Below are 72089 nucleotides of genomic sequence, written 5' to 3' on the forward strand. Positions count from 1 at the left end.
GGGCAACCGGGACAGAATCCGGTGCCCCAACCGGGACTAGAACCCGGTGTGCCGGCGCCGCAAGGTGGAGGATTAGCCTAGTGAGCCGAGGCGCCGGCCTTCTCTTTTTATCAATAAGTATTTTGTAAGGAGCTATCAAACTATACATATTTTATTATTTATCAAGCTTTAATATACTAGTTTTGGTACACTTCATATTTCTTGGCTGTAATAATTATTGCTATGATAATTGCTTAATTTTTTAAAATATTTCCATCACTCTTTATTCAGTCACAGTTGACATTCCATTGCAAATAAAAAATTTCTCCTCTCCCATTTTATTTATTTAGTATGTATTTATATTAGGATGGCTCATGGGTTACTCTCTTATGCAATAGAAGATAGCCTTATTATGACAGTTGATTATTATGTTCTCATTGCCAAAGTTTGACCAAGCACTCACCTGTCCAAGATTTGATCAGGCAGTCACCTGTTTCTACCATTTTGACCTGTTCCATCATTCTTTGCCTATTTTCTTATTTTCTGAACAACAAAGCATTCCAGGCCCATTTTGGACCTATGCTTCTGAACCCTAGAATCAGTCATTTCTCCACAGAGCCCTGGCCTCTTTTGGTGAAGAATTATATTTAGAAACTAAAATCTGGGATATGGATGCCTCCAGGTCTTCTCATGGGCAGAGCTACTCAATGTATTCATGTACGTACCTATTCTTTGTCTATCTACATACCTACAAATACGCATATATCTCACCTACTATATTTATTTTATGTGTTCACACCATGAATTAACACTGTCTCCAATTCAATTAAATAACGTAGCATTCATTTTAGTTTCTACTTTTCCATATTTGTCATTTCATCCCCCATCAGTAAGAACTCTCTCCTTTTATCCTAAATAAGGGATACTTCCAAAAGTCAATGGAACAATTAAATTAAAAGATTAGTTTAATACAAAGTAAATTTGAAATCTATGCATACTTTTTCCATAATATGCATTTCCAGCAATTTTTTGAAGCCCCTGCATATAACCAGTCTTCTTTCATTGTTACTATCTACATCCCACACCCTCAGCCCATGCTGGTGCCCTCCTCGTCCCAACTAGGTTCCCATAATCCACCGGGGCTGCTGCTATCTGAGTAGATGATTTCTTCAACCTGCTAGGATTCTGACTTTCCTGGGGTTTATGCCATCCTCCCTCTATCTTCTATGACCAACTCTCTTTCAGACTGAATTGGAAAGAAAGGAAGGAAGGGAGAAGAAAGGAGAGAAGGTGGGAAGGAGGGAGGGAACAAAAAACACAAACAGATTTCAGCATTTGATATTTTATTCTACAGGCAATGAAGGACTTCTTCCCTTCCCCACTACCACACACTTCCACATGCAAGAGATGGCTTGTTGTAGGGAGTGGTTTTCATGGTAGCATGCAAGTGGCTTAGAGGAAGGAACAATTGCAGGCAGGAAGGCAGGAAATGAATGTTGATTGCCTGTGCACCTGCTGTGGCTCTTCTGAGTATCCAGAAGAACAGTGTGCATGAAGAACAGTCAGTAAAAATTGTATACAGTCGACATTTCTGTGTGTGCTTTGTGGGTCAAATAGTAAAACTATGTCCAATGCAATCTGCATTTCTTCCTTTTAAAGATTTATTTATTTGAAAGGCAAAATTACAGAGAGAGAAAGGGAGAGGCACAGAGAGAACAAGATCTTCCATCTGCTGGTTCACTCCCTAAATGGCTGCAACGACTAGAGCTGGGCTGATCCAAAGCCAGAAGCCAGAAGCCAAGGAGCTCCTTCCGGGTTGCTCACATGGGTGCAGGGGCCCAAGCACTTAGGCCATCCTCTGGCTGCTTTCCCAGGAGCATTAGCAGGGAGCTGGATTGGAAGTAGAAAGCAAAGGTTCAAACCGGCACCCATGTAGGATGCCAGTGTCACTGGTGGCCATTTTACTTGCTACATCACATCGCTGGCCCTGAAACCTGCATTTCTTCTGAGGAGCCAATTAGATCATGAAAATTTTCATGATATGGAAATCGGGGGGCTAACACTATGGAGTAGAGAGCTAAGCCTCTGCCTGCGGTGCTGGCATCCCATATGGTTGCTGGTTCGAGACCCAGCTGCTCCACTTCCAATCCAGCTCTCTGCTATGGTCTAGGAAGGCAGCAGAAGACAGTCCAAGTGCTTGGGCCCCTGCACCCATATGGGAGACCTGGAAGAAGCTCCTGGCTCCTGGCTTCGGATTGACCCAGCTCCAGCTCTTGTGGCCACTGGGGGAGTGAACCTCTCTCTGTCTTTCCCTCTCTCTGTCTGTAACTATGCCCCTCAAGTAAATACATAAATCTTTGTTTTTTTAAAAAAAAGATATAGAAATTGGAAATCTTTTCATTTTAACCCCTCAGACAGAAACACATATCTCTAGAATATGAATGAGCATTCTTATAACACAGTCTACATAAGAAAATATATAGGATGTTCTACTATCTAGATAAAATTCCTGGAACTACCTGGAGGGTAAAAACCAGCAACGGAGAGATAGTTACCTCTTAGTGGTAAAGGAAATGTGACTCATTTTTCAGATTATTGTGACGCTACATGGAGGAAGTCAAATACTTTAGCTTCCACTACATATTTTCTAAAACTAAATATCATATTGTTTATGTGGACAGTGCTCTCTCACACATTCTTCAGGAACCAGTTCTGTAGCTCAATGACTCTTGGATTTTCAACAAGGATTATATATTTTCACCACATAGGAAATGTGGCACAATGTTAACTGAATAAAATGAAACTTCACAAAGTGCAAAAAGCAGACAAGGGATTGCAGCCAATACAATAAAAATTATTTTGAAGCACTATTATCCTTGTCATAAGATATGCCTACAAGAATTCTTTTTATTTTTTTGTCACACTGTTCCTTTGATGTAATAAGTGCACCACGAATATATTTTAATTTAGTTTATCTAGAGCAATCTCGCCAAATGCCTAGAGATCTTAAATGTCATTACAATCACAAAGGAGAGCTTGCATATGACATATTTGAAGGTTAAGAATGGCTAAATATGGGGGGGGGGGGTGTGCTGTGGTGTAGCAGTTAATCCTCTGCCTGCAGTGCCGGCATCCCTTATGGGCACCAGTTCGAGTCCTGACTGCTTCACTTCTGATCCAATTCCCTGCTAATTCACTTAGGGAAGCAGTGGAGGATGACCCTAGTGCTTGAGCCCCTGCGCCCACACAGGGGAAGTTCCTGGTCCTGGCTTCAGCTTGGCCCAGCCCCAGCTGTCACAGTCATTTGGGGAGTGAACCAGCGAATGGAAGATCTCTCTCTCTCTCTCTCTCTCCCCCTCTTTCTCTCTTTCTTCCTTTTTCTCTCTTTCTTTCTCTTTCTCTCCTCTCTATGTATCTCTGCCTTTCAAATAAATAAATAAAACTTTAAAAAGAAGAATAAAAAGAATGGTTAAAAACATATCACAAAGGCAATAAAAATATCCAAAGGGTACATGAAGTCCTTTCACATTTTTTATGGGGCTTAGTTAAAATGCAAGTAATGGTTAAAAATTAAAGGAATTGCAAAATATTTAATAGGTATATGTTGAAAACTCAGAAAATTGGCAAGGGTAAAAAAGGCAATGTACTGTTAAATTATAATTTGACACTGTAAGTTCCAGCAACATTTTAAAGCAAGAAAATGAAAGGATGAAGTGCTTTGAAACTGCCAAGTTTAGCTGGTAATGCAAACTCTTAGACTATCTGGAGCTCAACAATGGTTTTGTTTTTCAGTTGAGATTCCTATGTTCTGAGTCCATAAGGACTAAAGCAGACAGTTTTGGACTCCATTTTTGTCTTTGTGTTGTTTTATAGCACCTATGTTGTGTTGAGATATGACTAAGAATTAATCTATTTTATGATAAATTCTACAAAAATATTGAGGACAGTAAATTATTTCACAAGCTTTTGGCTCCTTAAATTTTTTTTTTCTTTTTGGTTTAGAAAAGTCACAGAGAAAAGCAGGTGTTTGGCCTAGACATGAGAATGCCTGCATCCTACGTCAGAGTGCCTGGGAATGATTCCCAGGCCTAGCTCCTGACTCCATGGCTTCCCACCAATGCAGACCCTAGGAGGAGCAGTTATGGCTCTACTAATTGGGTTCCTGCCACCAGAGGGAGACCTGATCGCATTCCTGGCTCCTGGCTCTGACCCTGGCCCTGCCCCTGCCATTAATGTCATTTGAGGAGTGAATAGCGGATGGGAGCTTACTCTCTCTGCCTCTCAAATAAATAAAAAATACTTTTTAAAAATTCAATGACAGTAAGTCACAAAGAGTCACTATAAAAATTTGGAAAATTCAGAAAAGTATAAAGAAGAAAAGGAACAACCAGTGTTTATTGTATTCTGATCTAGCTCATCATCATAATCTCTCTCATTTGGATTATTGTAATAGCTCCATCACGGGTATCCCTGCTTTAAGCTCCACCCAATTTAGCAGCCAGAGCAATTGTGCTAAAATGTTAACCAGATCATTTCATTCCTCAGCTCAAAACCTCCCAAGTTCACAGATTAGTCAGAATAAAACCAGAGCATTTCCTTATGACCACTGGTCATTCCAGATGTGCCCCTGTGCTTCCACTTTCTGCCTGGAGCACTTGCCTCTTACATAGCTCCAAAGCTCACTCACCCTCTTCTGGTGTTCTTTCAAGTGTTACCTTTTCAGTGAAGATGTCCTTTTTTTTTTTTTTTTTAAAAAAAAAAAGATTTATTTATTTGGAAGTCAGAGTTACAGAGAAAGTGAGACAAACACACACATACAGAGAGAGAGAGAGAGAGCGCTTCTATCTGCTGGTCCACTCCTCAGATGGCCATATAGGCCAGGACTGGGCCAGGCTGAAGCAAGAGCCAGGAGCTTCTTTCAGGTCTCCCACATGGATAGCAGGGACCCACATACTTGAGCCATTTTCTGCTGCTTTCCCAGGCACATTAGTAGGGAGCTGGATAGGAAGTGGAGCAACCAGTGCCCCATGGGATGCCAACGTTGCAGGTGATGGCTTTACCTGCTATGCCACAGCAATAACCCCATGTGAAGACTTTATAAATTGCAAGTCTTTCAACATTCCTGCCTCCTTGTTCTACTGTCTCATATCCCATATAGTGTATTATGATAGTTGTTTTATTTTGTTTTAAGTCTATCTTCTTCACTAGAATGTCAACTCCAGAAGGCAGATCTATCTTCCCAGAAGAGCTCACTCAGATGGCTACTGAAATTCTCCAAGTCCTCTACAACTGGCTTTCTTCACAGAGCTGTGTTAGCATCCATGGGAGTTGGCAGCTAAGTGATCTAAGAGAGAAAAGGGAGGCCAATACTTTTCCTGACTTAGCCTTAGAGGCCACACACCATCATTTGCATTGTATTTTGTTGATGAGACACACCAGTTCTGATTCAGTGAGGAAGGGGAGAACACAGGAGTTGAACACCCAGAGATGAGGATCACTGAGAACTCCTTTGGAGACTTGCTAATGACACTGCTCTGTACTAAGAGGAGCTCAGTAGATATTTTAAAATTAAAAACATTTTTATTTACTTATTTTCAATTTTCTTAAATTGAAAGGCAGAGAGTTAGACAAAGAGAAATTTTTCCATCTGTTGGTTCACTCTCCAAATGCCCACAACAGCCAGGGCTGGGCTAAGCCAAGTCAGTGCCCAAAACTCCATCCAGGTCTCTCAACTAGATTGCCCAGTCCTAAGTATCTGACCCTTCATCTACTGCCTCCAAGGTGTACATTAGCAAAAAGCTGGATAAGAAGCAGAATAGTCAAGACTCTGTATACAACAGGCACTCTGATATGGGATGCAGGCATCCCAACCCATGTCTTCACTTTGGTGTCAAATATTTAAATATATCAATATATCTATATTTATATATCGATATATGTCAATAAACATTTATAAAAGATAAGTGAGTTCCATTATGCAGCATTTTTAATGTATTTCTTTATAGCCTGTTTTTTTTCTGAGCATATATACCATGTTGTTTATTATCTCTTTAAAAATAATTTTATACACATAAATATATGTTAATAAGTACAGTTTGAAAATGTGATATTTAGCACTTTAAAAAAGTTATATCATACCATATTGTACATAGGTTGCTTAAATCTTCTTATCACTAGCATTTCTGTTGATTATAGGCTTTTATGTTATAAATGTGCTGTGATGAGCATCTTTGTGCATAATTCTTTGAAACAGAGGTGAGTGTTTGGCAAAGCAGTTAAGTTGCTGCTTGGAACTGTTAATTTTATATTTGAGTGTCTGGGTTTGAGAAGCTCTGCTTCTGATTCCACTTCCTTCTAATGTGCACTCTTGGAGGCAGTGGATAATGATTAAAATAGTTGGTCCCTGCCACCCATTCAGGAGACCCCGTCGGTGGCTTGGCTCCTGGCTTCGACCTGGCTCAGCCCTGGCTGTTTCAGCCATTTGAAAAGTGAACCAGTGGATGGAAGTTCTGTCTCTGTCTCTCTGTCTTCAAATAAAAAGTGAAAATAAAATTTTAAAAAATTGCACAATATCTTAATATTTTCTTGGATAGTATGTCTAAGAATAGGATTTAAAATTGTGAATATTTAAAATTCTTGTTTTTAATTACAAAATTCTTTCCAAAATATTACACTTTTTTATCTACTAATATTTTATGAGCATGCTCATTTCACCACATCCTCATTATCATGGATTATTAACACTTTTTCAGCCACTTAAAATTGTTGGTTAGGAAGAAATACCATAAAATTTTTAAAATTATACATTTATTAAACTTTGTTTTGTGAGTACAGTATTATTATTTTTTGTGTGTGAAACTAACTGATTCCCTAGAGCTAAAACAGACAAAATTTGAGGTTAGAATAAAAAGCACTAATCAGTGTGATTACCACATTTCTGGTTTGTACAACTGGGTAGGTGGTGATGCCAATTAATATGATGAAGAAAATGGTGAGAAGGAAGTTGGGATAGGGAGGAAGTTTCCAATTTCATTTGGGGCACCTTAAGCAGTTGGATGCACATCAGTGAATCTGGAATTGTGCTGCCCAGTGTAGTAGCTGCTGGCCTCATGTGGCTCTTGAGCACTTGTCATGTGACTGGACTGAATTGAGATGTGTTGTCAGAGTAAAAATACATACCAGACTTGGAAATTTTGCAAGAAGAAATGAATGTAAAAGATACGGTTATGTCAATCAAGTTCCAAACAGGAGACAAAAATCATACAGTAATTTGAACAGAGAAAATATACTGTAAAGAATTATTAGCTGTAACAGGGAGAATAATTAAAAAAAAAAACTCGAAGGGATATCCTCGAAGGGTTACAGCCAGACTGCAGAGACTGGTAGCCTCCCCTCCACTCCTGCTTCCAGGAGGCCCAGGCTTAAACCAACTCCCCATTTCCAACATTTTCAGATGTTTGTGGCAGGAGGTTTTGGAGTTGGCTACGCCAACTAAGGGGATTTCTGATGATAGATAAAGTTAGAATTCAGCCTCTTCTGCAAGACTAGGGTACAGATCATTGGAGAAAGTATGGTTGCAGACCAATGGAGGGCAGAGAAATCCACTGGATTGCCTAGACCAGAACTGGTCCAGAGTTGCAAGGCAAACAGGCAACACCACTCCATGGTGTTAGCTGGGCTAAGACTGGTATTAAAGGGTGCAGAGGCACTCAGAGCATTGGGAACCCACTGTCTGGATGGTGAGGCTTGGCCTAGAGTGCACAAAGTGCATGTCAGAAGGGTCACGGGAGACACTTTTGGAGTGCAGGTAGGCTGATGCTGGTGGGCATGCTTGTAGAGGGAGCAAGGGCATCTGTTACCAGCGTGATGGGATGTATACTTTGGGAGATACAGTGAGATGGTCATTGTGCTGGGGATGGGGCTTTGAACTTGGAGTGAGACTCCATACTCTCCTGTCACAGACTGTCGTATGGATGTTGCCACACCTGTGCTGTTGATAGCAGCCCAATAGGATCAAGAAGAAAAAAAAGGTTAAGCACTCCAGAACCAGGAAGAGATATTCCTTTCTCCTGCCATATTCCTCTGCTGAAGAAAACCATCAATGTGCTTGCTGCAAAGAAGACTTTCTTTCTTAAGGAGACAAATGGATTTTTAATGTTTATTTGTTTTTATCTGCTTACAAGGCAGAGTATGCGACAGAGAAAGAAAGAAAGAGAGAGAGATCTTTCATCCACTGACTCACTCCCCAAATGCACATAACATCCAGGGCTGGACCAAGCTGAAGCCAGGAGGCTGGAACTCTGTCTGGGTTTCTCATGCGGATGGCAAGTTCCCAAGCTCTTGGGCCATCACATGCCTCCCAGGATGCATAAGCAGGAAGCTAGATCAGAAGCGAGGAGCTGGTTCTCAAACCAGCACTCTAATATGGGATGTAGACATCCCAAGAGGCAACTTAACTCACTGGGTCACAACACCTGCTCCAAGAAGAGATTCTTAAAGCTTTACTACCCCAGAGCGGGTAATGTGTGGTGAATTAAGAACTGAGAGATAATAAATGAGTAACTGACACATTCCTTATTTCTATAGATTCATGTTGAAATAATATCTTGAGTATATCAAGCTAAATAATATATATCATTAAGACTAACTTGCTTCTTTTAAAAATGTAACTAATCATAGAAGGAGGTACCTTTCTTTGAAGAGAGGAGAGAACTTCCACTTTGATTATGGACTTGTCTAAATAAGATTGGAGTTTGTGAACTCAAGAGGCTTCCATAGCCTTGGCAGCTCATGACAAGAGCCTCGGGTGATTACTAACGTCATAAATAAGAGTGTCAATTGTTAAATCAACAACAGGAGTCACTGTGCACTTACTCCTCATGAAGGATCTTTGTCCTTAATGTGTTGTACTATGTAAATTAATAGTAAAACTAGTATTCAAACAGTACTTTTTACTTTGTGTGTCTGTATGGGTACAATCTGTTGAAATCTTAGTATATACTAAGTTGATCTTCTGTGTATAAAGATAATTAAAAATGAATCTCAATGAAGACTAGATTAAGAGAGGGAGTAGGAGAAGGAGATAGGATGGTTTGCAGGTGGGAGGGAGGTTATGGGGCAAAAAACCGCTATAATCCAAAAGTTGTACTTCCGAAATTTATATTTATTACATAAAAGTTTTCTAAAACAAAAAGAAAGATAATAAAAACCCAAATACATAAATAAATCTTGAAAATAAGATTGCCCAAAGCTATTTTACCACTGCTCTGCTGAGCTAAAGTCAAGGCGGACAAGCTAGCATCTTAGAGTGTACTCTTAATAAAGGTGGGTTTTTCACAAAGCGTGAACATCATTGGGGTCGCTGGTTTTGCTTAACGGTCTCCTTCAACTCCCCATTTGATTGAGGCTTGTGGCCTGACCATCAGTCTTCGCACAACGGTTACAGCCAGACTGCAGAGACTGGTACCCTCCCCTCCACTCCTGCTTCCGGGAGGCCCAGGCTTAAACCAACTCCCCATTTCCAACATTTTCAGATGTTTGTGGCAGGAGGTTTTGGAGTTGGCTATGCCATCAAATCGCCACAATCAAATTCTCTCTGTATGTGTTCAACTGTGCATGCAACAAGTTTCTGGAAAAGAAATATTCTCTGCACGTGTAAGGAAGTAGGTGCTCAAGACATGTAATGTACCCGTGGCTGAGAGTTGCTGAGAAATTAAGCCCCTCAGGTGAGTAAACTCCTAGGACAAATCACCAAAGATCAAAGATGGATAGATTACTTCCATTGAAACTGATGAACATACCCAAGAAGAGACTGGAGAGAGAGGGGTAGGGGAGAGAGCAAGGGAATGAATCTCCTGGTAGAAAGTCCTTAACCCCCTTAAATTTAATTTAATTCCTCCTAAATTTGGTGTGATGGGTTATTTTTATGTACCAATATGAATGGGGCCATGAAGTGCCTAGATATCTGTTTAGACATTCTAGGTGTTTACATGAGGATGTTTTTGGATGAGATTAACATTTAAGTCAGAGTGCCTTCCCTAATATGGATGGTCCTCATCTCAATCAGCTGAAGACCTGAATAGAACAAAAAGGCCAGCCTCTGGGAGATGACAGGATTCCTCCTGCCTGACTTCCTTTTAGCGGAGATATTAGTGTTTCCCTACCTTGGGATTCACATGGAAACATAGGTTTTTCCCGTGTCTTGAGCCTGTCAACATACGGACTAGCATTATACCATCAGCTTTCCTGAGTCTCATGCCTCTAGCTTGCCAACTCACTCTGCAGATCTTGGGAGATATTGTTTCCTCAATGGGTGAAGCATTCTTTAAAGTCTTTCTCTTTTTCTTTATGTAGATATATATGTCAATGTATAAATGTATCTGTATGTGAAAACAAACAAACACACAGCCCTAACTAATAAAATTGGATATATAGAGAAGAACCCAAGGAGTCTCAGAGAGTATGGGTGGGTAGCAAATTGCAGATATATGTTTGGAGAGGTATTTTTTCACAAAAAAGAAGATATTTCAGAGGTGTGGGTATGCTGATGGCAATGATGAAGAAGAGTGAGTAGATTTGGTAATGCAGGTTATGAAAGACGGAAAGGTATGTGTTTGATGGGAGTAGGAGGCTTTTCTAGGCATGTAGTACTAGTGAAGCCAGACCTCAGTGGTGAGAGGGGGATCCAGATGGGGAATTTGTTGTTGTGAAGTAAAACACACCTTACTTGGTAATGATCTGGGGATAAGGGTGCTGCTCTTAAAAGAACAGTCTGCCCTTTCCTAGAGGACAGACAAGAGAAGGTAAAGCTTATGAGAGCTGATAACACAGTACTTACAGTAGCCTTAATTTCTCTCTGTCATATTTCAAAGAGTTGACAGCAACAGAATTAACTTATTCATTCCAAATAAAGAATTTTTACCAAAAACTTTTTGACTGCTGAGTATTTTAGCCTGAATAATATGAACTTTCAAGAGTGGTCTGATGTTTATATAAGTCTATTTCCTTAACTCTCTCTTTTTATCTCTTTCTGATTTACCTACTTTTATAATATGCTGAAATAATATATTAAACATTACAAAATAGTATGTGGATAAATATATATATTGGAAAACTGTATAAGGTTAAACAAAAGAACACTAATGTAAAATATAGGGCTTTTGCCATGTGTTCTTGCCTGACAATATAGGACAAGAGAAATGTTTAGCCATAGTTTCTGAAAACTATAATCTGAAAAATGTCTCCAGAAGTGATTCATTGACGTTACCCTTTCAATTTTGGTCTGAGAATTTTCATCTAAGCATGAAATCTGGGTCAGTTGAGCAAGTCCTTCAGTCCAAAACTCCTCCTTGGCAGATTGCATCATGCAATGCTAACCTTAGTATAACCTCAAGAATGGGAAATTAGAAAAATCAAAACCTCATATAATATCAACACCATAAAATCAAGATTCTCCATGAGATATCCAATGACAAGTTATTCTGGTGGTTAATGAGCCCCAGCTGCACAAATTGCAGGGCTAATAAATGAAAGAAACACAGCACAAAACGGAGAGCACCTTGGACTTGGGACTCTGTAGATTGGGGCTGTGTCCCTGAGAGTGTGACTTGCCTCTCTAACTAACTGGGAAAATTTCCCCACCTCTGTTTGCTGTTTGATAAAAGTCAGGAGATAATAGCTACTTCGGCTCACATTTACAGTTTCTAAAAGAAACACCCAGAAAAATGTGCAACTCAGAAAAGCAGTCTACCCACATTCCCTAACAAAATACTAATAACTCATAAGTTTGATATTTCCTTGGTATTTTACTATTTCCAATCCCACAGTTTTATGGCTAGATCTGTAACTTACAAAATCACTCTCATTGTGACTCACAGTGTCTGATTCACTGAAGAGGAGTCGGGGCTTTGGCATGTTTTGTTGCAAAGGAAATTTAACCTTCATCGATATGGCACAAAAGGGAAGTAGAGAAGATGGCTGTGTCCTAGATCAGGATTTCCAGGTTCTCTGGTCAGTGTTAATCTTCCTTTACCTGTTTACAATTAACGGTTGTGAAGTCAGTGGAGACAGAGGCTCTTTGTTAAGGAGAAAATGCACAAATAGCTATGAAGAGTTACGGAGAAAGGTAGTGAGGGATGGGGGTTGCGGCACAGCGAGATCAGCCGCTGCTATAAACATCCAGCTTTATTCTGATCCAGCTTTCAGCTAATGTGCCTGGAAGGGCAGCAGATGTTGGCCCAAGTGCTTGGGTCTCTGCTACTCATGCAGATGACCTACATGAAGTTCCAGGCTCTTGGCTTCTGCCTGGCTCATCCTGGCTACTGGGGGCATTTGAGGAGTGGCACAGTATATCAAAGATTCTTCTCTCTCTTTGTCCCTCTCTGTCACTTTGCCTTTCAAATCATTAAATTAGATTATCTTAAAAAAAGGGGAGATGTTAATGAATCCATTCATTTGAAGAAGTAGAAGGTTTTTATTCAAGCCTCCTCTAATTCTTGAAAGTTTCAAACCTTACTGAAAAATTGTAAGATTCTTCAGCTAGATTCATCAACTACTGACTAAAGTATTTGAAAGTCAATCTCAGACATGGTATTTCAGCCCTACAGCTTCTGCATTCAACTCCTAGCAAATTCCTACACAAATCACATCTAAGAAACTTAACATGAGTTAACAACATCACATATATGCTGTACATGTTTAAATTTCCCCAACTGTCTTCAAAACATGTCTTAGTGCTTTTTCTTTCTAACCTAGAATCTAATTGCTGTTCATTGTGCTTGGTTTCTATATATCTTTTGTCTCTTTTAATTCTAGGCTAAGTGAATATCCTTTAGTCAATATTCTTTCCTAAATAGCCTTAGCTCCCATGAGTGATCCTTGCTTGAGCAAGGTATTACACTGACCTTGCAAAATGGTTGTTTTAAAAATCTATCATTTTCCCTGTGCATTTTTTGAAGGGAAGTAGTTATAAGCTATTACTGTCTCATTATTAACTTTTTCTTTATTTTACAGAGTTACAGAGAGAGGTAGACACACAAACACACATACACACACACAGGTCTTCTGTCTACTGGTTCACTCCCTAAATGGCAGCAATGTCTGGATCTGAGCTGATCTGAAGCCAGGAACCAGGAGCCAGGAGTTTTTTCTGGATCTCCCATGTGGGTGCAGGGCCCAAGGATGTGGGTGCAAGGGCCCAAGGATATGGGACATTCTCTGCTGCTTTCCCAGGCACATTAGCAGGAGGTTGGATTGGAAGAGGAGCAGCCGAGACTTGAATAAGCACCCATATGGGATGCTGGTGCTGCAGGCTGGGACTTTAACCCACTGGGCCACAATGCAGGCCTTTATTAACTTTTTTTTGACAATCAGATTGTCTCAGATTTGGCAGTGGGATCTCCTTCAAGTGATCTCATTTGTATGGTCACACGTGTGTGTGTGTTTGTGTGTGTGTGTGTGTGTGTGTGTGTTTGGGACACAATCTCATTAGTGTTTGAGCACTCTATAGTTTCTGGAATAAAAATGTATGTTCTAGGCTCATTGTCATCTTTTCCTGCTCTAGACCTAAAACTAGTGACTTTTCTAAGGAGTTCTGATACCTTTTAAGGGGAAATGGTATTTAGAAACCAAGATCTCAGTGCTGGGTATTCCATAGCAAGGGGTAGATTCACATATGTGGGTCCTGATACTAATACAATTTTGGGACTTTTTTTAGAGAAGAGGACAACAAAATTACAAATTCAGAATTAGGTATAGGACCTTAGAAGAAGTGTCTAAGTTAGGAGTTGCCATTTTAAGTTTTATAGCTTTATTGCTATTGGGATGTTATTGCTTTTATGACCTTTCTGCGAACTGAATATGTGAATCCAACAGCACATGGTTTCTTCTTAGTTTCTGTCATTTCAATTTTTTTTTTTTTTTGCAAAACACAATGAACATCATGGTCTGGAGATCATCAATATATTTATTCATTCACTTTATCTTTCAGTATAGACAAAAATAGTTTCAGAATCACAACACCAACATTCCTAACCATAACCAAATCTATCAGTAAAGTTCAATATTCTCCTGCAGTTCTTAATATATTATACCTTGTTAAGGAATACAACCAGAGCTCTATGTTCAAAGGTTTTTAAATTTTCTATATGGATATATTATCAATTCAACATGCAATTAATTTTAAATGTTTTGTTTGAATTTAATTTTATTTTGTTTGACAATCTTTTTGAAAATGCAAAATGATGATTCAAGTTCAAAAAGACATACTGAGAAGTTTCACTCATACATATTCCTCTATGCTCTTCCTATCTATCCACTATAAGGAACAAAAGTTTGTTAAATATCCTCCACAAACTTTCTGGCAAAACTTTGCAAATATTCACACAATTTTTTTTATTTGACAGGCAGAGTTAGTGAGAGAGACAGAGAGAAAGGTCTTCCTTCTGCTGGTTCACCCTTCAAATGGCCAGTACGGCTGGCACACCGCGCCGATCCAAAACCAGGAGCCAGGTGCCTCCTCTTGGTCTCCCATGCGGGTGGCCCAAGCACTTGGGCCATCCTCCACTGCCTTCCCAGGCCACAGCAGAAAGCTGGACTGGAAGAGGAGCAACCGGGACTAGAACCCGGCGCCCATATGGGATGCCAGTGCTGCAGGCATAGCATTAATCAAGTGAGCCATGGTGCCGGCCCCTTCATTTTTTCTTAACAAAATGTAGTATGCTATCTACACTCTTGCACCTTTTGCTACCACCTAGTATATCCTGGCACTTATTCCACATCTGCTCATGGAGATCGTCTTCATTTTTTTAAGAGCTGGGTAGTAATCCACTGTGTGGATGCTCTACAAATTCCTTACCAGTCTCCTCTAAAGAGTCACTTTATTGTTTCCAAAAGTTAAATTACCAATTTGGAAAACTGGATAGAATGTACTATGAATTCAAACCAGAAGGAAATGTACACCTAAGCAATAAAAATAATAACTTGGGAAGAAATTGAAGCCCAGAACTCAGAAATTTTGGGTCAACTTTGCTTCATTTTCTCAACAACATTTATTGGATTTCAGGAGCTGATATTTATTTACAGCATAATTAACCTTTATGTTTTAAAGCATCTGGTTTACTGAAAATGGGTTTCTCAGTTTCTTTACAGAGGGGCTGCTTGGGTTTACAAAATATGAGGCAGTTGACCTGAGACATAGCCACTGGGAGAAAATGGATCATGGAATTCTGAGTTTCCACAATCCTTTTCACCACATACAGAGCATGTATAGATATGTCTGCAAACACTTGAAATCAGTGTTCATAGGTTCATTATAGAATTAGGGCACTTAACCAAGTAACCCAGGCTTGATTCTCAAGCCTTTATAAAAACATTCTCAAGTATTTATAAAACATACACACACATATAGGACACACACACACACACACATAAATATTCTTTTGTGATGAAAGTGAATCAGATGAATGACTTACTATATTCTAGGCATAAATGAATCCAATTGTAAGGGGAGAATATGGAATCGAGAAAGCCAAGCTTTTCTCTTTGATTCTAGAGGAGCATAAAGTTTATTGTATCATAGCTTTTTCCTGTTGCTTTCCAGCCACTATGCAAGCAGAAGGAGGTACAGGTTGCAATATTTAAGTCAGGTTTAAATAAATTCTTCTTTAGTGGTACCTAAACAACACAATGGAGTCCTCCTAGCGTATGCAGGAACTGTGTGGAAGGCAGGAGAAAAAAGTGAACATACTTAAACAGTCCCTCTTCCTGTCTTTGATGGAAGGCTCACGCCCAGTAAGGAGCTCTTCACATTAGTTTGTCCATAAATAACACTGCACAGTGCAAATTTGAACTTTCAAGCCAATCTCAAACCCTTAGACAACTTGAACAATAACTACAATCCTGGCAGGCCATCCGGTCTGTATTTGTCACTCAGAACGTAGAGTACTCACTATTCCAGAACAGAAATTCAAGGCTCTGGTCCTGCCTTCAGTCCTAAGGCAGTAAAGTAAGCTTACCTGGCATCCAAGAAAATATGGTTTTCTTGTGTGATCAGAAAGGCAGTAGAATTCTGAAAGCAAGCACCAGCAATTGTGTTTGATCCCCTCGCTGCAGCCGCAGTCCTGCAGGGTGTTGCAGTAAGTAAGGAACACGAGGAATGGGCCTTGGAGTCAGCCTAGGGATGGGGCTCTTGTTTCCTTCTTAGGGCCTGGGGGAGAAGGGGAGAGTATGGGGTACATGGTGGGGATGTGGGAGCTGCGGTCTACTTAGCACCTCTTAAGCCTTATTTCCTTGTCGCCTAAGTAGGAGCCACTTATAATACTGAAAAGATCTGATGTAAAAGCGTGGGTGAACGTCTTAGCTAAGCCCCTTTACTAAAGAGTAAAGTTATTTCTAAACTGTGGTGCTTATCATTGTCGTTATTGTCTTGTATTTATACTTATCACCGCCGTTGCCATCACCAGCTTCTTCACTTCTCCAGCAGCTTCGCCATTTCCCGGCCAGGCAGCTCCAGGCCTGGGTGGCCCATTTTCTTCCAGGACAGCCCTTCTCCCCCAATGGATGGCTGCTTCCCAGAGGGCAGGAGCACTCCTCTGGAAACCCTTTCTTCCCTCGTTTCGTGTGAATGTGTGTGTGGTGTATGTCTCTCTCTGTATATATATCAACCTGCCATTCCTGAGTTCAGAGGCAGACTTGCTGCCCAGGACAACCCACCAGCGCGGGCTTCGCAGTCACTCTCAGGAGCGCGCGCGGGCGCCTTCTCCGCACGCCGCTGCCCTCTAAGGGACGAGCTCAGGAGAGCAGGTCCCGGGGTTCAAGGGCTCCTACTTCTGGCGGCGGCCTCCCTCAGTCCCCGCCCTAAACTGGCTGCCGCCCGCGCGCCCGCCCGGCTGCCCTCTTCCCTCCCTCCCGTCTCTGCCCAGCCACATCTTGCACAGCCTCGCGCCCCGAGGGACCATGTCGAGGATCAGCTGGGGATACGGGGAGCACAACGGTGAGCGCCTTGCTCGGATCGAAGAGGGGGCTTTGCGCGGGGGCCGGCGAGGGGCTGGCCTGGAGGCGGACCACACACTGCTGATCTCACTTGGGAAAAACTTTTTGGTTCCTCTTTAAACCGAGCAGCACTCCTCAGAGCCGAAGGCAGGAAGCGGAGGCCGGGTCGAGTCCTGCCTGTGTAGATGGGGAAGAACCTTTGGAGGGGTTGGTACTGGGGGCGAGTTGCTCTTTTGTGCCTGCTCTGTCGGGAGTCCCCAGGCCCCCAAGTCTCCGTATCTGAGGATTTTCCCTAGTAATCATCTCGGTTAAAGACTTGGAAACGGGAAGTCCGGTGACACACTTTAAAGAAATGAGGACACGTTCCCTTTCAGTCTTTTATGTTCACTATTCACTGAGGAGGAACAGTCTTCGCAACTGAATTAAGAAATGTTAGTAACTTGCATGTTGATACTAACGATCAAGTTGCCTTCTTGACAATCAAAATACTGAAAATTTCTTCCCTGTTACTGTAAATCACTGCCACAACCATTGCAGTTGATTGATGGCTGCTACTGGTGGCTGGATGGCTTCAGGTTCTGCCTGGAAAACAGGTTCTATTTTGAATTACTTCTCCCTGATTTCTCTCTCTCCACACTCATCCTTGCAGAGCTAGAGAATCAGCAAATGATTACTGAGATAATAATACATAGATAAAAATATGTTTATTGATAGGCGTGACATAAAGTGTATACTTTGTATATCACAAATTACCAAAATTAAACCATTGATCTTGTTTTTATGTTAAACTGGACTTTTTATTTATTTCAAGTAATAATTGTTCAAAATAATTTCAAAGTGACACCAAGAAAGTAAAAATGAATGCTGTGAATAACCATAGTCAATGTATATATTTTTCTTTAATTAGCAAATGTGTTATTGGAAAGTACTGTATAGACAAATTTTATGGAAAATTTGCCTCTAGAGAAAAGCTTTGTTTCTACTTGTAGATTGAGGTTATGATTATGAACATGCTAGTTAAAAAGTGACAGTAGATGAAATTTAGAGCCTAGTAATGAAAGTTGTAATTTAGGTGGATCTCTTTTTGATTGGAACCATTGTTATAATCTTACACCTTGCTAATTTCTAATTTATGTTTTGGAAAAAAAATCTCACAAAACTCATTTCTTTTCATTTTCCTGTCATAATTATTTTTATTATTGCTTTTAAGTAGTTGCTGGGTGCCAATAATGCCCATGCAGTGGTCAGGAAAAATAAGAGTATGTCAATGGATATTGATTGTTCTTTAATAAGGTTAGGAAATGTTGGCTTCCATGAAGCTCATCTTCAGAAATTAAAAAAATTTCATCTTAGAAAAGCCATTGAAAAGGAGTGCTTTCATATTTCAGCTAGAAGTTGCAGGGCCATTCCTTTCTTTTAGATGCAATAGCTTGCTGAGGACCACACCTTTAAGTAGGGATGGTTGGCAAAATCCTACTGGAAATGTGCTGTATCCTGACTAGGCAAGTTTTGCTGTGTTTTTCCTGTTTAGTCATTGGTGAAACCAGTAACAGCCGACCAAAGGAAACTTAAACTGATAATAGAGGTACTGATAAAATGGAGCATCAAGAAGTGAAGTGCTGGAAGGGGGCCCCACCTTCACAAACAGCTTCCAACTTCTTCCACTAAGCTTTATCATTTTATTGGTTTGTGTTAGGGGATGTGACATCACTGAAAATAATAGGAGTTTGCATGAATTTCCAAGTTTTTTGGCACCAAAATGAGCTTATCCTTAGCTCCAGTTTCCATAAACTGTATGAGATACCTTCGTATATCACAAAGGACATTCAAAGTGTCTGATTCTGTTGAGGAATCGCTTTACAACTCTACTTAGGAACTATGTTTAAATTTGTTTGAAATTGGAAGTTTTGGAATTTTTTTTTAAAGTCTTTAGAACTTCCACTTTGACCATGGCCTTGTCTAAATATGATCAGAGTCGGTGAACTCAGGGGGCTTCCATAGCCTTGGCAGCTCATGACAAGAGCCTAGGGTGATTACTGAGGCCATAAACAAGAGTGTCAATTCGTTAAGTCAACAACAGGAGTCACTGTGCGCTTACTCCTCATGTAGGATCTCTGTCCTTAGTGTGCTGTACATTGTGATTTAATGCTATAACTAGTACTCAAACAGTATTTTTCACTTTATGTTTCTGTGTGGGAGCAAACTGTTGAAATCTTTACTTAATGTATGCTAAACTGATCTTCTGTATATAAAGAGAATCGAAAATGAATCTTGATGTGAATGGAAGGGGAGAGGGAGTGGGAAAGGGGAGGGTTGCGGGTGGGAGGGACGTTATGGGGGGAAGCCATTGTAATCCATAAGCTGTACTTTGGAAATTTATATTCATTAAATAAAAGTTTAAAAAAAAAGCCTTCTTAAGAGGCAGGGAAGTGGACTGACTAGTCATTAATAGATAGCATTGGGTATTTGATGCAAAGTATCATTTCTTATTTTATTTTGATTTTACTTTTCTGAAAACAGTTGTAAAGGACAGGAAATAGGAGCGTAAAGGAATCAGGAAGAAAAATAACTCTTTCAGGATTGTAAAAATGTCAATAACATGTGACACTTGTTTTGCATGTTTGAAATCTGCTTATTAGATTAACTCATACTTGGTGGCTGTGGAATAGAAAGCTCTTTCTACATTCAAAGAGAGAGAGAGGGAGGGAGGGAGAAGGAGGAGGAGGAGGGAGAAACTAGATGATATACAGAAAGAGAACCAAGAAATGTAAATGAAATTATTTAATGAATATGGAAACATGCCTTTTCTGTCATATTTTAAAACCCAGACTTTTGATTTTTAGAGGACATTTGTTTTGAGTCCAAAGTGTCAGATGCATCAGAGGACAACTCTTTACCCAAGTATGTGGTTCTGTATTCATGCTATGGCTTTTGCCACCTGATTGTATGTGAAAGACATTAAGTATGCTTTCTCCTTTGCAAAAATAAAGAGTATTAAGCATTACATTTACAGCTTGAAACTGTAGATGATTGTGATCTGTTGCATTCCATTAAAATTGCACTCTAAATTTTATCATTTTAGAATGTTTGCTGTTGTTAGTAACAGATATTTACTTAGTTGGCATGTTATTCTAATTAGAACTTGATATTTGCAGAAAATGTGGTGAGTGAAATAGGAAAAATCTTAGTAGCCCCATGTCTTATGTGATGATAACTGTGTAAATTGCAGGTATAGTAGAGAAGAGAAAATAAGAACCTCTAACTTATAAAGTGGCTCATATCTGTAGAATAAGCTGGAGCTTGCTATTGATTTTGCAAGACAGAACTTGAATAGACTCTCTCAGAAAAATGAAGAGGCTAGACAAAGAAATTGTCCGCTTATTGACCTACTTCAGTTTACCTCTCATGTGTCTAATGTGTGAACTTGATGCAATTTTGACTTTTTGAATAGAGGATCAGGATTACAGTTGTCCCTTATGTTGGACTTGAAATGTAGCATTGGCACAATAATTACAGTAGCATCTTCTGAAATGTAGCTAGAAATAGATTGCAACCCAATTCTACTACATATTGTCAGTATAGTAATCTCAGGATATTTCAGAGAGCTGCAGAAAAATAGAACTAAAGGAAAATTTATTTTGATGCAGAAAGGATTTTTCCATACTATATTTTTAGAAACTTTCAGAAAACCCTTGGTATGCAGAGATTTCACAATTTTAAATCCATGAGAAGATACCAGGGACTTATAAAAGAAAGAAATAGTAGGATGGGCAGTATCTTTAAGAATGATACTAAAGAAACACTCAACACAATGAAGAATCTACTGACAAAATGGGAGGAAATATTTGTAAACTATGCAACTGATAAAGGATTAATATCCAATATCTACAAAGAGCTCAAGAAACTCAACAACAACAAATCAAACAATCCAGTTCAGAAATGGGTAAAGGACATGAACAGGCATTTCTCAAACAATGAAATTAAAATGGCCAACACATACATGAGAAATTGCTCAGGATCACCAGTCATCAGGGAAATGAAAATAAAAACCACAATGAGGTTTCACCTCACCCAAGTTAGATTGGCTATCATCCAAAAATCAAGATTTTTTTAAAAAAAAATTTTAAATGCTGGTGAGGATGTACAAGAAAAGATACCTCAATACACTATTGGTGGGAATGTAAAGTAGTATATCCACTAAGGAAGATAGTATGGAGATTGTTAAGAAATCTGAAAATAGCTCTACCATCTGACCCAGCCATCCCATTTCTAGGAATTTACCCAAAAGAGATGAAATCATCATATGAAAATTATCTGTATCCTCATGTTTATTTCAGCTCAATTCACAACAGCTAAGATATGGTATCAACCCATATTTCCATCAACTGATGACTGGATAAAAAATGTGGTGTATGTATACTATGGAATACTATTCAGCCATAAAAAAGATGAAAGAAAAAGGAAAGGTGGGGGAGTGATTGTGGTAGGGAATGGGAGGTAGGGAGATATGTATGGTTATCTTCTTGGAACTCTATCTATGAAATATGCTTTCTTTATATTAGTAGAAAATTTTTTAGAAAAGACTGATACTCTTTCTTTGATCCTCAGCTTTCTCAGCTCCTCTCACTCACCCAACCCTATATACTTGTCCTCTGGAGTGTGACACATTCTTGAAACTGAGACTCAATCTCATTGTTTTCAATGATAAATTATACTATTGTTTTTAGTTTGGTAAGTGGTTATCTTTGAAAAATAGTTTATAAAATTTATGTGGTCTTATGGCTGAAGGGTTAGTTTTATTCTGAAAATGACTTAAAGCAAACCAGTTTCCCACATCCCAAATAAAACAACTAGTCTTGCTTAAATAAATAAATAAAAACATAAAGGATACCAAAATCCTGATGATGAGGATCTTATTTTATTATTTTTTAAAAAAATCTCAGGCACAGTGCATAAGACTCATCAAATACAGCAAATATTTGTTGAGCAAAAGAATTTACTTAGTCCTTTCTTTTTCTTTTGGTCTTTATGTTTAAGGTCCTATTCATTGGAATCAGTTCTTCCCCATTGCTGATGGAGATAAGCAATCCCCTATTGAAATTAAAACCAAAGAAGTGAAATATGACTCTTCCCTCCGACCTCTTAGTATCAAGTATGACCCAAGCTCAGCTAAAATCATCAGTAATAGTGGTCATTCCTTCAACGTTGACTTTGATGACACAGAAGACAAATCAGGTTGGTTGGTGCTTTCTTTTTTTTTTTCTTTTTCCTTTTTGGTGGGGATTGAGCAGTTTGGATGATTGGACCAAATATTTCAGATTTTATTTATGCTAGACCTGGGATTTGCCAAATTGAAGCACACTTTAAAAAACTAAAAAGAATTCTATTTATTTGAAAGGCAGAGAGTTACAGAGAGACAGAGGCAGAGAGAGAGAGGTCTTCCATCCACTGGTTCACTCCGCAGATGGCAGCTACGGCTGGAGCTGGGAAGATCTGAAGCCAGGAGCCAGGAATTTCTTCCGGGTCTCCCACGTGGGTGCAGGGGCCCAAGGACTTGGACCATCTTCTACTGCTTTCCCAGGCCATAGCAGAGAGCTGGATCAGAAGAGGAGCAGCCAAGACTAGAACCGGTGCCCATATGGGATGCTGGCACTGCAGGCTGCAGCTTTACCCACTATGCCACAGCAACGGCCCCTTAAAATTTTTTAAAATATATTTGACAGGCAGAAAAATAGGAGGATATATAGACAAAGAGAGAGAGCTCCTAAAAGCCCCTAATGATGGAGTCTGAGGCAGAAGCAAAGCTGAGAGTCAGGAATGCAATCCTGGTTTCCCATGTAGGTGTCAGGAATCCAATTACTTAAGCCATCCATTTCTGCCTCCCAGGGTTTGTATTAGCAGGAAGCTGGAGTCAGGAGCTGAAGTCTTGTATTGAACCCAGGTACTCAGATATGGATTGTGTGGTCTTAACCAGTGTGTTAACTACTAGACCAAATGTCTATCCCCACATGATTTTTTCTTCATGTGAATTGAGATATTTTGTTATATAATTAGACCTTATAATTCTACTGTAAATTATACAGAGGGGGTATTCAAGGATACATTGATTGATATTCTATTATATAATGTTATTATAACTTGTTATCACATTGCTTAGCATTTTTCATTGTGAAAATATTGAAGTATAATACTATTTTATCAATAGTTATCAATTTATTTTTGTAAAAATTTAAGTTATTTTAGTGTTTGTAAATCTGTAATGCTGATTAGTTTGTAGCTTAATAGAAAATGATTTTTTAAAAATATTTTTTCTTATTTTAATTGCAAAAGCAATATACCTCCAGAGTAAATAAAACAATACAGAAAGGTATGATAAAAAATTAACAAGTTTCTTTCTCCCCACAGTGTCTCCCAATGTAACCAATGCTATAGTCTCCCTAATATTTCAATGCTTAGCCATTCATATACACACATATATCTGTTTTGCATTTTTTCATTAAAAATGAATTTAAAATAATATTATAATACTCTGAATACTTTTCCCCACTTGAAAGTTTCAAAGATATCTTTCCAGGTTAAAATATGCAGATCTGACACTCTTATTTTAAAAGATGAACTGTATCAGTTATGCTGATATAGAAATACCTATCCACTATCCACTTCTTATTAGTACTTGGCAAGAACTTGTTATAAAAAAAAATTTTTTTTGATTGACTAGTTTACATTGTGAATAAATCACTGACCCATAAATGAAACTTTAGTTTGTGAATTTGTTTACTAAGTGAAGAAAAGAATATTTGCTTGCGATGAACATTTAATCTTTCTTCAAGCTTACCTATTGCCCAAGTATGAATACTGTCCAAGAAACCATGTTTAGAAATAAGATGGGAGAAATATATCATGCTTTCAAACACTTTATAAGGCCCTGAGAAATAGTTTTAACTTTTAGTCAGATATTAGGATGATGTCATATTTGATCTATTCATAAAAAATATAGTTAAGTTTTAAAAACCCTTAATTGGAAGAAAGTTTTCACTTACTGTTTAAAGATTTATTTATTTATTTGAAATATAAAATGACAGAGAGAGGAAGAGACAGAGAGAAAGAGATTTTCCATCCACTGGTTCACTCTTCAAATGGCTGCAACAGACAACACCGGACAAGGCTAAAGCCAGGAGCCAAGAACTCCATCCTGTTCTCCCACATGGGTGGCAGGGGCCCAAGCACTTGACCATCTTCTGTTACCTTCCTAGGCACATTAGCAGGGAGCTGGATAGAGGGCAGAGTTGCTAGGACTAGAACCTACCCTTGGATATGAGATGCCAGCATTGCAAGTGGTGGTTTAAGTTGTTGTGCTGCAGTGAGGTCCCCTTCAAATATTCTGTAAGCTCGTATTTCATTTATGAGATTATATTTGTTATTAAGCTCATAATATTCTGTATTTCTATAAATATTGAAATTTAGAAGCTTTCTTTTTAGCAAAAAGTTATGTCTGCATACTTTTTTTTTCTTCAGAATTTTTAAATTCAAAGAAGAGATACATTTTTACAAAGAAAAATTTACAGAGGATATTTTCAACATTTTGGGGGTGAGGGAGCTGGCCTCTTTTTTCTTTTAAACATTTATTTGAAAGTCAAAGTTACAGAGAAAGAGAGGGAGAGACACAGAGAGAAAAAACTTCCATTCACTGATTCAGTCCCCATGTGGCTGCAATGGCCAGGACTGGGTCTGGTCAAAGCCAGGAGGCAGGAGGCAGGAGGCAGGAGCCAGGAGCTTCATTCGGGTCTCCCATGTACATGGCAGGACCCCAGACAATTGGGCCATCTTCCGATGCTTTTCTCAGACCACTAGCAGGCAGCTGGTTCAGAAGTAGAGCAGCTGGGACATGAACAGGTGCCCATATGAGATGCCAGCGTCCCAGCCTACACCACAATGCTGGCCCCGACTTGGATTTTTATACCTATTCATTTGTATTTTCTTCAAGCCCTCAGCTTTGTGAATCTATGTTAATAGATGTAATTGATATAATGAATACACCATCAAAGTAGCCCAAGCCTTCTAAACACAGAGTATATACAACCATAATCATAGCTTGATATTGTTTATAAGATGTAAAAACATAAAAAATACTAGTTAAGTACCCTAAGTGGTGAAAAATTGTGAATTTAATTTTATCCATGATGTTCATTCATTCATTCATTTTTTAAAAAAATTTATTTTATTTATTTGAAAGAGTTACAGAGAAAGGGGGGGGGACAGAAAAAGAGAGAGAGAGGTCTTCCATATGATGGTTTACTCTCCAAATAGCCACAATGACCGGAGCTGAGCTAATTCAAAACCAGGAGCCAGGAGTTTCTTCTAGGTCTTCCATGTGGGTGCAGGGGCCCAAAGTCTTGGGCCATCATCCGCTGCCTTCCTAGACACATTAGCAGGGAGCTGGATTGGAAGTGGAGCAGCCAGGACTGGAACCGGTGCCCATATGGGATGTCAACACTGCAGGCTGGGGCTTTAAGCCACGACACTACAGCACTGGCCCCGTTCATTTTTTCTTTATCACTCTTTCTCTCTGTATCACCTATTTCTTGCCTGGGTTTCCAAATTCAATACTTAGTCATCAGTTTTGTATGTCCTTTCTCTAAAATGAAGGTCTTGTTCCTATCTAGATCACAATGAAATTACCAAGATTAATTGAAAATGTTCATAAAGCACTTTGTTCTCTTTGAGACAGAGCTATAAAAAATAGGTCACGATTCTCATTTTTTTTCTCAAGATAAACTCAGCGAAATAATTTCATGGTGATTTTAGGAACTAAATCTATTAGAAAATAGAAACCACCATTACAATAAACTGTGGCTGATTTTTCTTGCTCTTTGGTAAACTATAAGAAACACTAAAAAAAGTACTTTGTATAGCAAACCACTTTAGTTTGTATAGAACAGTTTCTATTTTGTAAAGAAATCATTATTGACCAAAATCAACTCTGAGTCCCTCCAGTCAACAAGCCACAAGCATGGAATCCTCCTGGACCTTGGAGGTTTCCTTTGGCTGGGGAGATGTGTACTCCATGGAGATTCTGCAGGAACTACCCTTCTAAATTTGGATAGTCTTTTATGTAAGTTACAGGTGAATATGAAATCTTTATGAAGTGTCACTATCACTAGGAAATGGTAATCTGATGAGGCTACATATGGCTGCTCCCATTCAAACTCCTGGTTCTTCTGCAACCAAATTGGATCTCATCTCTCTGGGAACCTCACCTGACCAGCCCTGCTGCCCTCTGTGGCTCCTTTGGCATCGTGTCCTATCACAGAACTTTCACTGTGTTGAAACTGCCTGTTGGCTTCTCTGTCATTCCACTGAACTAAAGGCTTCCTGTGGTCAGAAGCTAGATCCCAAATATTTATGGCATTTCTCTTTGATTTTTGAATCTCTATATCTCTTATATGAGTGTGTTATTTGGAATAGGTTTTTTTTTTTTAATCCAAATGAAAAGGTAAATGAACTATCCATGCAAAATGTGACTTTGGAGAAATGATTATTTGTTTTTAAACATAAAATGAAAACAATGGTACTTATCTAGATTGGAAGATATGAAGAATAGATTGACACTTGAAAATAGATTCATTAAAAATCTTTTTTTTTTTTTTTGCCATTTTTCATTTTGGACCATATTAGGTGTCTTGTTACAGACTATCTCAAAGTCAGTTTTAAATAAATCTTGATATTTTGACTCACTTTTTCCCTCCCTATAATTTTTGAGAAGAACATTGCTTTAAGAGAATGATCTTTTCCACAATTAGACATTGATTGATCATAACTTCAGTTTGGATACTTTAGCTGAAACACTCAACTGTGGAGTTCAAATACACAAAGCTTTAGGCAATCTTCATTGCTTCACTAAGCAGAGCTGTGGCAATCAGGCTTAAACCTGAGCTCAGAGCTGAACTCCCAGAGATTAGCCCTTATTCTTGGATGTTTCCCTAGCCATGTATGCTTCTCTGTGTCACTTTGTTTCTCTGAAGTCAACCTGCTTGCACCTTCTCCCAAAGTCAATTCCACCTTAATTGCTCAAGCTCTCTAATCTCCTTTTTATCTGTAAAGGAATAACTTTATGGTTCAGACCAGGTTTTATTATGCAATGGCAAGGGGAGAAAAGGACAATAGAGCTGTTGATTTCTCTTGCTTTGGAACGCCATTCCATCATAATCTATATAGATTATGTAATATTAGGGAATATGAGATCACTTAGAGAAAGATACCTTTTAACTACATTTACATGTGAATCATCTTGAAATTTTGTTTAAAGACAAATAAAATATTTTATTCATTTGTCCATGGAATATATATTATGCATATTCTCTGTGGTAGTTACTGTATTAGGAGATGGTATAGTAGGGACTCAGGCAATCTGTGCCCCCATGAACATGGCTCATTAGGAAAAGAAACCGAAAAATCATCTGCTTATAATAGAGTAAAAGAAGAGGGAGCCCCAAAGTCTAACTTACAGGTTTCTGTCTCTCCCGTTTTGTTTTCAAGCACTTTGAAAACAGCTAATGATTTAATGCAATGAAATTTGGACTCAAATGCATCTAAAGGAAGCACATCGTTCAACCTCCCAAAAAAGTTTTACTACTTATGCTCACAATATTTTTCCTCTGCAGTTTTGGAAATCATAGCAGTTAAGGATCATCTAGTCCAAGCTCCTAATTAAAGATAGGCAAGTAAGCACAAAGTAGACAAGGGGATGGTTTTTGTGGTGCAGCGAGTTAAACTTCTGCCGGGAACACCGCATCCCAGTCAGAAGGCTCATGGATTCCCTGCTGCTCTGCTTCTGATTCTTGCTAATGCTCATGGGAAGCAGCAGATGGCTCAAGTACTTGAGTTCCTGCCTCCCTTGTGGGAGACACAGATGGAATTGGTGGCTCCCGGCTTCAGTCTTACCCAACGCTGGCTATTTAGGGCATTTGGGCAGTGAGCTAGTGAATGTCAGATCGATCTCTCTCTCAGTCCCTCTCCCCCTTTCAAATAAATCAATCAATAAATCTTTTTTCCCGTTTCATTCCTATACATTTTTTTGATGTTCTATATTAACTACCACATGTCAAAGAAACCACATGATATTTGTCTTTTTGGGACTGGTTTATTTACTCTAAGCATAATGAATTTCAGTTGCATTTTTTTTTTTTGCAAAACACAGGATTCCATTCTTCTTTATGGCTAATATTCCATAGTGCATATATACCAGTCTTAAAAAAATAATAGACAAGAAAGCTGAAGTCCAGAGAGGTTTACATGAGTTTTGAAAAATCATAAAATTTAGTGGCTGAGATAGGATGGCTCCCAAGTTTCCTTACTACAAGCAATATCCAACTCTTTAGTGTTTTATTTTTATTAATTTATTTGAAAGGCAGAGAGAGATCTTTCATTTGCTGGTTCACTCCATAAATGCCTGCAATGGTTGAGAATGGTCCAGGAACCAGAACTCCATCTAGGTCTTCCACATGGGAGGCATCACCTTTTGCCTCCCAGGATGTGCATTAACAAGGAGCTCCAAATCTGGAGCAGGGACTTGAACACAGGCACACTGATGCGGGATGCAGGCATCCCAAGCTGTAGCTTAATAGATGTACCATCCTATCCATTTCCACTACACTCTTAATCACTCATATTCAACTTCATCAAGTCAAAGCGAATAAGGTAGAAGTAAGTTCTCTGCTTGTCAGTAGTCTGGATCATCTCTTCTCTTACAATATAGCTCAGAGAGAGTTGTTATTTTTCCTTTTTCTGTCTTGCTGTGTACAGAAAACTGCATGTGATAATTCCTAATGTCTCATGATTTGTTTATAGCATAGTTTACTCTTGGCCATTTTTGAGACAATATTTACATGATACATCTGAAGAGGAGAGAAATTAAGCCAAACTGTTGTGAAGGTGCTACACCAATAACAAATTCTACTGGATATTGATGTATGTATAATATTGCTTGTGGAGTGTTCAACATTTAGTGCTTCCTTATCCTCTTATATCCTTTCAGCATGCCCAATAAAGATTAATCAAGAGGAGACAGTTTAGGGCCAAAGTTTTCTATTAAGAAGCTTTTCTGTGTACTTAAGATAGGATTCTATCATCATAGTTTCAGAGATCATATTTACTGTGGAACAGTACTAAAGAGTACTTTGCCAAAGGAACAAAACTATGATTTTATTTTAAAAAGTTAATGCGGTCATACTATATTTATTATTTTTCCAAACATTTACACTTCTAGATGGAGGATGGGCTTGCTTGACAAATTTTGTAGTAATAATGATAACAACAATAAGATGATAATAGTGGGTAACACATGTACCATGCTGTGTGCCAGGCAGTGGGTAAGTGTGTTACATTCAATTTTTCTAAAATTTTTATGACAGCAGTAGAAAGAAGTCTCATGAAGACTGAAACTAAAGAGTTAGTGTTTGTGCCAGATGACACATTTTATAAAAGAGGTGTGAGTCCAGCTCTTCTAATCGCCAAAACCTATGCCCTAACCATGATGCTGCACTGCTCTACCCAACTCAGCTGAATGTCTTTGTGTATGATGTCCTTATTCAGAGAGGTCAGCTTATCCTCAGTAAACAGGAATTCTTTGCCTTTCAGCATTTCTAACTTGTTCTCCCTTCTGACCAAGGTGTCTGCCCTGGTTTGGATGTAGTTTGCCTCTGCCAAAACTCATGCTGGAATTTAGTTGAAAGGTGGTAGGACCTTTGAGAAGGTATCAGGTCGTGGAGGCTCCATCCACATGAAAGGATTAATGTAGTTTCCATGACTGTGGGTTATTTTTGCCTTCCTTCACCTCACACACATTCTTCTCTTTGCAAGTGCCTGCTTCCCCTTCCCCTTTTCCGTCATGTTGTGAGGCAGCAAGAGGCCCTCACCAGAAACTGAACAGATTCCAGTGGCATGCTTTTGGACCTTCAGAACTACAAGCTAAATAAATTTCTTTCCTTTATGAGCCACTCATGCTAAGGAATTCTGTTATATCAATAAAAAACAAATATAGATCTGTTTTGACTTTCCAGTATTTCTTAAAAATCTATATTATAGACTCTATATCCTTTTAAAATGTTTTGTTTTCACTTGCCCTATACCTAAAGTCCTATTCCTGTTGGCAAACTGAAGGACGCATAGGTAAAAAATTCCTTGGAGGACATTCATGGCAATGTATGTTGTAGCAGCTCATGTAAAGATTTTACTCTTGCTAACAGTTTAAAATGTGTTGGTGTTTAGTTCTGCGTGGGGGCCCTCTCACTGGAAACTACAGGTTACGACAGTTTCACCTTCACTGGGGTTCTGCTGATGATCATGGCTCTGAGCACGTGGTGGATGGAGTGAGATATGCTGCAGAGGTAAGTCACCAGACCCATCCTATGTGGTGGAACTTAAGGGGGTGCAGGGAACTACTCTTTTGAGACCAAATAGAGCCTGAACCACTTAGGTATTTCAGTGTCTGAAAGTGCTTTATTCATTCAGTGTTAGAGCTTCGAATGGGGCCCTTCTGAGCCTTAAACTAATCCTGGGAGCTTAGAGTTATATGTTCCCATTTTAGAAATCAGTAAACTGGAGACTTGAAGAGATTAGATAACTTATCCAGCTAGAAAACACTGAGATGAGTCCAAACCTAGTTCTGTCTGATATCAGATTACCAACTCTTTCTACTGTATCTGTTTTATCTTCTGAAAGGCAAGTGAGAAGGGAGAGAGAGACATATACAAAGTCCTCAGAAGGTTCATGAAGATACATAATATGAAAACACTGCATGGATTTCAAATTTTTTGCACCAAAATAAATTTATCTTTTAATGCATTTTTACATGAACCTTTTGAAGTGCCTTAATATTTGTTTTAGGCCAAGCTCTGTGCATATTTGGTTCACACACAAATATATACTAATATTTAAAGCCTACATTAAATAAGTAATACTAAAAGGAAAAGTTAACAAAAACAAATGCAAAGCCATAAACCTTCTTAAACTCTAAATTACCTCTACATTTATAGAAATAAAATGAAATCTTTGTTAGTTTATACAGTCACTGGTAAAGTATAACACAATAAAGCATTCATTAACTGTTTTTCATTGGGATTACTTTTTCATTAATAATACTCTCTACTTTTCCTAAGCCCGTTGAAGGACAAGCTATAATATGGTTCAGGTTTTAATACGATTAAATACTGTTAACATCCAACTTCATCATGAAATAAAAGAATTTTTATGACTCAACCAAAGCTATTCAAGTGAAAATAGTTTGACTTGTGAGTTGTCTAGGCAAGACATGCAAAGCTTCCAGGCAAATACAGTTTTTTCTTCATTTTTTCCCAGTTACTCAGCTGTGGAGTTTAGACACCCTTGTATAGCCCTAATTTTAAAGAAATCCTTTTCAATTTTATTCTTCCAGTCACTGTACTTGGCCTCTTGAGGCTGTCATCCAAAATGTCCATTTTGCCAACTCAGTCACTTTTGTTTAAGGCCAAATGCCTTACAGTAGGAACCTGCTCTGTCCATAAGGAAGAAGACTAAAATGCACATACAGAATGTTCAATGGTGGTGAACAAATGCCAAGAATGCAGAAAGGGAGACTTCTGCATCTGTACAGTGTCTCAGTTTAGATTATCTACTGAATTGTTTTCAAGTTTGCTTTCTAGTTTTGTGTTTCAAAGTTTTAAAAATTTGTGGTGTTCTAAATCCCAAAAGTTCTGTGGAGATTAAGATATGGCCATTTTAGATCACTGGTCTCTCATTTTCCATAGCAACTCATGTTGCCTTATGGATGCACCTTATACTTTCATAAAATTCAAGTACACTTATTCTCAGAGAGGTTCACTGCCAGTTTGCACGTTGCTTCCTGAAATTTGTCAGAGGCTCAAGGTCCTGATTTGGAGATCCACAGCTGTGTTTGTAGATAATAAAGCTTTGACTGGAGTTTCATGGTGCTACATCATATGTATTTAAGGGTATTTCTTATTTCATTGATTTACATATTCATTAATTCATTCATAATTCACTCTGTAAGAATTCATTCAGAACCAGGCATGTCCCAAATCTTGGCACAGCTTACTCAGGCTATCCTAAAAGGAGTGCTTGGAAGAGTTAGGGATGCCACAAGCCTTCAAAACCATGCCGCCTAACCAAGACTTTGGGTCAGAGTATTCTTTTCTTTTCTTTTTTTTTTTAGATTTTTTTTTTTTTTGACAGGCAGTGTGGACAGTGAGAGAGAGACAGAGAGAAAGGTTTTCCTTTACCATTGGTTCACCCTCCAATGGCCACTGTGGCCGGCGTGCTGCGGCCGGCGCACTGCGCTGATCCGAAACCAGAAGCCAGGTGCTTATCCTGGTCTCCCATGCGGGTGCAGGGCCCAAGCACTTGGGCCATCCTCCACTGCACTCCCGGGCCACAGCAGAGAGCTGACCTGGGAAAGGGGCAACCGGGACAGAATGTGGCGCCCCGACCAGGACTAGAACCTGGTGTGCCGGCGCCGCAGGCAGAGGATTAGCCTGTTGAGCCGCGGCACTGGCTGGTTCAGAGTATTTCTAATGCCAAGCCTGAAGTATGAAGAAGAGTGAGTCTGGCAAAGGGGGAGAACTAGCATTAGTCCTGCACAGAACCATAGCTGAGGACCAGGGGTAGGAAAGGCACCATACAGTTAAAGAACAGAATTGCTTGTGGGATTAGAGCTTGGAGAACCAAAAGGTTGTCAGAGGTAGGGTTGAAAAGATAGGAAATGGCCTGGTCTTATTGTAGTAAGTCATGGTAAAGAGTATGAAGTTTATTCTAATTGCAGAATGAAGCCATTGAATGGCTTTAAATTGTGAAATGATCATATTTGTATTTAGAAAGTAACATTCAAGGTATAGCTTCAGACTAGATTTGATTGAAACAGGATTGTTTACAAGGTGTGCATCAAGATGCCCTTGAAAAGTCCTAGGTCATAGAGGAGTATGGTAGGGGGCTAACTGGCTGAAGTGCTGGCTTCAGTGGGACCTGATTATTGGGATTGGGAAGAGGGAGAGGAGGGGTCAGTGGTTTGAGATAGGCAACACTTGGTAGAGTGGTAGAGGTAGACAATAAGTAAGTGGTAGGTGGTAAGTTCTTTGGTAGGAATGGTATCCCATGACCTTGTAGAGTAACTGAGGGGTTAGTAAAAGACTCTTTGAGATGATGCATGAGTTGAAATTTAATGACAAGAAAACAGTATGAGAATATCTAGAGAATTTTCCAGGATGTGAGAACAAGAGGAAATACTATAAGGCAGAAATGAGCTTCGTATGTTCAATAAAGGAAAGGCATTGGCCTTATGCAGTTGGAATCAGAGAGAGAAAAGTTGTGAGCTATGTCCCAGAGAGGCAGGCAGAGGCCGTGCCAGGTTGGGTGTTTTTGGGCACTGTGAGCAGTTTAGACTTTATCTTTAATGGAGTATGAGGAAGACAATGGAAGGTTTTGAGCAGTAGAATGACAAGTTTTATGCTTCATAAACTACAGCTGACTACAGTGAGGAGATGAGACTGATTCCAGGCAAACATTGGAGCAGGAGAGAAATCAAGCAGTTACAGAAGTAGTTCAAATAGGCAATGGTGGTAATTGGACTATGGGGAGGGTGAAGATGAAGTGAGCTGGGCAGATGCATCACATATTTGGAAGGTAAAGTTAATGGGATTTAAAAATGAAAATGATGTTGGGATTGAGGAAGCAAAAAGATTCTAGGAACAGCCTGAGATTTTGGCTTGAGCAAGCTGGGGAATGCTTATGCTATTTACTGTGATGGGCATGTTCAAGGAGGAACAGGTTGTGGAGAGAATCAACTCTCTGTTCTGAACACGTTAATCTTCAGATGCTTATTAGGCAGTCTAAGCTCCCTTTCAGGTAGGTCCTTGGATAAAAACCTGGGATCTAAAGAAGAGGTTGGCACTGGATGGTGGCATTTGGTTTCCTCTACCAAAGAATCCCTTTGTGCTCAGCTTTAGGAAGGATTCCAAGATGTTAATTAGTTTTTCCAGATATTTTTGTAACTAAGTTCATGGCTACCATCAAGTTATGACCCCTTGTAAAATGGAAACAAGAAGTGAAATAAAGAAAACCCATCTAAAGTTTCAATAATAAGCATTTACTTTGGGGTCTAATATGATGATTTATCATATATGATGTATATCTATCTATCTATAAAGTAAAATGATCTAATTCATGAAAAATTTTATCTCAGGAATTATGCATCTAGAAAAACAAGGCTAATAGTCCATTCTGTGTTTGGAACATTATCTGGTGGCAGCTTCTACAGAATACATAATATATATATTAAATATGTAGTTAATACTGAAATTATGATTTCAACACTCATGGAGGAATTTTGGAATAGTGCTTGGCATAGTCACTATTATACAGTTTGAAAATACTAAAGTTGAATAATATTATTTAAGAATTGTTTTTAGCTGGTGCTGCAGCTCACTAGGCAAATCCTCCGCCTTGCAGCGCCAGCACACCGGGTACTAGTCCCGGTCAGGGCGCCGGATTCTGTCCTGGTTGCCCCTCTTCCAGGCCAGCTCTCTGCTGTGGCCAGGGAGTGCAGTGGAGGATGGCCCAAGTGCTTGGGCCCTGCACCCCATGGGAGACCAGGAGAAGTACCTGGCTCCTGCCATCAGATCAGCGCGGTGCGCCGGCTGCAGCGTGTGGGCCGAGGCGGCCATTGGAGGGTGAACCAAGGGCAAAGGAAGACCTTTCTCTCTGTCTCTCTCTCATGGTCCACTCTGCCTGTCAAAAAAAAAAAAAAAAAAAAAAAAGAATTGTTTTTAAATAGGGAAGAATCTTATTTCCATTTTTGCATGGGCTACAAAAACTTATTACCCAGCTCAAGTCACTGCTTCTGTCATTGGTAGCCAGGAACTGTGAGTTGGTTATTTATTTCTTTGAATTTCATATACAAATGCTAATAAAGGTGAAATGATATTAGTTCCATGAATGTATTGCTGCCAGTTAAGCAAAGTGTGTGGGGGAGAGGACGTACTTAAAAAAAAGATTGATTTTCTTGCTCTAGTTTGCCATCATATTTCAAATAATTGTTGCCATTTAACAAGCTGAAGAATGATTGTGTGTAGGAGATATATACATCTCTCATTACTTACACATTCATTTCATAATCCATCCTAAAGATGTCACTACACATTTTTCTGTCTTCTAGGTGTCATATTTTTCTAAGTGAACTTCTGCATTGGCACAGAGCCTAAAATAACTTTAACATTCAGCCCCTCCCTGACAGTGGGACATCATTTATCTCCTGTGAGCCAAGGGAACTTTATTTCATCATCCAAATGTTTTCAGGTTTCTTTCCTCCCCCAGCTATCTCACACCAACTTGGAACAAGGCATGACAAGAATCCTGTCGTATATTTTCTGTCTGAATATCTCATAGTCTTCCTTGATTGTTTGTGGATGTCATATTGTTGAATTCATGATAATTCCCATCCATCCTGAAACCCCCTCATATTGCTTGCCTATGGGACATAAAGCTATGTTTAAAGCATGGGATGCATTTGAAGATACTGAATTCCCTGGGTAACAGTCAGCAAGAAAGACAGTTTGGGCATGAAGCCCATGTAAGTGTTCTTGATATGTCAAAAGGATTCATTAGAAGAAGACTGACTTAGTCAGCTTGTCATCACTACAAATAAATAAGTAGAGAATAAATAAGTAGAGAAGCTACTTATGAAGGAAGAAGGTCTATTTCCAGTCAAAGGTTCATAGTCAAAGATTGAGTGGCCCCTTTGGTCCTGACATCTGATGAGGGCAGTGGATGGTGGAAGTGCCAAGAGAGTAGGGCATGGAGACCGAGGAAGCAGAGGGAGGGAGCAAAGGAGCCCCACCCTGATGTTCCTATCTAATGCAATGACTTTTTAAAAAAGTGTATTTATGTGTTTGAAAGGCAGACTGACATAGACAGGGGACGCACACACACACACATTCATATACACACACAGACACACGCACACACACATACACAGATGTTCCAACCACTGCTTCACTCCCCAAATGCCTAACAACATAAAGCTGGGTCTGGAACAGGCTGAAGCCAATAGCTAAGCCAGGAACTCTTCACAGGTCTCCTACAAAGGTGTCAGAAGCCTAAGTACTTAGGCCATTGTCTGCTGCCTCCCAGGTGCATTGACAAAAAGCTGGATTGTAATGGAGCAGCTTGGACTCAAACTAGTAGTCCGATACGGGATGTGGGCATCCTAGATGGTGGCTTAGCCTGCCACCCCACAATGCCTGACCCCCCAGTCACTTTCCAGAGGCTGCATCTTCAGATCCCCATAATTGGATCAAGCTTGTACCCTATCAGTTCCATCAATCCATGACTTTGGGACTTGAACATCTGCATGAGTTTCAGAGCCAACTCTTGTCAAGCTATAGCAGAATTCTTATCTGAAGTTAATGCTTTATATCGGGTGCCTGGGCACCATAGCCAGCTTTCATGATCTGTGATCATAGATACATCTTTTGGGTGTGTCGCGTTGCCCTTTGGCTGCTGAGCATGTCTTTTTTAGCTAGAACTGAGGATTCTCTAAAAGTGACCTTCTGCTTTATAGTTCTGCAATCTTTGACACTAACTAGATCAAGTATTTAAGATACTGCGTTTTCTACAAGCCTGGCATATTTATGACATTGTATTTTGCATGAGAACACTTGCATAAGAGTAGAGTTGTGAAGTGGTTGAAGTCTGTTTTTTGGAGTTCCAAGGTTGTCCAACACCTTCTATTCTCTCTTAGCTCTTTCCCCCCACTCCTCAATAACACAACTTCCTCTCATTTCCTTTCTCAGCCACCTATGGTTGTTAAACCTAAAAGTCTCTTTTTTTCTTATTCAAATTTATTCTCAGCAAAGGATAGGAACACATTCACAGAAGCTAGTAAATTTATATAAATGAAGTAAGGTGACGGATATTCTAATTAGCTTGATTTAATCATTCTGCATTGTATACCTATATTAAAGTCTTACATTGTGTTCCACAAATGTATGGTATTATAATATGTCAAAAATAATCTTAATAATGAAAAAAGTGTGAATGCTGCTTAAAATAGATATTCATAAGGACAGCCCATATTTTCAAACTATAAAAAATCTTAAACTACAGTGGTAAAGTCTGACTGGGCAGTTTCAAGAACAACTGCATTGTCATTGGCACAGAAAGGTATTGGTCCCTGGAAACCTGGGAGTTTGACTTCCTCATTCATCTGCGAGCCCAGCCTTCTTCAGAGGACTCTATGGCCAGCTGAGATTTGACTTCAGGCTGTTCCGTTGCAATATCAACTGTACAAGGCACAGAGGAGGCCCAAGTCACTTGGGAGCAATGGTTGCAGTTTGTTGGGACTAGAGAGGATGAGCAATATGCTTAGAGCTTTCTAAATGATGATGCAACGTTTAATATAGTATGCCAAAGACTTGTTAAGTGGCTGTAATTCTTTGATCCTTGATTTTTAGTTTCTAGAAAATGAATACAGGAAGATTCTATGATTCTTTTGAAAAACACATTACCCAGATGAATGTATGACATCAGAATATTGAAATAAATGCTGTATTTACATTTCTATTTTTCAGGATGCTTTAGAATACCTTTATTTATTTATTTATTTATTTATTTATTTTTGTGTACTTCCCTTTCAGCTCCATGTGGTTCACTGGAACTCAGACAAGTACCCCAGTTTTGTTGAAGCAGCTCATGAACCAGATGGACTAGCTGTTTTGGGAGTGTTTTTACAGGTGAGAATCCACTGATTTCATTTGAAATATAGAGCCATATGGGATAAAGAGTTTGAGTCATGGAGTGGACCTTAAACTGCCTTTTAAAAATATTTATTTATTTGAGAGACAGGGGTGGAGCTAGAGAGAGAGAGAGAGAGCACCCTCCAGAGCTCCCCTCTGTTGCTTCACTTCCCAGATACCCTCAACTGCTTAGGCCAGGGGGAAGCTAGGAGCCAGGAACTGAATTCAGATCTCCCACATGGGTGACAGGAACCCAAACACTTGAGCCATCACCTGCTGTTTCCCAGGATGCACAGCAACAGGAAGGTGGAATCAGAAGCATAACCAGGACTCAAACCCAAGCATTTGGAATAGGATGTGGGTACCTCAACTGATATCTTAACTGCTATAGCAAACATCCACCTTTAAACTATTATTTTTAAATTTTGTAAATGAGTTCTAGGCTTAGTATTTCACCTTTGAAATTAATATTTAAAAAATAATTTAAAACACCGGTCTAAGATAGTTATTTTATGGTTCTTCTGATTGTCCATTGTTCATTTTTTTGTGACTTGCAGCAGCAGTAGCAGCCACAGTAAGAATAATAGCGGCTGTAATAGCTGAGGTCCTGAGAAGAAAGTTGCTTCTGGGTACTTCCTGATTGCATAGTCTTTAGAGACACAGGACAGAGTGAAGTTCAAGCTCCTGATCCAAGCATGAAGCACTTGTTCGTCCACAGTGGCCTGTTGTCACAAACGTACTGACCAATTTTTTAAAAATCCTGTTGCATTTCCCTTTGTCTAATATTCCCATGTAGACAGACAACTATTGTTTTCACCACCACCTGGGGACAGGTTGGGCCTCTCAACTCCCACTGTGACTGCATTCTTGTAGGGTGTGCACATTTGCCATGCTGCACATTCTGTGAGTGATGTAACTCCTGGAATTGGAGCTGGGAGAACAAGGGCAAGGGCAGGGAGAGCTGTAGTGCTGTGGATGGCAGCAATTTTCTGCATTTGTTCATCAAGTTAGGATGTGGCATCAGGATCCTGGTCGGCAAAAGAATATACTTTAATCCTGAAGGAGCTGAAACCTTGTGGGGTTTTAAATAGGAGCACCCCTAATGACTGAGAAGAGGTATGGGGCTGGGGGAAGATTGCTCCTCTTGATAGATATATTGCTTTGATTAGAAACCTCAAATCCTTTTTGGTTGCAAGTAGGAGATATCTTCATTGAATATTTTGATGCCACCGTAGCCTGATTGGATCTACAGTCTGAATACTTAAAAATGCAGATATTGGCCGGCGCCGCGGCTCACTAGGCTAATCCTCCGCCTAGCGGCGCCGGCACACCGGGTTCCAGTCCCGGTTGGGGTGCCGGATTCTGTCCCGGTTGCCCCTCTTCCAGGCCAGCTCTCTGCTGTGGCCCGGGAGTGCACTGGAGGATGGCCCAAGTGCTTGGGCCCTGCACCCCATGGGAGACCAGGATAAGCACCTGGCTCCTGCCTTCGGATCAGCGCGGTGCGCCGGCCGCAGCATGCCGGCCGTGGCGGCCATTGGAGGGTGAACCAACAGCAAAAGGAAGACCTTTCTCTCTGTCTCTCTCTCTCTCACTGTCCACTCTGCCTGTCAAAAAAAAAAAAAAAAAAAAAAAAAAAAAAAGCAGATATTGTATTAGTTCCCTCAGCAAGGTTTCATTTCACTCAAGGTAATCTGTATCTTAAACATTCCTAAAGCTAAAGATATAAAGCTATTACTCCTGGGTTTGGAAACAAACAGAAAGTTCAGTACAGGAACCCTGTAATATTATTTTGTTTTTCAGATTCTTCTGTCCTGATAAGACTCTGGTAAAAGAGAAACTTTGTTCTATAACAATCACTGTATGTTCTATGCTGGTTTACGATCTTACAAAATTAAAAATAGCAGCTGAAAGAAATGGTTCCAACTTGATCTGCTACTAAACATTTCTTTTGAAATTTCATGTTTTTAGATTGGTGAATATAATTCCCAACTGCAAAAGATTACTGACATTTTGGATTCCATTAAAGAAAAGGTAAAATGAATTACTGTTTGATAATGACTAACACATTGTTAGTTCTCTCCTGAATTTTCTTATTTTCCTTTAAAGTTTTCGATGACATAGCACACACTTGTCTGCTTTGAAGCGTTTTCAGTACTTGACCAGAAAAGCAGAAGAAACCTTTACCACTTATCTTTTTAAAATTATTAAAGCATTTAAAGTTATCTAAGGTATTAATTTATACATCTATTTATGCATAATTGGTTTCTGTATTGTAATTTTACAGAATAAGTCTTCAATTGTGACGTATTTTAAAGATAACATGTAAAAATAAGTCTATTTAAATAAATCTGTATGGTTTGCTATTTTTCTAAAATCTTTCAGATGAAAGCAAATGTTACGTTAAATATGTAAAAGGAATATATTAAATATTTACATATTATTTTATTGGCTGCATGTTTCTTGAAGTCTCTTCCATTGTAATTTGTGGGAATTCTCTATGTTTTCCCAGGGAAAACAAACTCGATTCACAAATTTTGACCCATTATCTCTGCTTCCATCATCCTGGGACTACTGGACGTACCCTGGTTCTCTGACAGTTCCACCCCTTCTTGAGAGTGTCACATGGATCGTTTTAAAGCAACCTATAAATATCAGCTCTCAACAGGTATATAGCCTTTTCCAGGGTGATCCTGATTCATTCAGAGGATACTGAGCAGAATCTTTCTTTTTTTTAACATTGCCATTCCTTTCTGCTGTGTTAAGAAGCCTGTATTTTCCCAGCTTTAACGAGATGCATGCTTCCTTTTCTTTCTTTCTTTCTTTCTTTCTTTCTTTCTTTCTTTCTTTCTTTCTTTCTTTCTTTCTTTAAATTTGACAGTTAGACAGTGAGAGAGAGAGAGACAGAGAGAAAGGTCTTCCTTCCATTGGTTCACCCCCAAAATGGCCGCTACGGCTGGAGCCCAAACATTTGGGCCATCCTCCACTGCCCTCCTGGGCCACAGCAGAGTGCTGGACTGGAAGAGGAGCAACCAGGACTAGAACCCGGTGCCCATATGAGATGCCAGTGCCGCAGGTGGAGGATTAACCAAGTGAGCCACGGCGCTGGCCCTGCTTCTTCTTTTTCTTCTCTGACTTTCTGTGATTAGAAGATGATTTGCTCCTTTCTGACCTCAGGCCCTAGACCTGCTTTACTATGATCATTAGGACAGCGGGTAGGTGCATTACCCTAAGAAACCGCTGTGCCTGCTAAACTTAAAAAGTTACGTTGTGCACTTAAAAATTTCACAGGGCTGACCGCATATTAAGTGTTCTTACTACAGTAAAAAAGAAGTTGATTTTGGCTGATGCTGACAAAACTTTTGTAGGACTGCCTAAGGGCCTTTGAAGCACTTGCTCTTTTTGTGGAGACATTTACTCACCCATTTTTCCTGCTCAGTCTTGTTGAGCCCCGTGGTGGGGCCAGCGGTCTGCTAGACTCACCTAGGAGCCTTGACCATGCAACTGTCCACTCTCCCAGGTGGATGCTGTGCTTCCTAGTTTGTTGTTTTTGTTGTCCTTTTTCAGTTTAGTGCTGCAGTAGCATAGCATGACCATAGTCCAGTCATTTTTGTAGCTCATAAGGTGTTCTGTTCCCGGCTTGCCCACTGGTCCAGCTGTTTATTTTCCCTCCTCATCAGACAAGAGCTGGTTCACCTTTACCAAGATCATTTCAGGCAACATTTCCCCTGGGGTGTTGAACACATTCTATTTTTGTTGGGTGTTTCTCCTCAGTGACCTTGTCTTTAGGATTGAATACAAGTTATAACCTGGGTTACATTTATTTAAACATTTTATAAAGTTTGGGTAGAAATCCAGAGCTTCACTGGCATTAAAAACTGTTAATTTTTCCATGATTTTTTTTTAAGAAAAATGACCTGCCACCAGTTCACTGGTGATACTAAGGGTGTTCACTTTTCCCCACTTCATGTGATAAGCTATTATTTTTATATTCTTTTGTTAAATTTGGGTATCTTACTATGAAGAGTTCATAAATCATAATGTCAAAGTAGTTAGTATTAAGGGATTGTGTTTTACTTTATATTTCAAATTATTACTTAAAGCTACTTGGAAAATAACTAACTTATTTTTGTATTACAGTCCACTAATGATTTAGAGAATATATTGAAGTACATATTTAGTCCCTTAATAAGAATAAAGTTAACTTTATTAAAAATAATTCCTGCAAGTTCAGGATTTATAACACCCTCACTGTGGATTCACTGCCTTATCTTATTTGAGGCTTACTGAATTAACATTATTAATATGGTTTTTCTATAGTAGAGTATATAAAATAATAGCTGCCTTTTAGAGCTCTAATGTGATTTGTAGTCATTCACTTAAATCTATTCTATCAGGAGCACTGGGAGACCTGTTAATTTTTGCCATATTGAGAAACTTATTTGAACAATAACTCAAATTACTATAATATGATGTTATGGTGGTTTTAAGAGTGTAAGAGGGGCTGGCACTGTGGCATTGCTGGCAAAGCCAGCAAAGCCACTACCTGCAGTGTCGGCATCCCATTTGGGTATTGGTTCTAGTCCCAGCTGCTCCACTTCCAATCCATCTCTCTGCTATGGCCTGGGAAAGCAGTAGAAAATGGCCCAATTCCTTGAGTCCCTGCACCTGTGTGGGAGGCCTAGAAGAAGCTCCTGGCTCCTGGCTTTGGATAGGCCCAGCTCCACGATTGTGGCCATTTGGGGATTGAACCAGTGGGTGGAAGACTCCCTCTACTCCTCCCTCTCTCTTTGCTTCTGCCTCTCTGTGACTCTGCCTTTCAATAATAATTAAATAAATCTTTTCAAAAAATAGTGAAAGAATGAAACAAAAGATATTTTATTAAATATTTTTTGGAAGGCAGAATTACAGAGAGGGACACACAAAACACACACACACACACACACACACACACGTCTTTTATCTACTAGTTTACTCTTCAAATGATCACAACAGCTGCGGCTCAACCAGGCGAAAGCCAGGAGCTTGGGATTCCATCCAAATCTCCCATGTGGATGGTAGAGTCCCAAGTATTCGAGTCATCTTCTGTTACTTTCCCAGGAGCATTAACAGGGAGCTGGATTCAAAGTGGAGCATCCAGGACTTGAACTGGTGCTTAAAAGGGGATTCTGGTATCACAGGTTAATTTGTTGCACCTACAATGCTGGACCCAAAAGATATTTTAAAAACCTAACCCCAGGCTAACAATGTGAAAAACACTGGATAAAGTCCAACTGAGGGACATTTTACAAAATGCCTGATCGGTACTCCTGAAAACTGTTAAGATCATCAAAAACAGTTAAGTCTGAGAATCGTCACAAACCAGAAATGCCTAAGGAGGTATGACTATTAAGTTATTTCCTATGTGTAGTTCTGGAAGGAAAAAAAAAGGCATTAGGTTAAAACAAAGTAAATATTAGTAAAGGAAGGATTTTAGTCAATGAGAGCACATTAATATTAGCTCACTAATTATAGAAAATATACTATACTAATGTAAGATGTGAGTAATATGGGAAATTAAGCATGGAGCACATGGTAAATATTTGTAGTAACTTCGCAATAATTCTATGAATCTAACACTGCTCTAAAATAAAATATTTATCTAAAAAAATCCAAAACAGGAGTTGACTCAATAGTATTCAGCTGCAGAGTAGGTGCTTGGGACACTTGGATCCCGTATCTGAGTGCCTAGTTTTAGCTACAGGCGTCAGATTCGGCTTCCTGCTAATGTTCTTGGGAGGCAGCAGATGATGTCTCAAGAACTTTAGTTCCTACCATCCAGATGGGAGCCCAGGATGGAGTTCCTGGATCCTGGCTTTGGCTTGGTCTAATCCTGGTTGCTGTAGGTATTTGGGGAATGAATCAGAGGATGAGAGATCTCGCTCTATCTCTGTCTCTCCCTCTCTCTCCCTGTCACTCTGCCTTTCAATATAAATATTGAATTTATATTTATAGTGAAAATTTCCCAGGCCACAGCAGAGAGCTGGATTGGAAGTGGAGCAGCCGGGACTAGAACTGGTGCCCATATGGGATGCCGGTATTGCAGTCGGTGGCTTTACTCGCTACTCCACAGTGCTGGCCCCTCGTACTAAATTCTTGATATAACTGCCATGCTAGTAAGCAGATATATTGTTTTCTTAGCAGATCTGTCATTTTCTTAGAAGGTTGACTTTTCTCATCAAGTCTCTTTGAGTTATATTAAATCATCTAAACTGGATTACTCAACTGCTGAAATTCAATATACAAAAAACTTGATTTTTAATCTATTCTTCCTTTTTATTAAAACCTGCCTCTATTTCACTTATGGTATTATCTGCGTAGAGTAAAACTCATGAATTTTAAGTGTGTGGTTGCTGATTTTGGTGATTGTATGTAACCATGCAAGAACCACTACAATCAAGATATAGAATAGATTCTTTGGCCAAAGAAGTTTCCTGTATATTTTTGCACTTCACTCCCTTTCCTCATTTATAGTCCCAAGCAATCACAGATATGCTATCACTTGAGTACTGACTTTCCTAGAAATTTATTTAAGTAAATTATACAGTAAATAGATTTTTGTGTTGGATTTCTTTTACTTAGAAAAAATATCTAAAAAATATTTTTTAGATTTCACCCATTCATTATTTTTTTTACTTTTATTTAGTAAATATAAATTTCCGAAGTACAGTTTATGGATTACAATGACTTTCCCCCCCATAACTTCCCTCCTACCAGCAACCCTCCCCTCTCCCACTCCCTGTCCCATTCTATTCACATCAAGATTCATTTTCAATTATCTTTATATACAGAAGATCGATTTAGTATATATTAAGTAAAGATTTCAACAGTTTGCACCCACTCAGAACATAAAGTGTAAAATACCGTTTCAGTACTAGTTATAGCATTAATTAACATTGAACAATACATTGAGGGCAGAGATCCTACCTGAGGAGTAAGAGCACAATGACTCCTGTTGTTGACTTAACAAATTGACACTCTTGTTTATGGCGTCAGTAATCTCCCTAGGCTCTAATCATGAGTTGCCAAGGCTATGGAAGGCTTTTGAGTTCGCCGACTAGATCTTATTTAGACAAGGTCATAGTCAAAGTGGAAGTTCTCTCCTCCCTTCAGAGAAAGGTACCTCCTTCTTTGATGGCCCGTTCTTTCTACTGGGATCTCACTCGCAGAGGTCTTTCATTTAGGTATTTTTTTTAATAAGTGGATGGATAGACCATATTAAAAAATCTTTTCAATAATTGATGGACATCTGTGTTGCTTCCAATTTTTGAATAGTAGTGATCTGTATTTGCATATTAGGAGTAATTCACATACACACTTTTGTGTGGCCACGGATATGCTTTAGGTCAATACCTTAGATTGGAATTACTAGGTCCTGCATGTTTAATTTTTTTAAAAAGATTTATTTATTTATTTGAAAGTCAGAGCTACACACAGAGAGAAGGAGAGGCACAGAGAGAGAGAGAGAGAGAGAGAGAGCAAGAGAGAGAGAGAGAGAAAGGTCTTCCATCCACTGGCTCACCCCCAAGTTGGCCGCAATGGCTGGAGCTGCGCTAATCTGAAGTCAGAAGCCAGGAGCTTCCTCCGGGTCTCTCCATGCAGGTGCAGGGGCCCAAGGATTTGGGCCATCTTGTATTGCCTTCCCAGCCCACAGCAGAGAGCTGGATTGGAAGTGGACCAGCCAGGTCTTGAACCGGCACCCACATGGGATGCCAGCACTGCAGGAGGCGGCTTCACCCGCTAAACCACAGCGCAGTCCCCTGCATATTTAATTTTATAAGGTGCTGCCATACTGTTTCCTTCTTTTCTTCCTTCCTTCCTTCCTTCCTTCCTTCCTTCCTAGGTTTATTTATTTATTTGAAAGACAGAGAATTTGCATTTTATAGTTCATTCCTTAGAGTCCTACAATATCCTGACTGGGCAAGGCTTAAGCCTAGAGCCCAGAACTTCTTCTGGGTCTCCTACATAGGTTGCAGGGATCCAAGTGCTTGGACCATCAGCTGCTGCCTTCCTACATGCATTAACAGGAGGCTAGATTGGAAGTGGTAGAACCAGGACTTGAACCTGTACTCTGATATAGGATGTGGATTCCCAAGGAGAGGCTTAACTTATTGCACCACAATGCCTACCCCTGCCATATTGTTTTCTTTTCTTTTTTTTTTTTTTTAAGATTTGTGTTTTATTTATTTGAAAGACAGTCACATGCCATATTGTTTTCTAAAGTGCTATACCATACTGTATTTCCACCATCAATGCATGGCATTTCTAGTTGCTCCACAGCTGTTCCAGCATTTGGCACTGTCAGTGTTCTGACTTTAAGCTATTCTAATGGCTATGTGTGCTTCTAATTTGCATGTATCTGATGACTAGTGGCTTTGACCATTTTTCCGTATACTCATCATCTATGAATTTTTTTTTAAATATCAGTTCAAATAATTTCCCCATGTTTAAATTGGGTTGACTTCTCACTGTTGAGTTGCAAGGTTTCTTTACAGAGTCCAGATCAAAGTTCTTTCTTGGGTATGGATTTTGCAAAAGTGTTTTCCTGGAGTATGTTTGGCTTTTTCAGTTGTTAACTGTGTCTTTTGAAGAAAAAAATGTTTTTAACTTGCTGAAGTCCATTTTGTCAATTTATCTTTTAAAATGTATGCTTTTGGTTTACTGTTTAAGTAAACCAAGTAAGCCACATCCCTTCACCTTTGCTTTAAGTAATGGTTAGCTCTTACATTTAAGTTGTTGAGTGCTTTTGAGTTAATGTTTGGGTATGGGGTACATCATTGTCTCCATTTTTTTCCTGATATTTTTATTATATATGGATTAGACCTTTTACTGTCATTTAACAGGTCCCTGAGACTCTACTTTTAAAAATTCTTTTATTGCTGTTTTTCACTATGGGAATTTATATAATTTCTGTTGCCATGTATTCAAGTTCATTTGCTTTATCCTCTGTCAAGTAAATTTGGATGTTAATTCTATCCAATGATTTTTTCACATTAGAAGCTTTATTTCTAAATTTTCTGTTTTGTTCTTTATTTTTATTTCTCCATTGAGACTTTTCATTACTTGGCTGAGATCTCACATGCATTAAAAAGATGCTTTGCTTAACTTCATATTATCCTCAAGTAGTTATAAAAGCCACTTTAAAAGTGTTGTAGACCTCAAAATTTGTTTTTTCTTGGGTTGATCTCTGTTGAATTCTCTTTCATTGAGAATGTGTTCAATTGTCTTGATTCTTCACATATTGAGTAATGTTTTATCATATTTTGAATTATAAGAACATTAAGTTGCAAGGATCTGGATTATGTTTTTTTTCTGATGAATATTTTTTGTTTGCTTCTTTGTTTTAGCAGGTAATTTTCTTGGCTAAACATGAGCTGCAAAATTTTTTTTTTCTTGTGCCACAGCTCTGGTCTCAGTTCAGCTGATCTGCCTGGCGTCTATTCCCTGCATGCATGGTTTATAGCTCATTCAGAGACATGAGTAGAGAGGTGTGCCTGTTGCAGCTGTGTGCACCTTACAGGCTGTGCTCAGCTCCAGGCTCAAAGTTAAAGAGACAAGATTTTACTTGTAGTGCTTCCATCTCTCCTTCAAGCGAGCATGAACTCTTCACCGGGGACCCTCTTCATCTGTTCATTCTTCAGTATCTCTAACTCATTGCTTCTTGTATTATGTATGAGCTTATACCTATTTTCTACAAGGACATTTTCTGCAGGATTTTAGTTTGATATACCTGGAAGCAAAACCCGGATGGCTTTTTTTCAAATAATAAAATGTTATGGTTTGTAATTAATGATATTTAATGATCTAGGAGTGATTTCCTTTACTTCTGCATCTCTAGACTATATGTAAGATGAGGGAAGAATTCATTTATCTCAATATTAATTTCAGCCTACCATGTAAACTTTGTATCATCAATTTTAGAATTAAATTTCTAATTTGTAGAGGACTGTACAAGTCACTTCTAGGATTGTGCTACAGTTCTGATATGGTTTGAGTGTGAACTTCAAAGGTTAATGTGCTGGAAGCTTGGTCCCAGTATGGCAGTGTTGCTTATTTTTACTCTTACTCAATTTTGGCAGGCAGTAGAGTACTATTAAAAATGCTTGAGCATGAGCATGACCAAAAGTTATTTACAGTACTATTGGGAAAGAATATTTCAGCTTACTGGGGTTACTCCACAAGGAAATTAGAAATTCAGTGGTTAGAGCCAAGGAAACCAGCAAAACAGGTCCTACTTACCTCAGCCTCAAGGTTTAACCAGGGACGCTGCTGCCAGGAACAGTGTAGATGCTGTCAGCCTTAGTGACAGAGAGGTCAGGTTTTCTGCGTGAGTGCAGTTTGGAGTCACCTGAGAGAGTGAGATGGGGAGACACCAGCTGGTGATGCACTTTGCAAGGTCAGTGCTGTGGCAGAGGACATCTGAGCTAGCAGGAGCAAATACAAGCAGGGACTGGCAGGTGAGGCGGTCTGCCTAGCTGGCTCAAATGACTGGGAGAGCTTGAGTCATGGAGGGAAGGGGTTTGATGAGACATAAATACAGGTTAAGGGACTCTTGCCAAGATGCCAGCCTGTTCAGAGAAAGACCTAAAGTTAGGTCCTGTTCCAGATTGATGAGGCTGAACTGTTGCCAAGTTAGGAAGCGATGATCAGAGAGGGGTTGAATGGCAGGAGCAATGTGGAAGGAAAATAAAGTCAAGGTCTTCAGAAGAATCAGTGATATTACAAGGAAGGTGGGTTGTGCTTGGTAGGGCTTGCGAACCAGCACCCTGAGTCAGGTTTACTACACAATCACCTGGAATGGCTTCTGCAGAGGGCTGGAGTCTTCCCTAGCTCTGGATGTTAGATTTTTACTATATTTTGCTACTTGATCACACCCGAGAGTCAGTAAATCTCATCTAGTTTTGGCTATAATAATTTGGTTTAATAAAACACAAGGAAAAGGAATTTGGAAACATTTTTCTATTGCTTACTGAATCTGTATCCACATCTCAAAATATCACTAGTGGAAACATAGTTACTTGCATATAGATAGATGGTTCTATCTCCAAAATGCATGGTTCCACACTGTTGTCTTATTATAATCTCTATCTTCTCTGCCCCCCGTTCTGATTAGTACTGTACAAGAAATATTCTAGACCTTGGGTCAGTGATGATCATGGAAACCTGAATGGTGTGTCCTCTGAATTTGACTGACTCTGAGATTAGATGATCACTAACATTTAGATAGAATTTCTCATTCCTGATGACAATTTGTCTTCAACAACAACAAAAAATACCAAAAACTCAACTGTATTAATTGGCATTATATTTTTGAGAAGATAGAATTACTCAGGTATTTTATCCATCTTTATTTTACTACTGTAAACCCATCTTAACAAATAATAGTAAACCACTAAAATTTTAAAATTTTAAAAAGCATAATAGAAAACTTTCCAGCAATTAACATAGTGACATAAGTCTGTATTTAGATGGACATGCAAAGATGCCTAGATTATATTAAGTGAAAAAAAAATCTGATTTCAAACTAGCATATACAATTGTGTTCAATTTTTTACCAAAATGTGTGTGTGTGTGTGTGTGTGTGTGTGTGTGTGTGTTTACATTCTCTGGTCTCTACATATGTATTCTTAAAACCATGTTCTAAGTGTTTCCCCTTTCCTACTCTGATCTTCAAATAGAAAATGCTGTATACTTAATTTTTGAACCCATAACCTAAATTTTGAACCCGTGACCTATACTAGAGATTTTCGTTGCATTATTTTCAGTGCCTGGTAGAGGAAAGGTCATGTGTTTCTTAATTTTTCTACGCAGAGCAAGTATGATTTTTTACGCTGAAACCAACTCTTCTCTTTCCTTAATAGCTGGCCAAATTCCGCAGTCTTCTGTGTTCAGCCGAGGGTGAATCAGCAGCTTTTTTGTTGAGCAATCACCGTCCACCACAGCCTCTGAAGGGTCGCAAAGTGAGAGCTTCCTTTCATTAAATGTTGCCCCCAGCGGACCACCCAGACTGTGGAGAGCACCTGAGCAAAACAAAACAAATCAAAACACAAAAATCCCTACCAACAGTTCCTAGAATTCTAATTATTGGGTGTTACTTTACTATCAGCTTCAGCACCACAAAGAGAACCAGATTTCTTTAATTAAACTACTTGAAATCATGTTTCTTAGATTTGCATTTACAGATATTCAAGCAGTAAACATTGTTTGGCATATATTGAAACTCATGAAATACGTCTGCTTCAACCTGCCTGGAAACGGGGCCTACATTGCCAGCGTCAGAATGTGTTCAGGTTTTTACCTTAGATGCTGACATAGTCACAGCTCTCCGTGCTGTTAAGTGAAAAGCAAATACTCATTCTCCAAATGAAATAATTGTGATATATTTTTCTAAACAAGTCAGTCTACATAAAAAAAGATATTATTTCCTTTTGAAGTGAACTTCTGCCACGATTATGCTGCGGATTCTGATTGCATGGTATCTTTTATAAAGTGAGTAATATGAGAGTTCTGAGGGATGAGATATAGTTACTTCTTGTGTTTATTCCACAAATCATTGATCCATGAAGTTTTGATAAGGAATTCCTCAGGATAGAAATGATTATTTACACTATAATGAATTATGTCATATATCATATTTACTTTGTATTGTCAGTTGGCTAATAATTGACAGGATGCAGTCCTTGCCAATTTATAGCATAAACACGATTTGAAACTAACAGCTTAGCCAGTGTTAGTGCAGGCAGACCTGCCTGCGGGCATAAAGAATGAATTGCCTACTTTTGTCCTGTGTTTTGGCAACAGAGCAATCCTGTGTGGGAAATTTTTCTGTCAACTGGTGGAAAAAACTCAATTGAGTCTCATATAAAAATACAATCATTCTCCTGTCTCTCCCTCTCTCTGTCACTCTGACTTTCAAAAAAATAAAATGTATCTTTTTAAAAAATACCATCAGTTCATAAATCCGTCAATCCATTTCCTTGGCATAGCCCTTTTCTCCTTTTGTACATGTCCCTCAATGTCTTAAGCAGTTTTGTAATGGGGTGCTCAACGTTAGTTTTAATCTATTATCTTTTCTTTATTTGTCTTTCTGTTTTGAGTGAAGGAGGATGAGGCTGGTTTTCCTTTTGCCCTCTCTGATACAAATGGAGTAGCACTAAGCATTAACTTCATTACCACATTTGAGACTGGAACATGTGTAATACTTACATCATCCATCTGTGTTTCCTTGATTGTGATGATTTGTTTCAGATATTTTTCTTCCTTTGGATGTCAGTGTTAACAATTCATGTTTTCTTTGTGGCAAAAAATAACATACATGAAGGATCTCTGTGAGTGAGACCCCATTGGAAAGAAGGGGCTATCAAAGAAGGATGTACTTTTCTCTGAAGGGAGGAGAGAACTTCCACTTTGCATATGACGCTGTCTAAATAACTACGGAGTTTGTAGACTCAAAAGGCCATAGCCTTGGCAGCTCTTGTCAAGAGCCTCGGGTGGTCACTGATGTCAAAAATAAGAGTTGTTAATTGTTAAGTCAACAACAAGAGTCATTGTGCACTTAATCCCCATGTTGGACCTCTGTCCTTAGTGAGGTGTACTATGAGAATTAATGGTAAAACCTGTATTCAAACAGTACTTTATATTTTGTGTGTTTGTGTGGGTGCAAACAATGGAAATCTCTACTTAGTATAGAGTTGGTCTTCTGTATATAAAGTGAATTAAAAACGAATCTTAATGAAAAATGGAATGGGAGGGGGAGTAGGAGGTGGGATGTGAGTGGGGGTGGGAGGGTGGAATGGGGGGAAGAAACACTACATCCCTAAAAGTTGTACATATGAAATTTGTAGTCATTAAATAAAAACCTTAAAAAAGCAATTCATGTTTCTGTAATATTTTTCTTGATAGAATATTGAGTACCATGAAATTCTGCAATAATAATGTATATTGCTGTGTAAGGAACTCATGAAGATTAAAGCTGATATTTTGGTCATTGTTATTTTCCCATCACTCTTTCTATGTTGAGACATTGCTGAAGATTGATACATAATAAATATTTAGTTAACTGAATATTTTAAAATTTATAATTGCTATCTTTAATAAGTATTGAATATAAGGAGTGTTTCTTATTAGTACTTATTGTAAGAGGTTTAATATGTATTATTTGAAGAAGAAACACTTTTGAAGAGATAATATTTTAATTATTGTATTAATTCATATATAGTGCATTTGATCTCAGAGAGGTAACTAACAAACCTAACTTTTGTAATCAGAAGTTTTAATGGTTTTAAAAATACCAGTGTTGCATGAGAAGGCATTTATTTAGTTTGTGAAGATACCTTGCAAAGTATCCTAGTGAGGGAAAGCAGCCTTTTTTCTCAGAGAACTTAAGTAATTCTAGCTGGAGGGGTGTGTAAGATGGGGATTTTATTAGCATATGTGACAGTTACCACTTTGTAACTAACGGTTTCTGCTGCAGTATTGCATTGGTTCTGTGGTACAGATTGCACCACAGTGGACTAAAAAATTGTGCAAGGTGCTTATTTCCATGATTTTTAATTTATATATCTCTTAAAAGTATGATGCCTGAATGTATGATAAAAATATTATATTGTCCCTTTTTGAAAAATCAGATATGGGGGCCAGCATTGTGGCATAACAAGTTAAGCTGTGGCCTTTAGTGCCAGCATCCCATATGGTTGCTGGTTTGAGTGCCGGCTGCTACATTTTCCATCTAGCTCCCTGTTAATGTGCCTGGAAAAGCAGCAGATGATGGCCCAAGTGCTTGGGCTCCTGAATCCATGTGGGACTCTGGGACGAAAGTCCTGGCTCCTGTCTATGGTCTGTCTCAGCCCTGGCTTTTGTAGCCATTTGGGGAGTGAACCAGCAGATGGAAGATCTCTCTCTCCCTCTGCCTGTCCATCTCTGTAACTCTGCCTTCCAAATAAATAAATAAATCTTAAAAAGCTTAAAAATTTAAAGAGTTATAAATGGTGGTTTAGATTTCTTTTGTTTCCCACAATATCTATTGGTTTTATGTCTGTTAAATATTTTGTATGTCAATGTATATTGGATTCAAACACAATAAACAAAATGAGACGAACTTTATCTTTTTCATGTTATATAAAGAACTAGTTTATACTTGTTACTTAGGAAATAATTTCAAATTCAGAGAAAGATTGTAAACAGTACAAACCTTTTTTCCCCCAAAGAAACCTTTTATTAAAGGAATACAAACCATGCGTTTCATAGTACAACATTAGGAATATAGTGATTCTTTCTACCATACCCGCCCTCCCACCCCTACTCCCACCCTTCTTTCTCCCCCCTCTCCCATTCCCAGTCCCATGCTTCACTAAGATACATTATCAATTAACTTTATATACAGAAGACAAACTCTATACTAAGTAAAGAGTTGAACAATTTGCACGAAAAGAAACAAAAAACCTCTTCCTCAACAGTCCAGACACTTGTTGTTCAAAGTCATTGCATCTTGAAGTTAATTTCACTTCTCCTCCTCCTCCTCCTCCTCCTCCTCCTCAACTTCTTTCTTTCTTTCTTTCTTTATTTTACTTGAAAGTCAGAGTTACACACAGAGAGAAGGAGGGGAAGAAAGAGAGAGGTCTTTCATCTGCCGGTTCATTCCCCAATTGGCCACAATGGCCAGAACTGCACTGTTCTGAAGCCAGGAGCCAGGAGCTTCTTCTGGCTTTCCCAGGCCATAGCAGAGAGCTGGAATGGAAGTGGAGCAACTGGGTCTTGAATGGTGCCCATATGGGATGCTGGCAATGCAGGTGGTGGCTTTACCTGCTATGCCACAGCGTTGGCCCTGAAACTTAATTAACTTTAAAGAAACACCCAGGAATGATTCATTTTCTTTGCGAGCACTCAGACATAACGATAACTTATGGGATACAAGGATATCCTTAATACATTAAAAGAAAGTAAGTCCTTGAGAACTAGTTTTATCGTTAGTTAAGAAAGCACCTAAGAAAACAAGCAATGGAGTTGGACACTTAGGCATAACTAAAACTTATGAAACATAAGAATATCCTCCACTTAATACACTAACATTAAATAAGTTTTGAGGACAAGTTTTATTGTTATCTCTCGTAATACAACTCTTTGAGATCAGAGGTCCTGGATGGCAAGTTAGTGTACAGTGACTCATGTTGTTAAAATTATTTTTTTTGGACAGGCAGAGTGGACAGTAGAGAGAGAGACAGAGAGAAAGGTCCTCCTTTTGCCATTGGTTCACCCCTAAGTGGCGGCTGCGGCCAGTGCGCTGCAGCCGGTGCACCGCACTAATCCGAAGCCAGGAGCCAGGTGCCTCTCTTGGTTTCTCACGCTGGCACAGGGCCCAAGCACTTGGGCTATCCTCCACTGCGCTCCGGGGCCACAGCAGAGAGCTGGACTGGAAGAGGAGCAACCGGGACAGAATCCAGCACCTTGACCGGGACTAGAACCCAGGGTGCTGGGAGTATTTATTGAAAGAGTTACACAGAGAGAGGAGAGGCAGAGAGAGAGAGGTCTTCCATCTGATGGTTCACTCCCCAATTGGTTGCAGTGGCCGGAGCTACACCAATCCGAAGCCAGGAGCCAGGAACTTCCTCCAGGTTTCCCACATGGGTGCAGGGGCCCAAGGACCTGGGCCATCTTCTACTGCTTCACCAGGCCATAGCAGAGAGCTGGATCAGAAAAGGAGTAGCTGGGGCTAGAACTGGCGCCCATATGGGACGCTGGTGCTTTAAGCCAGGGTGTTAACCCACTGCGCCACAGTGCCAGCCCCTTCCTATTGTTAATTTAACAATTAACACTCATATGTATGACATCAATGATCACCCAAGTCTCTTGACATGAGCTGCCTAGGCTATGGAAGCCTTTTGAATCCACAAACTCCATCAGTACTTAGACAATGCCATAAGCAAAGTGGAAGTTCTCTTCTCCCTTCAGAGAAATGTACCTCCTTCTTTGATGACCGTTTCTTTCCACTGGGGTCTCACCCACCGAGGTCCTTCATGTAGGACATTTTTTGTCACAGTGTCTTGGCTTTCCATGCCTGAAATTCTCTTGTGGCCTTTTCAGCCAGATCAGAATGCCTCAAGGGCTGATTCTGAGGTCAGAGTGCTACTTAAAGTGATTGTCATTCTATGAGTCTGCTGTGTGGACTGATTCCTATGTCACTCTTTTTAATTAATTTTAATTATTTTTTAATTTAATTATTTTAAGCAGTCACTCTTTTTTAATTCTATTATTATTACCAGACTTAATCCTATTTATATGATTACTTTAACCCTTAATCCTATCCATATGATCACTTTAACACATAAGATGGTATTTTTAACACCCAGCTTAAGGGGAATTGGGATCCCATGGCAAGTTTATAAACTGTGCTCTTAGAAGTATGTCCATAGGAATGTGTGCAGAACTACACAGCTTTACAGTTAAAGTTTGTATACTTCTCAAATACAACTTTGGGAACATGGTGATTCTTCCAACCAAGCCCACTCTCCCACCCATACTCCCACCACTATTCCTCCTCACTCTCTATTCTTACTCTTATTTTTAACTAAGATCTATTTTCAATTGACTTTATATACATATGATTAACTCTATGTTAAGTAAAGTGTTCAACAAATAGTATTTAAAAAAAAAAACCCTGTTCCTTATCAGTCAAGACAAGAGCTGTTCAAGTAATTGCTTCATAAGTGTTAATTTCACTTCTACAAATTGTCTTTTAGGTTCTCTATTAGTTCTCACAGATCAGGGAGTATTTGTCCCTTTGGTATTTGTCCCTTTGGGACTGGCTTATTTCAGTAAGTATGATGTTTTCCAGATTTATCCATTTTGTTGCAAATGATGATTTCATTTTTATTTTTTACTGCTGTGTAGTATTCCATAGTGTGCATATCCCATAATTTCTTTATCCAGTTTTCAACTGATGGGCATTTTAGTTGATTCCATTTCTTACCTATTGTGAATTGAGCCGAACTAACCATGGGGTTACAGATAACTCTTTTTTTCATTTTTAAAGGTTTTATTTATTTATTTATTTGACAGGTAGAGTTACAGACAGTGAGAGAGAGAGAGAGAGAGACAGAGAGAAAGGTCTTCCTTCCGTTAGTTCACTCCCCAAATGGCCACAATGGCCAGAGCTACACTGATCTGAAGCCAGGATCCACGTGCTTCCTCCCAGTCTCCCACGCGGGTGCAGGGGCCCAAGCACTTGGGCCATCCTCCACTGTTTTCCTGGGCCACAGCAGAGAGCTGGACTGGAAGAGGAGCAACTGCGACTAGAACCCAATGCCCATATGGGATGCTGGTGTGACAGGCAGAGGATTAACCTAGTGTGCCACGGTGCCAGCCCCACAGATAACTCTTTCATATGATGATTTCATTTCCCTTGGGTAAATTCCTAGCATTATCTGTATACAAAGGCTGTTGATTTTTGTGTGTTGATTTTATATCCTGTTATTTTACTAAACACTTCTATGAGTCCCAATAGTCCCTTAGTGGAGATTTTTGGATCCCCTATATACAGAATCATGTCATCTGCAAATAGAAATTGCTTGATTTCTTCCTTCCAAAATTGTATCCCTTTTATTTTTTTTCCTTGCCTAATGGCTCGGGCTAAAAATTCCGGGACTATATTGAATGCAATGATGAGAGTGGGCATCCTTGTTTACTTCCGGATCTCAGTGGGAATGCTTCCAACTTTTCCTTATTCAACAAGATGTTGGCCATGGGTTTGTCATAAATTGCCTTGATTGTGTTGAGGAATGTTCCTTCTATGCCCAATTTGCTTAGAGTTTTCATCATGAAAGGGCATTGTATTTTATCAAATGCTTTTTCTGCATCTATTGAGATAATCATATGGTTTTTCTTCTGTAGTTTGTTAATGTGATGTATCACATTGATTGATTTGTGAATGTTGAATCATATCTGCATATCAGGGATAAATCTCACTTGGTCTAGGTGAATGATTTTTTTTAAGATTTATTTATTTATTTGAAAATAAGTGTTACACAGAGAGAGAAGGAGAGGCTGAGGCAGAGACAGAGAGGTCTTCCATCCACTGGTTCACTCCCCAGTTGGCTGCAAAGGCTGGAGCTGCATGGATCTGAAGCTTGGATCCAGGATCCAGGAGCTTCTTCTGGGTCTCCCACATGGGTGCAGGGGCTGAGGGCTTGGGCCATCTTCTACTGCTTTCCCAGGCCACAGCAGAGAGCTGAATTGGAAGTGGAGCAGCCGGGACTTGAACTGGCATCCATATAGGATGCTGGCACTGCAGGCAGCAGCTTTACCCACTACACCACAGCGCCGGCCCCATTGAATGATCTTTTTGATGTGTTGTTGGATTCGATTGGCCAGGATTTTGTTGAGGCTTTTTGCATCTATGTTCATTAGAAAAATTGGTCTGTAGTTCTCTTTCTCTGTTGCATCTTTCTCATGATTAGGATAAGGAAATGCTGGCTTCATAGAAAGGATTTGGGAGATTTCCCTCTCTTTTAATTGTTTTGAATAACTTGAGAAGAATTGGAGTTAGTTCTTTTATAAATGTCTGGTAGAATTCAGCAGTGACTCTATCTGGTCCTGGGCATTTCTTTATTTGGAGGGCCTTTATTACTGATTCAATTTCTGTCTTGGTTGTGGGTCTGTTTAGGTTTTCTATGTCTTCATTGCTCAATTTAGGTAGTTTCTATGTGTCTAAGAATCTATCCATCTCTGCTAGATTTCCCAGTTTGATGGCATATAACTCTTTGTAGTAATTTCTGATAATTCTTTTTATTTCTGTGGTGTCTATTGTTACATTTTCTTTTTAGTCTCCAATTTTATTGATGTGTGTCTTCTTTTTCCTTTTTTTGGTTAGTTGGGCCAATGGTGTGTCAATTTTGTTTATTTTCTCAAAAAACCAGCTCTTCCTTTCGCTGATTTTTCATAATTTTTTCATTCAATTTTGTTTATTTCTTTTCTAATTTTAACTATTTCTTTTATCCTACTCTTCTTGGGTTTGGTTTGCTGTTGTTTTTCTAGATCCTTAAGATGCATTGACAGCTCATTTATTTGGTGTCTTTCCAATTTCTTGATGTAGGCACCTATTGCTATTTCCTCTTAACACTGCTTTTGCTGTATCTCATAAGTTTTTTTTTTTTTAAGATTTATCTATTTATTTATTTGAAAGTCGGGGTTACACAGAGAGAGGAGAGACAGAGAGAGAGAGAGAGAGAGAGAGAGAGAGAGAGGGCTTCCATCTGATGGTCTACTCCCCAAATGGTTGCAATGGACGGAGCTGTGCAATTCCAAAGCCAGAAGTCAGGAGCTTCTTCTGGGTCTCCCACGCATGTGCAGCAGCCCAAGGGCTTGGGCCATCTTCCACTGCTTTCCCAGGTCATAGCAGAGAGCTGGATCAGAAGTGGAGCTTGGCCGGCGCCGCGGCTCACTAGGCTAATCCTCCGCCTTGCGGCGCCGGCACACCGGGTTCTAGTCCCGGTCGGGGCGCCGGATTCTGTCCCGGTTGCCCCTCTTCCAGGCCAGCCCTCTGCTGTGGCCCGGGAGTGCAGTGGAGGATGGCCCAGGTGCTTGGGCCCTGCACCCCATGGGAGACCAGGAAAAGCACCTGGCTCCTGGCTCCTGCCATCGGATCAGCGCGGTGCGCCGGCCACAGCGCGGCGGCCATTGGAGGGTGAACCAACAGCAAAAGGAAGACCTTTCTCTCTGTCTCTCTCTCTCACTGTCCACTCTGCCTGTCAAAAAAAAAAAAAAAAAAAGAAGTGGAGCTGCCAGGTCTCGAACTGGCACCCATATGTTATGCTGGCACCTCAGGCCAGGGCATCTACTCACTGCACCACAGTGCCGGCCCCTCTCATAAGTTTTTATATGTTGTCATCTTCATTTATTTCCAGAAAGTTTTTGATTTCTCTTTTGATTTCTTCTATGACCCAGTGTTCATCCAGGAGCATGTTTTTGAGTCTCCATGTGTTTGCATATGCTCGAGAGAATCCTGAGTTGCTGATTTCTAGTTTCATTCTATTGTGGTCCAAGGAGATGCATGGTATAATTTTGATTTTTTTTTAATTTGCTGAGAGTTGCTTTATGGCCTAGCATGTGGTCAGTCCTAGACAAAGTTCCATGCACTGCTGAGAAGAATGTGTATTCTGGGGCTATAGGATGGAAAATCTGTAAATACCTTTAGGTACATTTGATCTTTAGTGTCGACTTACTCTTGTTCTTTCCTTGCTGATTTTCTGTCTTGTTGATCTCCCGTTGCTGCAAGGGGGTATTGCAGTCCCCTATTTCTACTGTATTTGAATCTATGTCTTCCTTTAGATCTCTTAACATTTCTTTTTTTTTTTTTTTTTTTTTTTTTTTTTTTGACAGGCAGAGTGGACAGTGAGAGAGAGAGACAGAGAGAAAGGTCTTCCTTTTGCTGTTGGTTCACCCTCCAATGGCCGCCGCGGCCGGCGTGCTGCGGCTGGTGCACCGCGCTGATCCAATGGCAGGAGCCAGGTACTTATCCTGGTCTCCCATGGGGTGCAGGGCCCAAGGACTTGGGCCATCCTCCACTGCACTCCCTGGCCACAGCAGGGAGCTGGCCTGGAAGAGGGGCAACCAGGACAGACTCCGGCGCCCCAACCAGGATTAGAACCCGGTGTGCTGGCGCCGCAAGGCGGAGGATTAGCCTAGTGAGCCGTGGCGCCGGCCTAACATTTCTTTTAAATAGCCAGGTGCCCTGTGATTAGGTCAAGTATTTTTTTTTCTGAATTGTTTTTCTGTTGCCATTCCCCATCACTCTACACTTTATTATATATCCTAAAGCTGGGACAACCACACATACATTGTCTTAACTGCCCATGATACCAGGAAAACAACTATGAGATTAATATTGCTCTATTATTGCCCACCGAATCCACTTGAGAATAACTCAGTCATTTAGTTGTCATGTTTCCTTTAGCCAGACATTGTTCCTCTATATTTCCTTAGTTTTCAGTTTGCTGATGCTTTTTGAAAAGTTTAAGCCTGTCATTTTGTGGAGTACTCCTTGATTTGGGTTTCTATGATGTTTCCCGGTGATCAGATTATGATAATATATCAGTGGCAGGAATATCAATAGTTTTGCTACATTCTTTTTTTTTTTAAAGATGTATTTGTTTATTTGAAATTCAGAGTTACACAAAGAGAGGAGAGGCAGAGAGAGAGAGAGAGAGAGAGAGAGAGAGGTCTTCTATCCACTGGTTCACTCCCCAATTGGCCACAATGGCCAGAACTGCGCTGATCCGAAGCCAGAAGCCAGGAGCTTCTTCCAGGTCTCCCACGTGGGTGCAGGGGCCCAAGTACTTGGCTGATATTCTACTCCTTTCCCAGGCCATAGCAGAGAGCTGGATTGGAAGTGGAGCAGCGGGTCTCAAACTGGCACTCATATGGGATGCTGGTGCTTCAGGCCAGGGCATTAACCTGCTGTGCCACAGTGCCGGCCTCGCTGTGTTCTTCTGATAGCACCCTATTGGGCACCCGATTTTGGTTTGTCCTATTAAGGAGTATATACATTCTCTTCACTTACCTGCTAGGGATCTGCATTTTATTTGACTTTCTTTATATACTATCAGATATATATTTGCATTTTAAAATGTATTCATATTTTATTTGAAAGAGAGAAAGAGGGAGGGAGGGAAAGAGAAAGAGAGATCCATGTGTTCACTCCTCAGATGCTTGCAATGATTGAGGCTGGGTCTGATCCTTGAGGCTGGAGCTCAATGTGAGTTTCCCACATGGGTGTCAGGTTCCTAGGTACTTGAGTCATCACCTGCTATCTCCCAGGGTGTGTGTTATCAGGAAGCTAGATCAGGAACAGAACAGGGACTGGAACCTAGTCACTCCAATAGGGGATGCAAGAATCCCAATTTGTGTCTTAACCTCTGTGCCAACCTCCCATCCCAGATTACTACATTTTTCATGACTCTATCATTTGTAATTAGCAAATGTTTGTGTTAGGCACTCTTTTCAGATCATGTGCATATCCTGTTCTTCATTAAACCTCCAATTTACTCATTTGTTTCCAGCATGGAGTTAGATTCCTGTTGTACTTAGTGGGCTACAATCTGTTATTATCTTTATAGTTGTTTACTCTGCTGCTCAAATTTTTCTTGATTAGGCCAGCAGGAGCACCTTCAAGCTGGCTTCAGTGTCCTTCTTCCAAATCCCCACTTCCTAGCTTTCTGACAGCTATAGAATGTTTCTGGCTCATCTTGCACATTTACTTCCCCAGCCCTGGAATCAGCCATTTCTATGGGAAGCCTAATTTTCTATGGGAAAATTGTATTGCAAGAACTAGGTAAACTTGTATTGCAAGTACTAAGTAAACTCATTACTATTAGAGTGTTGCTGCTCCAAGACGCTGTCTATGGACAGAGGTTGAGAATGTACACTCATGTACACGCCTCTCAGTCCACACTGCATGGATGCCCCTCTCACTCAGTGTGGTATCTGACATCCTGCACTGGGGTGCCTTGTCTTGCCACCCCCATCACCACATGGTGTTCATTTGCTTTTATGCTGAATTATTCAGGAATAAAAGGGAATGAGAGGAAAAGGAAGAATAAGAGTAGGATTACATTTTGTAATATTTGCTGGACTGTTCATGGGGAAATCTTTTATTCTTAACACAAATTGACTGCTTTACTTAGACACATTTCATCATAAGTGGGAATGGCATGGAATATTTGTAAAAGGCTTCCAGTGAATAAAGCTAGCTTTACTTCTAGTGAGTAAAGCTGCAGAAAATGTAGGCCAAAGAATATGGTCACATTTCAGAGGCTGGGAAGGCATCCTACCTCTTGGATAACTGCCTCCACTTAACTCTTGTTTACTGAAGAACTCTAAATCTGTTATGTTTCGATGCCCCATGAAATGAAAACTCACCCTGAGGAATATTTTTAATATTACCACTAGTCTTTATACTTCAGCATAACTGATCTTCAGTGACAGGTTTGGGTGGAAGCAAAAAGACTGTGACACAAGGAATGCTAATGTGATGCAAGGCAATCAATGATCTTCGTGTTCGGATAACCAAGATGATCTTGAAACACTTCATGATTTTGGCTTCTTACTTGTCTGTACCCTAATACCTTGTATCATGACTGCTGTTTAGCAAACACTCAATGTTGCTAAAGAAAAGATGTCCTTTGTTGAGCTGAAATAACTGGAGATTTCTTTGAAGTGACTTCCTGGAGTGGAATTCTAACATCAGGGTTTCCTCATCCCTGTCACAGACTCAGAGAAATCTTCCTGCTTAAAGACCGTTAACATTTCCTGGCTTCACCACTCCCACCAAGACAAGTCACTCAGTGCAAGAAAGTGGATACATTACACTTCCTTGTTTCAATTGAGTTTGTTTCCAGTACAAGCTCCTCTGGGCAGAGAGAGGTCAGTTTGTTTTTGCTGTGCTCACAAAGTGAAAGTTTTAGAAATTCTCTGTGTTTCAATGAGATCATATGAACCATAACCCAGCCTTAAGTTCTTTTTAAAGATTTATTTTATTTATTTGAAAGACAAAGTTACAGAGAGAGGTAGAGACAGAGAAAGGTCTTCCATCCACTGGTTCACTCCCCAGATGGCCGCAACGGCTGGAGCTGCACTGATCCAAAGCCAGGAGCCAGGAGCTTCTGGGTCTCCCATGCGGGTGCAGAGTCCCAAGGAGTTGGGACATCTTTTACTGCTATCCCAAGCCATATCAGAGAGCTGTATTGGAAGTGGAGCAGCCAGGACTAGAACCGGCATCCATATGGGATGCTGGTGCTTCAGGTCAGGGCTTTAACCCGCTGTGCCACAGCGCTGGCCCCTCAGCCTTAAGTTCTTTATGGAAGGTCTGACTTAGAGAAAAATGCTGCATAAAAGTTTTGTATTTAATAAGAACTTCAGAAATAACTGCCTTTATGAACTGGCAATTCCAGACACCTATATTCAGCTGGTAGTAGATTGTATTTGATTTATAGGGAGTCTCTCTGAAGGCCCCAGGCACAATTGAATCATTAAATACCATTCATGTTTTAAAAAATACTGCAGGGCATCAGTCAGGTTCAAATAGGAGGGCACAAACCACTCAATATTTCATGCAGAGGATGTAAATTCTTGCAATTAAGTACATAAGGAGTCTTCAAGAATTTCCTGGATATATGTAATATGAAAAAAACCTATGCACATAATTCATTTTTTTCTATGCTAAAATAAATCTATTTTAAAATTCAATTTTTCATGAACTTTTTGAAGTACCCTTCAAAATGGGTACAAGTGATGGATGATGCTGAAAAATCAAACCCAAGACATTGAAGCATCCAAGAGAATAGCTGACCAGGAAGCTCTCACCGTCCTTAGAAGGAAGCAGTGCCCCTGGAGCCCAGGAACCATAGTCACACAGCTAAAGTTGAAACTAAAGTATGTTGACTGGCAGAATCTGGTTATTTTTTGGAGAAACACAGCTATGACATGAAAGTCTGCTTGAGACAGAGGTGAAGGGTAGAAATATTATAGGTTTCCCCTTCATTTATTCTTGGACTATCACTTGTCTTTAATGATGGAACCTTGCAAGAAGCCAGACAACATGGAAACCTGAGAGGTCATCCCTCTTGTTACATGGAACAGATGAGTGGAAAAGATTCAGGGGAAAATGGGCATAACAGCAGGGTTGAAAATCTCCACTATGTAGATTCTGCAAATGACCATGATGCTGGGCTGAAAGTCTCTGTAGACGGAAGACCACTGTTCACTTCTTCCCCACTCTGGAAGTTTAATTGGACCAATATTTATTGGGCATCTTATATGCTCAATGCTTTGTTAGATACTAGAAATAGAAAGATGATTAGGATATGACTCTTGCTTTTAAATGTCTCAAATCTTTCACAACAGGTATAAATAAAAATAACATCAATACAAAATGTTAAGTATCAAAATTTGAGAAATTTGTAGTATGCTATAGGAATATGAAGAAATTCTGGATATATTAACAAAGCTTGAAGATGATTTGGAAATGGAGTTCTTTTGTTCTCTATATGGTTTTGTATCTGGAGTTTGGGGTAAGAAGAGATGTCACCGAGGACTCCCTTTTTTTTTTAGAATGACAAAAAGTTCAACTCAAAATAGGTAAGGCAAATAATGGATTATGTTGATTCACAGAATTGAAAAGGCCAGAGGTAAAGCAGGTATCATCATGGCAAAGTCAGGCTAAAACCAAGCTTTAGTCTCTGCTTCTTGGCTGCCTCCACCTCTACAGGTCAGGCTTCCTTTCATAGTGGCAGGATGGATGCCTGCACCTCTGGCTGTATACCATAGCAGTGATAAAGGAGAGCTTTCATGTCCAAAGACTCCAAAAATGTCTGGCTTGAATTTGCATTGGCCTAGATTGGGTCCCATGCCTATCCTTAGCCATGTCAACTTGGTCAGTGGATGGAACATTGGCTCAGGGAAGCAGAGGAGTCAGCCCCTTTCAAAACTGAGCAGGCTTAGTGTGAGGGTTGTGGGGGGAGATGGGAGGATGGTACCTTAAGAAGAGAAAGATTCTGGGTAGCACTAATAATGTCTACTCAGGACTGTAGGAGTGTCTGAGGATAGGCATGGAGAGAAAACTCCTAAGGTAATTTGGAACTTCCTGAGAATAACCATCATCCATCTAAGACGAAGTTTCTCAAGCCCAGGGTGAAGTCAACATTTTAATAAGGGCATATGATATCTTTAAAGAAAAAAACCCTGCAAATGCTTTGATAAAGTGATAGACTGGGATGAGGAATGGTCGGGGTTGTCAGACTGGTACCCAACCTATGCTTCACAGAGCTGACATTTTCAGCAGGACAGAGCTACTTGGTAACTTAATTAGTTGATATTCTGTGTAGGGCTCAGATAGAGGCAGTTCGGGACACCAGCGGCAGAATCAACACACCAGCACTAGAATGCAAGGTGAACCGAACCTCAATAGCCCGAGACACCGATGGGCAAGCGGAAAGAGGAGACTAGAGGGAACAAGGCTTGAAACCCGGTGTTGGAAAGTTTACCAGGCTAACTAGAAGAGAGAGGAAAAAAAAAGTGACTGATACGAACACAAGTTTCTCTCTCTCTGCTCACCTCTCAAAGGCAAGCAAGACAAAGAGCAGGCACCATTTTGGACATACGTCATAAGCAGGGTGACCTCAGGTCTGCACTGGCCCTGAGCCTAGCAGAAAAACCTGACTCTGGGGTGGGGAGTGTGTGTGAAATAACAGGAGATTAGGACCTAGTGAATGTGTGGTGCTAATGAACTGAGACTGTGAAAAAAGAGATGGTGGGGGAGAGAACTCACAGAATTCACGTGAGTACTCTCCAGAGATGCTACAATTCGGTAACCTTGGCAACCCAGTGGGAGACTGCAGGAGAATTTGAGCCCACACTGAGTGCAGCACAGATTCCCTGTGTGGTCCTTGGGAAAGAGCTTCTGATCTCTGGCTCCTGTGGGTATATCATTTGCCTGCTAACTACCTCCAATTCTGTTCAGCTGTGCGGAATTAATTCCCTTTTGAATCAAAAAAAAAAAAAAGTAAGAGAGATTTACCATGCCTAATCTGGGAGTGTCACTTTGGCACACCCTTAACCCTGAGGAACCAAACAGAGCTCTCAGGCAACATCCATCTCAAGCCTCTAAGGCTCCATCAAAAGCAGACAGTCCACTTAATACAGTCATAGTATAACAAGAAAAAATACCACAGCAAGGGAAGAAGAATCCAAAGATATCTCCACAATGCCAAGCAACAAATGCAAAAACTGAGGAAACAAGAACAAGGAAGACATTATGACATCCCAAATGAACAAGACACTCCAAGCCAAGATTATGAAAATGATGAGATGGAAGAAATGCAAGATAAGGATTTCAAAAAATTTATGATAAGAACAATTAGAAGTTTTCAAAAACAAATGCTTGAGGTATGGAATTCCTTACTGGACAGGATAGAAAATCTCCCTCGAGAAAATGAAATCTTAAGGAAGAATCAAAATGAAACACAGAAACTAGTAGAACAGGAAAGTGTAATAGTGAAGAGAAATCAAAATGAAATAAAGAACTCAATAGATCAAATGACAAACACATTAGAGAGCCTTAAAAACAGAGTCAGTGAAACTGAAGAGAGAATATCGGACTTAGAAGACAGAGAACAGGAAAGTATACAGTCAAACCAAAGAAAAGAAGAGGAAATTAGAAATCTAAAAAATATTGTTGGGAATCTACAGGATACTATTAAAAAACCCAACATTCGGGTTCTAGGAGATCCTGAAGGCATGGAAAGAAAGGATTAGAAGGCCTTTTTAGTGAGATACTTGCAGAGAACTTCCTGGGTTTGGAAAAGGACAGAGACATCCTGGTACAGGAAGCTCATAGAACCCCTAGTAAACATGACCAAAAGAGATCCTCACCATGACACGTTGTAATCAAACTCACCAGTGAAACATAAAGAAAAGATTCTAAAATGTGCAAGAGAGAAACGTCAGTTGTAATCAAAACAGCATGGTACTGGTACAGAAACAGATGGAAAGACCAATGGAACAGAATAGAAACACCAGAAATCAATCCAAACGTCTATAGCCAACTTATATTTGATCAAGGATCTAAAACCAATCCCTGGAGTAAGGACAGTCTATTCAATAAATGGTGCTGGGAAAATTGGATTTCCACATGCAGAATCATGAAGCAAGACCCCTACCTTTCACCTTACACAAAAATTCACTCAACATGGATTAAAGACTTAAATCTATGACCTGACACCATCAAATTATTAGAGAGCATTGGAAAAATCCTGCAAGATATAGGTACCGGCAAAGACTTCCTAGAAAAGACCCTGGAGGTGCAGGCAGTCAAAGTCAAAATTAACTATTGGGATTGCATCAAATTGAGAAGTTTCTGTACTGCAAAAGAAGCAGTCAGAAGAGTGAAAAGGCAACCAACAGAATGGGAAAAAATATTTGCAAACTACGCAACAGATAAAGGGTTGATAACCAGAATCTACAAAGAAATCAAGAAACTCCACAAGATCAAAACAAACAACCCACTTAAGAGATGGGCCAAGGACCTCAAGAGACATTTTTCAAAAGAGGAAATCCAAATGGCCAACAGACACATGAAAAAATGTTCAAGATCACTAGCAATCAGGGAAATGTAAATCAAAACCACAATGAGGTTTCACCTCACCCTGGTTAGAATGGTTCACATTCAGAAATCGACCAACAATAGATGCTGGCGAGGATGTGGGGAAAAAGGGACACTAACCCATTGTTGGTGGGAATGCAAACTGGTTAAGCCACTATGGAAGTCAGTCTGGAGATTCCTCAGAAACCTGAATATAACCCTACCATACAACCCAGCCATCCCACTCCTTGGAATTTACCCAAAGAAAATTAAATTGGGAAACAAAAAAGCTGTCTGCACATTAATGTTTATTGCAGCTCAATAGCTAAGACCTGGAACCAACCTAAATGCCATCAACAGTAGACTGAATAAAGAAATTATGGGACATGTACTCTATAGAATACTATACAGCAGTCAAAAACAATGAAACCTGGTAATTTGCAACAAGATGGAGGAATCTGGAAAATATTATGCTGAGTGAATTAAGCCAGTCCCAAAGGGACAAATATCATATGTTCTCCTGATCAGCGACAACTAACTGAGCACCAAAGGGAAACCTGTTGAAGTGAAATTGACACTATAAGAAACAGTGACTTGATCAGCTCTTGTCCTGACTGTTGATGTACAATGTAATACTTTATCCATTTTAGTATTTTTAATTTGTTTTGTTCTAGTACTATTGGTTGAACTCTGTAATTAAGACACAATTATTCTTAGGTGTTTAAATTTAACTGAAAAGTGATCCCTGTTAACTATAACAGTGGGAATAACAGAGGGAGGAGATGTACAATTTGGGACATGCTCAATTGAACTTGCCCCAAATGGTGGAGTTAGAAACGTGCCAGGGAATTCCAATACAATCCCATCAAGGTGGCATGTACCAATGCCATCTCACTAGTCCAAGTGATCAATTTCAGTTCACAATTGATCACACTGATAGGTCTAAGAGTCAAAGGGATCACACAAACAAGACTAGTGTCTGCTAATACTAACTGATAGAATCAAAAAGGGAGAGAACAATCCATCATGGGAAGCGGGATACACAGCAGACTCATAGAATGGCAGATGTCCTAAATAGCACTCTGGCCTCAGAATCAGCCCTTAAGGCATTTTGCTATGGCTGAAGAGCCCATGAGAGTATTTTAGGCATGGAAAGCCAAGACACTCTGGCAACAAACAAACAAACAAACAAAAACCTAAATGAAAGATCTGTGAGAGTGAGATCCCAGTGGAAAGAACGGGGCCATCAAAGAAGGAGGTACCTTTCTCTGAAGGGAGGAGAGAACTTCCACTTTGACTATGACCCTGTTGGAATAAGATCGAAGTTGGTGAACTCAAAAGGCTTCCATAGCCTTGGCAACTCATGACTAGAGCCTAGGGAGATTACTGACACCATAAACAAGAGTGTCAAATTGTTAAGTCAACAACAGGAGTCACTGTGTACTTACTTCTCATGTGGGATCTGTCCTTACTGTGTTGTCCAATGTGAAGTAATGCTATAACTAGTACTGAAACGGTATTTTACACTTTGTGTTTCTGTGTGGGTGCAAACTGATGAAATCTTTACTTAATATATACTAAATTGATCTTCTGTATATAAAGATAATTGAAAATGAATCTTGATGTGAATGGAATGGGAGAGGGAGCAGGAGATGGGAGGGATGCGAGTGGGAGGGAAATTATGGGTGGGGAAAGCCATTGTAATCCATAAAATGTACTTTGGAAATTTATATTTACTAAATAAAAAAAGAAAAAAAAAGACTAATGGTAATTTAATGAGTGTATTTTTGATATTTTATAATGAATTGTGTCAATATTCTGAAGATATACCTAACTCAGAGAACCAGTATTATCTAAATGAGTAGCACACGATGTCATAAAATCATGCTCAGATAAAATATCTGCTCAAAATGGAAAATAGATTTTAATGGAACAGAATATGAAAAGTTTGTTCATATGGTTTATTGATCTACAACTAACACTTAAGAAACTATCACTTTCTAAGTCTTGCTATACCAAGAACATCTACAATTATCTATAATAAATACCTTCATTTTTCTGAAACAAAAGTTATTTATTTTCATCTTATTTGATAAGGCTGCAGACAGAGAGATGTCCATTTCCTGCATGTCTGCGGCAAGTGAGGTTGGCTTAGGAGAAAGCTGGGAGCTCAGAACTTCATCTGGGTGTCATACCTGGGTGGCAGAGACCCAAGTCCTTGAACCATCACCTGCTGTCTCCCAAGGTGAGAGATGGCAGGAAGCCGGATTGAGAGAAGTGTAGTTGGGACTTGAACCAAGCATTCCTATACAGGATATGGATGTCCCAGGTGGTGAATTATTAACTGCTGTGCCAAACACTCACCTTTTGCATTTCCACTTTTTAGCTACATATTTATGTGAGGCTGGTTTTCTTCAAGCAGTTGGAACAAAATATCCATCACAACAGATTGAATGCAGAAAAAGCTGTAAGAATCCAGCTGTCTTATATTTAGCCAGGTGTTCAGTGATTCACAAGAAATATAAATGGCATTTTTATTATTGTTTTTGCTTTGTAAAATATTAATTACACAATGTTATTTATGCTAATTTATTATTTATGGTATGCATTCATTGTCTTTAAATAAATTAATAAACAAATACTTAGAGATTTCTCAGCTTTAATTTCAAATACAGTAAATATCCATAGATAAAACCCACAAAATCTGTTTGGAAAGTCAGTAACTTTTAAGAATGTAAAAGGTCCTGAGACCAAAAGGATTAAAAGCCAATAACTAGGTCCCATGTCCCAATTCTTATTCTTCTTGGAAGAATCAACAACAAGTCTAAGGGCAAACAACTTGCATTAATTCTTATTTAGGTGCTGAAAGGATCACATAATTTTCTCCATGCTTGGGTTAACCTCATGAATTCAAGTCCAAACCATTTATGTGTGGTTGCTTAAGGTTCTGACTTAGTGGATGCCTGAGTTCCAACAACAGAAGTCCCCCACCTGCTTTGTTTCTTACACATAACCACCCTTCTTTAAAGAATTCAGAATTTGCATTTGTTTTGTTGAGTTAGAGCCATTTCTGATGAGATTAGTGGTATTTTTATGAAGTGTGATCTTCTGATATTTTATAATGAGTTGTCAATATTTTGAAGGTATACATGATTTAGTTAACCAAAATTTTCTGCATGACCAGTTCATGATGTTATGAAACCATGCACAGATGTTATGAAACCATGTACATTGGCAAGTTCACTCCCCAGTTGGCGGCAATGGCTGGAGCTGGGCCGATCTGAAGCCAGGAGCTTCTTCAGGGTCTCCCGCGCGGGTGTAGGGGCCCAAGGACTTGGGCCATCTTCTACTGTTTTCCCAGGCCACAGCAGAGAGCTGGGTCGGAAGTAGGACAGCTGGGTCTCAAACGGGCACCTATATGGGATGCCGGCACCGCAGCCGGTGGTTTTACCCGCTACGCCACAGCACCAGCCCCTCCTCCTTTACTCTTAAAAGGAGATCAAATCGCCAGCAAGTCCTAGGGACACAACTCTTAAATTAGAGCTAATTGGTCACCCTGCTTCTATCTTGCAATGGCCATCTTCTCCACATGGCAGCCTTAAAAAAACAAAGTTGGTCTGAATGTTTATTTCCATCTAGCGCCACACGTCAGTGACTTCCTTTTATTCAGAACAAAATCTGAAGTCCTTACGATGGCTACTAGGGCTCTACATGATTTGCACACTAACCGTTCCCATGCCCGGTCACTCCCACTATCCAATCCACTCTGCACCAGCGCCAGTACAATCTGTGGTACTCCTCACACTCTTTCAAGCCTTTATGTCTGATATTCTGGAATGTTCTTCTCCAGATATTCACAAGGATTGCTGCCTTCTCATTCCAATGTCACCTTTTCAAAGAAGCTTTCCCTGATTACTCTGTCTGAAGTACCATTACTTTCTTTCTCCTTACCATGTTCCATTATTTTTCATAGCACTTACCATAGTTAATGTAATAGTATTTATTCTAAAATAGTATCTGCTTTCCTACTCCAACATAACCACTTTAATGACAAGGTTTTTATTTGGTTACTTTGTGTATTTAGCACCAGAACAGTGGTTGGCACATGATAGATGTCAATAAGTGTGTATTTATTGAAAAAATGAACATTTTATGTACATTTGAAATAGTATAGACTCAAAATACAATCTTTAATTTTCTGGACTAATTTTGTGTTTCTGCAGAAGATTGGGTATAGAATTATAACTGTATCAGATTTGGTCTTATATTGGCTACAGTGTTCCTCAAAAAAACTCCTGAGGGAATGGCAGGTGTTTGGCCTAGTGGTTACAATGTTTATGTTTTACTTCAGAGTAACTGAATTTGATTCCTGGCTCTGTCTCCTATCTCTAGTTCCTGTTAATGCAGACCCTAGAAGGCAGCAAGTGATGGCTCAAATAGTTTGGACATCTGGGAAGTGAATCAGTAAATGGGGGCTCCCTCTACTTTTCAAAAGTAAATAAATAACGAGTTCTTTAAAAACTCCTGAAAGAAATTGCAGTTTTTAAAGATGCTGGTGTATGGGGCCAGCACTCTGCTAGTTAAGTCCCTGCCTGTGTGCCAGCTTCCCATATGGGTTCATGCCAGTACAAGTCCTGGCTGCTCCACTTCCCATCCAGCTCCCATTAGTGGCCTGAGAAGGCAGTAGAAGATGACCCAAGTCCTTGAATCCCTGCACCCATGGGGGAGATCTGGAAGAGTCTCCTGGCTCCTGGCTTTGAATTGGCCCAGCTCTGGCCACTGAGGTCATTTGTGGAGTGAACCAGCAGATGGAAGACCTCTTTCTGTGTAATTTTGCCTCTCAAATAAATAAATAAATCTTTTAAAAAAAAAAGATGCTGGTGCGGGGCTGGAACTGTGATGCAACAAGTTAAACCGCCACTTGCAATGTGACATCCCACATGAGAGTGCCAGTTTGAGTACCGGCTACTCCCCTTCTCTTCCAGTTCCCTACTAATGCACCTGAGAAGGCAGCAGATGATGGCCCAACTGTTTGGGGATGTGCCATTCCAGTGGGAGACCCTGATGGAGTTTCAGGCTCCTGACTTAGACCAGGCATAGCCCTGCCACCTGGGGAGTGAATCAGCATATGGAAGCTCTCTCTCTCTTCCCCTCTCTTTCTGTCATTCTGCCTTTTA

At 39.7% G+C, this 72089-nt stretch overlaps 1 protein-coding gene across 3 annotated transcripts; it reads left to right on the top strand.

Moving 5' to 3' along the window:
• The first annotated feature begins 16782 nt into the window (after nucleotides 1-16782).
• On the top strand, nucleotides 16783-51507 carry CA13 (carbonic anhydrase 13). 3 transcript variants are annotated; one of them, XM_002710668.5, is made up of 7 exons: nucleotides 16783-16969; nucleotides 22006-22203; nucleotides 30235-30353; nucleotides 37650-37745; nucleotides 39717-39779; nucleotides 40258-40413; nucleotides 49646-51507. In XM_002710668.5, the coding sequence occupies exons 1-7, from the start codon at nucleotides 16933-16935 to the stop codon at nucleotides 49763-49765; spliced, it is 789 nt and encodes a 262-aa protein (XP_002710714.3). In that variant the 5' UTR covers nucleotides 16783-16932; the 3' UTR covers nucleotides 49766-51507. The 3 variants fall into 3 exon arrangements, with proteins under 3 accessions (XP_002710714.3, XP_069931936.1, XP_069931937.1); XM_070075835.1 differs by lacking the exon at nucleotides 49646-51507 and adding an exon at nucleotides 47135-47579 and having other exon boundaries at nucleotides 16784-16969; XM_070075836.1 differs by lacking the exon at nucleotides 30235-30353 and having other exon boundaries at nucleotides 16882-16969; nucleotides 49646-50727.
• Nucleotides 51508-72089: the final 20582 nt, after the last annotated feature.

This window comes from Oryctolagus cuniculus, chromosome 6 (assembly GCF_964237555.1).
Source record: "Oryctolagus cuniculus chromosome 6, mOryCun1.1, whole genome shotgun sequence".
Classification (NCBI taxonomy): Eukaryota; Metazoa; Chordata; class Mammalia; order Lagomorpha; family Leporidae; genus Oryctolagus; species Oryctolagus cuniculus.

Coding starts and splice junctions, on each gene's coding strand:
- CA13 (XM_002710668.5), top strand. CDS start 16,933: ATGTCGAGGATCAGCTGGGGATACGGGGAGCACAACG. Junction 22,204..30,234: donor TGACACAGAAGACAAATCAG/GTTGGTTGGTGC, acceptor GTTGGTGTTTAG/TTCTGCGTGGGGGCCCTCTC. Junction 40,414..49,645: donor TAAATATCAGCTCTCAACAG/GTATATAGCCTT, acceptor TTTCCTTAATAG/CTGGCCAAATTCCGCAGTCT.